This window comes from Lycium barbarum, chromosome 5, assembly GCF_019175385.1.
Source record: "Lycium barbarum isolate Lr01 chromosome 5, ASM1917538v2, whole genome shotgun sequence".
NCBI classification, from domain to species: domain Eukaryota; kingdom Viridiplantae; phylum Streptophyta; class Magnoliopsida; order Solanales; family Solanaceae; genus Lycium; species Lycium barbarum.
In genome coordinates, this window is record NC_083341.1 from 116,138,488 (window position 1) to 116,210,576 (window position 72,089).

At 36.0% G+C, this 72,089-nt stretch overlaps 5 protein-coding genes across 7 annotated transcripts in view; 2 read left to right on the forward strand and 3 right to left on the reverse strand.

Moving 5' to 3' along the window:
* Positions 1-997, forward strand: part of LOC132639656 (secreted RxLR effector protein 161-like) — a 1,530-nt gene extending 533 nt beyond the window's left edge. Inside the window, exons 2-3 of the mRNA XM_060356097.1 lie at positions 651-724; positions 862-997. Of these exons, the coding sequence (XP_060212080.1) occupies positions 651-724; positions 862-997 (210 nt within the window). The remainder of the gene's footprint in view (positions 1-650; positions 725-861) is intronic.
* A 10,732-nt stretch (positions 998-11,729) lies between these two features.
* Positions 11,730-18,624, reverse strand: LOC132641204 (uncharacterized). 2 transcript variants are annotated; one of them, XM_060358099.1, is made up of 5 exons: positions 18,391-18,624; positions 16,959-17,026; positions 13,822-16,885; positions 13,105-13,159; positions 11,730-12,169 (listed from the first exon to the last, which is right to left on the reverse strand). In XM_060358099.1, exons 1-5 carry the CDS (start codon positions 18,527-18,529, stop codon positions 12,004-12,006), a joined length of 3,492 nt encoding a protein of 1,163 aa, XP_060214082.1. In that variant the 5' UTR covers positions 18,530-18,624; the 3' UTR covers positions 11,730-12,003. The 2 variants fall into 2 exon arrangements, with proteins under 2 accessions (XP_060214082.1, XP_060214083.1); XM_060358100.1 differs by having other exon boundaries at positions 11,730-12,154; positions 18,391-18,622.
* A 3,128-nt stretch (positions 18,625-21,752) lies between these two features.
* Positions 21,753-35,566, reverse strand: LOC132642638 (very-long-chain 3-oxoacyl-CoA reductase-like protein At1g24470). The gene is made up of 4 exons (XM_060359724.1): positions 35,006-35,566; positions 34,573-34,708; positions 23,667-23,736; positions 21,753-22,288 (listed from the first exon to the last, which is right to left on the reverse strand). Exons 1-4 carry the CDS (start codon positions 35,508-35,510, stop codon positions 22,049-22,051), a joined length of 951 nt encoding a protein of 316 aa, XP_060215707.1. The 5' UTR covers positions 35,511-35,566; the 3' UTR covers positions 21,753-22,048.
* Positions 35,567-39,382: 3,816 nt separating this feature from the next.
* On the reverse strand, positions 39,383-50,975 carry LOC132641205 (regulator of G-protein signaling 1). 2 transcript variants are annotated; one of them, XM_060358102.1, is made up of 11 exons: positions 50,732-50,975; positions 48,652-48,772; positions 48,268-48,331; positions 48,066-48,150; positions 47,350-47,423; positions 46,642-46,752; positions 41,308-41,396; positions 40,975-41,213; positions 40,574-40,698; positions 40,253-40,374; positions 39,383-40,103 (listed from the first exon to the last, which is right to left on the reverse strand). In XM_060358102.1, the coding sequence occupies exons 1-11, from the start codon at positions 50,806-50,808 to the stop codon at positions 39,894-39,896; spliced, it is 1,317 nt and encodes a 438-aa protein (XP_060214085.1). In that variant the 5' UTR covers positions 50,809-50,975; the 3' UTR covers positions 39,383-39,893. The 2 variants fall into 2 exon arrangements, with proteins under 2 accessions (XP_060214085.1, XP_060214084.1); XM_060358101.1 differs by having other exon boundaries at positions 46,642-46,833.
* LOC132641207 (uncharacterized) lies at positions 42,888-43,590 on the forward strand. The gene has a single exon (XM_060358103.1). The coding sequence runs from the start codon at positions 42,948-42,950 to the stop codon at positions 43,488-43,490; it is 543 nt and encodes a 180-aa protein (XP_060214086.1). The 5' UTR covers positions 42,888-42,947; the 3' UTR covers positions 43,491-43,590.
* Positions 50,976-72,089: the final 21,114 nt, after the last annotated feature.

Below are 72,089 nucleotides of genomic sequence, written 5' to 3' on the forward strand. Positions count from 1 at the left end.
TTTTTTCGGTGTGTTTTCAAGAAATCTGTAAACCTCGTTTTATAGGTAGATGATAATAGAGTCAAGAATCAGAAACGTTGGTTAACGTTCAGAAAATCATTATGCCAATAAATCTGAATAATGGAGGAAAATAATTATTGGCATTAACTCTTGAATAATGGGTCACTTAATTAAGAGGTGACAAATCTGCACAATAAAGTTCATAGAATGAATCTGGACATATTATTTAAGGTAAGGATATATTTGGGTAATTGCTGATAAGGATGTATTTGGACAATTTCGGATAGGCCCAAAATATCAAAAAATAATATTTTGCAAAACCAGATTTAATTTGGGCCTCATGTCTACCTCACGCGCAGTTGGAGGGGGGGGCTGCAAATTCATCACTTTTGCCTACGGAGCCCAATTCTCATGTGCACGAGGCCCATCCCTTGTTGTAGCCCATTTACTAACCCAACAACACACAATTCAATATAAGGAGGAAGGAAAGACTTCCATCCACCTATGTGGGACATTTGCACTTCACATAGGAGAAAAGATAAGTAAGGAAAAAGGAACCACAAAGAAACTTTGGCTTTGCATTACCAACAAAGAATTGACTAGAATAGCAATACATAACTCTCACATTTTCTTAGTGTTCTAAAAAGCAGGAGATTGTTGCACAATCAACGGCTGAAGTTGAGTTCATTGCAGCAGCATTTGCTGCAAATCAAGCCTTAGAAAAGTGCTGCTTGATCTTAATTTAAAGCAAGAAAAGTGCACAGAGGTGTTTGTGGATAATCAAGCAGCAATTGTTGTCTTAAGTAATCCTGTTTTTCATGGAAAAATCAAGCATTTCAATATCAAATTATTCTTTCTCAGAGACGCGCATAAAGAAGGATCTGTTAGGTTAAAGTATTGCAAGACAGATCTTCAACTAGCAGATATGTTTACCAAAGCCTTGCTAAGGAGCAGATTTGAATTTCTCAGAGAGGCGCTTGGAATTTGCAGCAACTGAAGCAAGGAGGAGTGTTGATTAACTGCCTCAGTTACAGCAGTAAAAGTTCAAAAGAAGTTGCTGGATTATTTCCTGTTTTTTAGCCATTTTCAGTAGTGTTAACTTAGTTGTTGTTTTTTAGGAGTATGTTCAGATTTTTAGGAGTTTGTTGATCATGGAATCATATGCAAAGTAGTTGCTTAAATCTAGGCTCTAGTTGTTGAATTTTTTTTGTATTTAAACACCATTTCAGTTGAATGAAAAGAGATTTTTCCAGCAACAAATATTCCTTTTCTTCTTCTTGCCTTTATTTCTGTTTCTAGAGTTGTAGTTTAGCTTAAAAACTCCAACATATGGTAATATACCATCATTCAGCAAATCCCAAGTATTATCCCCAATCAGTTGGTGAATCAAAATTGTAACACCTCAGATATGTTTTCAAGCACTTGTTAACTACTTCTGTTTGCCCATCTGATTATGAGTGATAAGTTGTGAAGTGTTCAAATTAACCTCCTCGATAGCAAAGAGCTTCTGCCAAAGATTATTGGTAAAGACAAAGTCCTCATCACTAATGATCCCGTCAGGCATACCATGTAGCTTGAAAAACTATTCATAAACATTTGACTATATTATTGCTGAATAAGGATATGCTAAGGCAAGAAATGAACATATTTGGTCAGCCTGTCTACTACCATCCAACTCACTGACTTACCTTTGGACTTTGACAACCCTTCAATGGAGTCCATGATCACCCTACACCAAGCCATAGAAGGGTTTGTCATGGCTCCAGTAAACTTGGATAGGCAATGGTTTCATATTTCTTCCTTTAGCACACAATATATTCTTTCACATGTGTTGCTACATTCCTTCTTCGTTTGCTTCTAGTAGAACAAGGTAGAGAGTCTTTTGTAGGTATTGTTTATACTTAGTGTCCCACTTGAGTGAGTCGTGCCAAATGTTTATTAGTTCCTTTCTTAGGGCTGCTTTGAAACCATACCAACTTACCATGCCTCCTAAGTTGCTGATGGAGAAATGTGTACCCCTTAACCTCCACTCTGTTGGAGTTGTTGGACGAGGGCCTAGAGTTCAGGATCATATTGTCAATTAGCAATGATGTTTTTTTAGAAAATTAGTCTTGACTATAAATAATACCCTAGCTAACAATTCTATGAAAGGTAGTCTGGACAAAGCATTAACAACTTTGTTCTCTTTCCCCCCTTTGTACTCTATTTCAAAATCGGAGAAGAGCCTAAAATACCCTCGAACTATTAGAATTAGTGCAAAAATACCTTTCATCCACCTTTGAGCTCCCAAATACCCTTGTCATCCACTTTTGAGCCCCCAAATACCCCTGCCATCCACCTATGGGGTCTAATATACCCTTATTTCTAACAGCCCCATGTTGACACCCAATTTTGTCTATCCTTTCGTCCAATTTATATCGTTAAGCTTCTATTTTATTAGATTATTAATTGTATTTTTTTATCACAACTTGTAGTCAAATTTCTTGATGATCTCTATTACTATTATTACTTTTATTACTACTACTACTACTACTTCTATTATTATTATTATTACTATTATTATTAATAATAATAATAATCTTGAACTTGGACGGTTTTTTCAAACAGATTCGAGTCCAAACTTCTGTCATTTTGTTCTTGGCATATTAGATGAAAAGAGGAAAGTTTCGATTTTGCAATTAAGGCGGATATTAAGCTATGATTTTTATGATTACTAGTAAGAAATTAAGGTGAATGAATTAAGGAAATAAAGTGGAATGGAAAAGAGAAGAGAAGAGAAGAGAAAATCAAATTAGAATAAATGAAAGAATATAAAAGGCACAAAGAAAGGGATTTTGTAGCCGTGGAATTTCAAAGAGAATCGGGGAAAGTTTGATTTTAACGAAATTTAGAGACGACGGGGTCTTAGGAATTTTGAGTAAATAACAATGAGTTATGGATATTTGGTTTTGGGGGTAACCTGATGCCTTTATGGATTTTTAGTTGGAAAGGGATTATGGGCTGGGTAGAAACTTTAGGAAATTGGTGAAAATTTTATTTGGTTTATTTGGGGAATATAGTAATTTCAAATAGATTTTCTCGATTTTCATAATGATAATAAAAGTAGAGGGACAAAATATTTTGGTAAATAATTTTATCACTTGTAATAGTAAAGCAATCATAGAAACATAACAACAACTATAAGTGTGATGCTAATACAAAAAATATATTTAAATAAATATTTATAGAGATACGAATAGGATTAACACTGCAATTAAGCCAGAAGGAGAATAAATGCATGAGTGATTTTTTTTTTTCTAGTAAAACAAAAAGGTAGTAGTAGTAATAATAGTAATAGTAATAGTAATAGAGATTATCAAGAAATTTAACTAAAGGTTGTGATAAAAGAAATATAATTAATATTCTAATAAAATAAAAGCTCAACACCGTAAATTGGACGAAAGGATGGACAAAATTGAGCGTCAACATGGGACTGTTAGAAATAAGGGTATATTAGACCCCATAGGTGGATGTCAGGGGTATTTGGGGGCTCAAAGGTGAATGACAGGGGTATTTGAGGGCTCAAAGGTGGATGGAGGGTATTTTTGCACCAATTCTTATAGTTCGAGGGTATTTTAGGCCCTTTTCCGTTTCAAAATTGAACTACAACAAGGTCACCCATTTTAGCTGAGATTGTTTATGTTCTAACAAGAACCTTAGGGCATTTTTCTTTGTTCTGGTAATAAATTGTGTGCATACCAGGTACTGGTTCCACTTGTTCACTTTCATGAGAAGTGCTAATAGTTCCTTATCATAGTCTGATAAGGATTAACGCTTTAAAGCCAAGCCTTTGTTCAAGTATGCCATTGGTTTACCCTGCTGCATCAATACTCATCCATATATTACAAACAATTGTCTCCACAATAAGAGGAATAGAAAAATTAAGCATGGCCAGAACAGGTGTTGTCAAGACATCCTTTGGTTTCTCAAATTCTTGTATGGTCTTTTCATTCCATTTGAACCCATCGTTCTTAAGAATATTAGTCGTAGTCAGGGCTTTACTGATCACTCCACACTCTTTTATTAATCTCCTGTAACAACCAACTAAGTCTAAAAATCTCTTAACAGCTTAAATGTAACAAGCGCTGGCCAATCATTCACAACCTATATCTTCTTAGGGTCAGTCGCCACACCATATGCTGAGATGCATGCCCCAAATGTTCCATCTTAGAAGTAGAAAACTCATATTTGGCATTTCTGGAATAAAACTGATGTTGTCGAAGTAAGGCAAAAATGGTTTTCAAGATGTTGCACATGCTCTCCCAGAGTCCTGCTATATACTAAGATGTCATAAGAAAATACAAAAAACAAATCTTCTGAGATGATTTTGAAAAAAGTGACTCGTGGAGCCTTGAAAGCTTGAAAAGGCATTAGTCAGCCGAGAAGGCATGATCAAGTACACAAAATGCTCTGAATGTATCCTGGAGGCAGTCTTATGAATATCAACAATTGACATTGTAATCTAATGGTATTCAGATCTTAGATAAATCTTGAAATATACATGAGACTATCCTACCCCATCTAACAATTCCTCAATGACTAGTATAGGGAACTTGTCTTTGACTGTAATCTAGTTCAAATCCTGTAGTCCACACACATCCTCCACTACCATCATATTTTCCTACCAAAATTACTAGTGAAGAAAAAGGGCTACTTCTAATAGATCAATCCTTGAGCTAGTAAGTCCTAGACTATCTTTTCTATAACATATTTCAGCATTGGAGAGTACATGTAAGACCTATTATTAATAGCCTTAGCTCTATCCTTCAGGGGTATTTGATGATCAAACCTTCCTTTGGAAGGTGGAAAATCTTATGGTTCCCTAAATATAATTTTGTGCTCATTTAGTCTGCCTGAATTTCCTTTATTGTTTGAACTGAACTTACTACTTTCCCTTCCTGACTATCTAGTGGTGTTGCTCTAATCATAAACAATTGAACATGATCATCTCCTATCTTCTGGATAGAGTCAGAATCAAACCACCTTAAATTTAGGTGCCACCCCTTGTAATGATAGTAACTTGCTCTAGTGTTCAAACTCCATGTCAAGTTCTTGAAATTAAACTTGATTTCTCCAGAGTTATTTAGCCATTGAACTCCCAGAACAATATCACAAGTTCCCAGGGCAATAACAGAGAATTAGCCTTAAATATTGCATCAATTGGACTCTCAGAACCATATCACAATTCACAAGTTCTTAAGGGGCAACAATACGGAATCAGCTTTAAAAATTGTACCTTGCAATGACTATTACAAATTCCGATCCCATTGATGTGTCTGAGATTCCAGCTGCCAAAATCACACACATAGGCTTGCACAGTTCTGTTGGTCAACCCATCATGCATACCAGATCACTATCAAGGAAGTTATGAGTTGATCCACTGTCAACTAAGATGTTAAGCTGCCTTTGTTGACAGTTGATCCACTGTCAACTAGGACGTTAAGCTGCCTTTGTTGACACTATCCATAACTCTCAAGGTTCTGTAATTATGGTTCCATTAAGAGCCTGGATAGATATCTCGCAAGTTTCAACTACTACTCCTAGATTTAAGACCTTTTCTTCTACTGCCTTTTTCTTTCTCTCCTCCTCCTAATGCTCCAAAAGGAACAATTGATCCTTGTTCTTACAAACATGGTCATGCTGAAACTTCTCATCACACAAGTAGCGTTAGCCCTTGGACTTTTTTTCACTTAATTCAACGGGTGTTAACCTCCTTCTTCCTCCTCTATCATTTGGTGTTTGAGTAAATGTATTTTAGTAGTCGAGTAAGCTAGTGAGGAGGATTGAATTCTGTGGGAGTGGGATATTGGATAGAAGCTCTTCATAGCCTTAGACTGTTTAAGGAAAATAGCTTCTTGTAATCTAGCCAGATGGTATATGTGGGGTAAAGAGTATGGCCTGTGAATCCTAATAACATCTCGTAACTCAGGCTTAAGTCCATTCAAGAATATGCTAACGGCATAATTTGGATCCAAATTAAGTCTAGTCATAAACCTATGAAAGATCTCCTGAAATTCAGCCACACTTGTAGTTTGTCTAAGCTTGACGAGCTCAGTCATAGAGTCATCATATCTGCTCAAAATCTGTCATCCTAGGCCCGTACATACTCATCCGTGGGGAACTGAAAGATGAGATCTACTTCTCATGCAAACCTAATGCCACTAGAGTGCTATTCCATCAAAGTGAATAGTTGGTATGGTCACCTAGAAGAAGAAGTGATCTACTCTATATCTATACCACTAGCCCTGAAAGTCCTTCCCATTAAACCTGGGAAACTCCAATCTAGACAGTACGGTGATGGTCTTTTCGTGAAAAATGGAAGGAAGACGATGATATTGGAATAGAAATGGTCAGAATTAAGGTTATAAAATGAATTAAGATAAGGTTGAGCTTGATTGAAGTGGTAAGCGTTATAAGTTTTGGGAAGGAAAGTTGTATGGTGGCAGTTGATGACTAAAATAGGACGACTTTGCATGGATGGGCCATGGGAAACTGCTACATTAGGAGTTGAGTGGAATTTAAATTTGGGTTGAAGGTAGCTGGACTAAAGGTTAGTCTTGATGGTTGGGTCTATTTTGACCAATTCTATGATTAGGAAATGGTGTGTGATGGAAAAGTTCTCTTGAGTACCTGATAGGTTTCCTGATGCAGTGATAGATAGGTGAATAGAGTTCATTGGAGGTCACTGCCGGTGGAGCTGGTTGTTTCTCTTTATCGGAGCCCTGTTTGGTCCCTATTGAAATGAATTTTCATGTACTATCCAGCTGATCTTGGTGCATCGCGAAGTTGCCCACATCCACATTCATTCTATCTTATCCATTGAGGACACCCTTCAACTCGCCGGTCTAGGTAGGATATCACACAACACGAAAATGCTTTAATACCACTGATAAAATAAAGAGTAAAGTCTAAAATTGAAAATAAAATGAACAAGCAAAAGTTTGCCATGAGATTGATTATCTACCAAAACCTGCTGCAAAGATGATATAGGGAAGAGAGAGGGCAATCGGCTCAGTCCAAGTGAATGACTGATCAGCTGGCATAACTAACTTTCGAATTGAAATAACTAAAAGAATATTCTAGGACCAATAGCATAATTCAAATCACTCCAATTTCATTTCGAAAGTAAAAACACAGAAACTTATAATAACTAATTCTAACAGACTCCGTTCCAATACACTATTGATCCTCATCTCACTCGTATTACGTACAGATCTAAGGAGAAGTGAAAGAGCATGGAATTCCTTAAATAGCTTTTACACGGCACGAATTTGAATTAGTCAGCATAAATTAGATTACTATTATAATCGAGGTTTCGATTAAAGTCATTTCACTGTCTTATTGCAATTTGTTTCTACTTATTAGATAGGTATATTAGCTGATGACTCTCTTTCATGTACGTAAACACATTTAACTGCAAGCACTCAAGTTCTAAAATTAATAAAATCTCTTATTAGTATACTTGGCATGACAAATGAAGTTTATACCTCTACTCACAGAGTTCATATATTAGTGTCGCTGTATATAGAAAATGTCAAAGGATGACATTTACCTACAGCTATTTTTGCTTTATAGCAAAATGTTACTATAAATTAGATTATGCATTTAACTAATTAATCCATAATTTTTTAATATTTATTATTGTTGATGAGTCTGCATATTGTCTTAATATCATAGTCGAGGGCTCAATCAAAGCCATGCCACTAGCTTATTTAAATTTGTCTATATTTAATCAAATCATTAGTTTTAGCATATATCTCAAATAAATTAGCCTATGTAGCATGCTTACATATTTAAATAATTAATTTATATACTATCTATTTTAGTGTTTTATTTTGTCTTAGTCGAGACCTCGACTATCTGTGTAAACTTATTGTGTAGTTAATCAAATCATCAACTTGATTATTATATGCAATTAACATACAACTCTCATTTAAACGAGCTTGTGTCTTGTATTTTTCATGTACATAAATTCATCTAACTATGTCTCATGTATTATTTAAGAACCATTTAAAAGTTTTTTTAATACGAACAAGTCGTGCATATGCCCGTGCATGAGAACCAAACGTTACTACAGTTTGTGTTCAAGTTAGTGGAGACAGTTTTTCTTTTATTTGAGAGTCATGGTGTTAAAGATAACGGAAAACAGATTGCCTCATAGGGCGATTGACTGAGCAATCCAAGTCAGTTATCGCTCCCTTCCCTTTGTTGTTGTTCCTTGAACGCCCTATTTATGATTAATCACTCAAGCTCATAAAGGGAGCTTGGAACCTTGGACCTCGTTGAGAAAGAGAGAGCTCCAGATCTCTGTAATTCTATGACAAAATCTGCTTGTCCTTTTTATTTTATTTTATTAATACGGTCCTTTAGCATACAAGGAATAGGAAGCTATAGTTAAGGTTTTCTATAATGACTAACATAAGTAAACCTATAGCAACTAAAACACCGGAGCACTAAATTATTCAATACCGGAGCACTAAATTATTCAATACCGGAGCACTAAATTATTCAATACTTCTAGTATAGACATGGCCTACAAAGGCATCTGTAACATTACTCCCCTCCTGAAGAAAAAGCTTGTCCTCAAGCATGATATCTGGATAACTTTGACGAAAAATGATCCACATCTTTCCAAGTAGCATCTGCAGCATCCATGCCACACCTATCTACCAAGATCTCCCAATTTCCATGATTGAGACGAGCCGGAAGAACAGAACAAGGAGTCAAGACGACATATCCCTCCTCAACAGGTGGCAAAGTAGGAGAAGCAGGGGGCGAGTCACCCTTGAATGGATTTAGAAGAGAGACATGAAAGGCATTATGGAGTTTGCTGTCAGATGAAGATGTAACTCATAAGCCACTAAGCCATTCCGACACAAAACAACAAAAGGGCAATAAAACTTGGGTGACAGTTTATGCCAACGTGAACTAGCAATAGATTGTTGCCTATAAGGATGCAAATGAAGCCAAACCAAAGAGTCATGATTATATTCAACCCACGATATCTGCAATCATAATGCTCTTTCATCCCTGTTGCGCCAGAAGTAACTTGTTCCTGATTTCGTCGAAAGCCTTATCTCGATCAACTAATGCATTATCAGCTGCTTCCATACGCTAGGAACTAGCCACTAATTAGAGCAAACGGGTGGATCGCAACCATAAACAACTTCGGATAGTGTTGTTTGAAGAGACATGTGGAAGGAAGTATTATAATAGTTCTCAGCCCAAGGAATCCAGGTCACTGTTTGGGATATTCACCCACAAGCAAATACATTTCAATGGTACGGTCGACCACCTCTGTCTGCCCATCCGTCTGAGGATGACAGGCAGTAGAAAATTGCAGTTTTGTTCCACCGAAACGAAACAGCTCTTCCTAGAATGTACTGGTGAAAATCACATCTCTATCCCAAGTAATGCTCTCTTCACTGGTAAGCCATGTGGACGCATTATGTGCTTAAAAATACTAGAGCTACTCGAACAACTGTATACGGATGTGCTAGTGGAAGAAAATGTGCATATTTGGAGAAACGGTCTACTACTACCAACAAAACTTATTTTCCCCATGACTTAGGCAACCCATCAATAAAATCCATGGACATGTCAGACCAAACCTGCAACAGAAGTTGAAGTGGCTGAAGTAACCCAGCAGGACTCAAATGCTCTATCTTGTTGCATTGGCATATCGGACAGGCGGAAACATAGGCACCAGTATATGATTTTATGCCTTTCCAATAGAAATTACTACGCACCCAATGCAACATCTTTTGAATGCCCTCATGAGCACTCTCATGATATGCAAATAAGAAAAACAATTGTGAGGACTGCAAGAGATATATACGCTGTTTATATAAAACTAAGCCTTCATGTAGCCCCCAAGAATCATCCAATTCACCACTCATCTAGTGTAACTATTAGGGGTGTACAAAGCAAACCGACAAACTGCACCAAACCGATAATCCGAACCAAACCGAGAAAAAAACTCGACTAGTGGTTTGGTTTGACTTGGTTTGGTTTTAAAAAGAAAAACCCGAACACTATTGGTTTGGTTTGGTTTTAACTAAAAAAAGTCAAACCGAATCAAACCAACCCGACATTACATTTATAAAATTTCAAACACATTTTATACATAGAAATATTTATTTATAATGTAATTTATAAATGTTTCTTTAACTTTTTCATAGTTTTTTGTCTTTTAACATATTATTTCAAGCTTGAAATTAGACTTTTGAATGGTTTAATAAGTTTTATAGCCCAATGATATTAGTAACTCAAATAAAACTCAACAAAAATCAAATCAATACTAATGCTAACAAAAGAAATTTATATCTAACACTAGAATGACAATAATTTCGATATCTATTCTATAGTTTTATATTAGTTTAGAAAGTGAAAATACATAACTTAATTTTATTTTTTTCTTTAATATTTAGTCATGTAATTAATACTTAGTAGCCGTACTTATTTTAGCATGACTTAGTACTTTTAGATTATGATCATGTTTTACATGTCTTATAAATTAGTTGTATTTATTGTAGTATGACTTAGTACTTTTAGATTATGTTAATTTTATTTTATGCAATTTCATTAATTTTTTTCGTTGAATATTTTAGTACAATGTCATCTCTCATTACGTTTTGTGTTATTTTCTTAATAAATATCTTAATTAGATCGTCGTATCTTACTAGGACTAAAGAAATATTTGAAGTATAAGTTATATGTTTTGTATGAAGACTTCACTGGAAAAAACCCGAAAAACCCGAGCAACCCGAAAAAACCGAGAAAACCCGACTTTTGTTGGTTTGGTTTGGTTTATAGATTTAAAAACCCGATGCAATTGGTTTGGTTTGGTCTTTAAAAAACCCGAACCAACCCGGTCCATGTACACCCCTAGTAACTATAATTTCTTTTGAAGTTTTTTTAAAAGATTGCTTGATCATTAACTTACAATTGACCTTAGCATTAAAAGGTGGTTAGTTCCTTATTATTTTAAAGTAGGTCATTTTTTATTTAAAGAGTCAAACGACTCTTTTAATCAAATGATCCTAATAACTTACATAACACACATTTAAGGATGTTAAATCTAGCACTAGCATCAGAAAATTGGCGTGTATGCTTGACACTAAGATAGATATACCAAAATTATAGTTTCATTCTCATGCCATTGCTTGATAAATCCAAAAGCAATTTTGTGATAATAAGAAATTAAACTAAAATTTCGAATTATCTTTAATTTACTTTTTCCTAAAGGAAAAAGGACGTTGCAATTCAGATCATTACATTCAAGTTCAACTGCAAATTTTGTTTAGCATAGTTTCCTCGATTTCTATATTTATTCTGATTCAAAAGTTCATAGACGATCACGTATATCTTTCCTCTGATGCACACTCTTGCAAATATAACGTTCTAGAGGCACTTTATTTGATTTAGTGTTTTGCTCAAGATTCTTTTACCTCTTAAGATAAAAGAAAGTTACAATGCTCTATCCAAATCGAACTAACCGAAGTTATCGAACCGAATAAACTGAAGTTGAAAGGAGAGAAACCGAATCACACCAAATTTAAGTAGGTATGATATTGCCAAAACTACCAATCAAAATGCCTAAAAGTTATACCATACTGCAAACACCCCAAACTGCAAGTAATATCTCGTTAGGTTTCAACTACTGAATGAATTACAATGACACCACATAATCAAGACCGGGCAAAATTTCAATATAAGAGAACCAAAATCACGTCATGCACACGAGATATAAATCTGTGCACACGGTACTTCTGAGTAACCTTTAATCATAATACGTAAATACATACAGGCAACAAACATTTTTCTCCTTGTTCTTTTTTCATTTTCTTATTGCTTTGGAGAAGCCCCAGGTGACAAGACGATTAAGAAAAGGTGAAGGGTGCTGGGGAGAGATGATTGTGTACCAAAAATTGGGGATTTCACTAGCAACCAAAGAGAAGAGAGTTACTGATTCTGAGTGTCTGCTAGACTATCAGGGACAACATCAACAGGCTGACTTTCTTCATCTTGACATTGAGCAGCCATAACCTTAGCCTTCTTGAAACGGCTAGAGCTTCTCAGAATCACATCCATGCTTATGTCATCACCTAAAAAGCTGTTGGAATATTCACTGTGATCGTAAGCACCAGAAATTGGACGAATAAAGGAAGTCCACAGATAACTTAAGACAATTCAAAATGTACTAAATTAGTTGCTAAAACACCAGAATCCCCACATGCAAATATTCCCGTCTCAATGACTAGAGTATTAACTTTGGAAACATGTCATCCTCAAGTTTTCTCAACCTGTCATTAACAGCCTTTGCCAATCATAGACAATCAAGGCAGTGGATTGTGAATCCACCATGCGCGGGTTCAATTCCCCTCGTTCGCCCATAATTCATAAAATATTAGATAAGTGATTGGTTACAAAGGGATTTTTTTTTTTTAGTGAACGCCTCAGAAGCTTACTTCTATTTTTTTTTTAGTAAAGTTTTTGTAAAAATGAAGAATTAAATTCGATTCTCTCCTATTTAGTACGGCGACGAAGAATCAAATTATCACTATATTTATTCCTTTTTCTACTTCTTCCAACTGCAGGATAACCCCAAGGGGTTGTGGGGTTTTTTCTACCAATTGCAGCTCTCCCTTCACCACCCCCATGGGGATGGTCTACAGGGTTCATTAACTGTTGTGCACAAGTGACATGATGACAAAATCGAGCAATGTTAAGAGATCATAGCTTAAGTTTTCTCCATCAGAGCAAGCTACCACCTAGTGTCGCAAATCAGAATAAAGAGTAGGAGAGAATTTGGCAGGGATGCATAGCCTCGAAGAACCCCCACCCCCCACACATCCACCCAAAGAAAAACGGGGGGGGGGGGGGGGGGGGGGGGGGGGGGGGGGGAATAAAGATCTATGGACTTGATTGCAAGAATTTATAAACCAGAGACAACCAGGCAAATCAAAGAGGACTTGTTCATAAACAATAATCTACCGTCAGAAAGAACCATTTGACTAAGGGCATAAGAAAAAGAAAAAAAAAAAGATTAGATTTCTCACTTACTTTGATTTGGCCTTAAGCTTTGCACCAGCACCATTTTGTTTTGCAACATTAGCTCCTATCAAGTCAACATATAGAAAGTAGAAATTAGCTTATAAAAGGAATGAAGATAGAGAGAAACAGGACACTATGAAATGTATTTCAGATACATGTTGCATCGATTCTTTATCCATAGCAAAATAAGGGGTCCTTGACATGGTTTAATACTTGCGAATCATGATTTTGGCATGCCATAGGAATGACTAAGCCCACAAAGTAGAAATGATTCTCATCTTTTCCTTTCAATAGTTTCCTGCCGGGGAGGGGGATTGAGTGGGAGGATTGAATTCGGCGCTATTTGGAAATCAGAAACATTGCAGACTGGGAGCTCAGTGCTTATGTTGCCCGATCTTATGTTTAGCAAAATTTTCAACTGGTCTACCAGCCTAACATGAGTAACATTGCTTTGTTTGAGTAAAAGGTCTCAACTTTTTGTGGATGTAAATGGAATAAGAACATATAGACTGTGCTTATGTTGCCTGATATTATGTCTAGCAAATTTTCAATTGGTTTGATAGGATACGATACCAAGCCTGGCGGATGGTTTACCAGCCTAACATGAGTAACATAGCTTTGTCTGAGTAAAAAGCTCTCAAATATTTGCGGGGGTCAGTGGAATAAAAACATATAGGGATGTCAAGACATGAACGGAAAAATCAAGACGATCAAATTTGTAATTACCAGTTGGAGTTGAAGCCTGACTTATTTCACTTCCTTCAGCTGAGTCGCCAGAAGAAGATGAATAATCCGATGGAGTCTCAGTCGAAGAATCAGATTTTCCACCACCCTTACTGTCAGACCTTCTCGATCTACTATCCACAAATTTCGGCCCTGGTGTAGGAAGCAATCCTTTCTTAGGTTGTGTAAGATCCTCAATGTCTCCGGTTCTCATTTTTGGATTTCTGGTAACCAAACTTTGGATTTCTGAACCTGTTTGCTGTCTATTGTCCTCGGGGAATCTGTCAGAACCTTTTGAGCTAGAGCTGGACGTAGATTCGTCCATAGATTCTTCACTTTTCTTCATGTAAGCAGGAGCATCAAAAGTTGCAAGCTTTCCAGCTTCTTCAAGAGTTTTATCTCCCTGAGCACTTGAGCGACTCGGAAGTGCCACCTCAATTCTCGAGCTCAAGATATCTTCTGAAGTTCCTTTAGAAGTCATACCGTCCTTCAATTTTCTGCCAGCTTTTGTTTCTCTGTTTGACTTTGTTGGTTTCTTTGATGCAACTTCTCCATGTTGGCCAGGAAGAAAATATTGCTTGAAGTTTATGCCCTCGCTCTTATCAGTATTCACATCGGATTCATGCATCTCCTGTACTGTACCCTTAGCTAAAGTATGAGATGGCACTCGAAACGAGTCAGCATTTCTGACATCTTTCCTAGAACTCTCCGAGTTGGAATCAATACCAGAATTTATCAGATTTTCCAACTTGGTAAAAGCCAACTGATCAACGTGACTATTTTTACCTGACTCGACCATCTCCATTGTCTCTGGCAGAGGGTTCACATCTCTCAGATTATCATTTGAAGCTGCTAATTCTTTGTGACTGACTTCTTGGTCTTGAATAGTCAAAATGGATTTGCTCTTCTTAGAACTTTGGCTCTTTTTGGTTTTTGTTTTCAGTCTCTTTTCTACAATGCTCACAGTTTCCTGATTTTTATCAGTCTGGTTAAGCAGCAAATGCTCAGCCTCATTTCCCTTTTCCTCAATGGGCAGAAGCTCTTTCTTAGTGCAGGTTACCTTCTCAACTTGTTGATGAGAACCTGCAGCACATGCACTCTTAGACTCTTGTTCTGATGCCCGCTCTCTTTTACTGGCAGACAATGCATTTTTATCTTGATTAGACCCTTGAACAGAATGATTAGCAGGAGGATCAATCATCTCTGAAGGGGCACATGAAACATCATTAATATAAGAGGAAACCTCTTTCTTTTTTGTTAGACTAATCTGCAGCATTCTAGCATCAAATGAAATTTCACCTTTCTTACTCTGCTCAGTTAAAGGACCAGTTATAGGTCTAATACCAGCAGCTAAAGAGGCACAGTTCACCCTCCTGTCATCCTCTACATCTAATTTATCAGGAATCTTTTCAGCAGATTTCCTGCGACTTTTTTTTTTCCGCTTCGTGCTGCTAGCATTTCCAGATATGTTCCCCTTGTCATCCAATGCCTTTTTGGCTGAGAGAATCTGTTCTTTAGTTGCCCCAGTTGCTTCATTGTTATCTGAAGGAAGGGATATCTCAGCACCTTGAGTAGCTGACAACTTGCCTTCTTTCCCTATTTCATTTACATGATCTATATCAGTTTTTGGCACAATATTTTCAACCTTTGTAGTTGCATCAATTGAACCATCATGACGGACTATATCTCGGTCAGAAGCATAAGCATTTTGAGAAGCCTGCTTCTCTACATCAGGTTTTGGCGCAATAATATTTTTCTTATCTAACTCGTGATGAGGAGTTGACTTCTTGGATCTGCTTCTCTTCTTCCCAAAGTTATGTTCTGCTGGATCCCTGGTACTTGCATCGCGCAACTTCTCACTCACGGGCATTTCAAAATCACAGTTCGGTCTCAGCTCCTCTTGTTCTCCAGTTGTATGAGCAACATCAGTTCCAAGTTCATGGTTACCAGATTCTTTATTTGACGCATGATCTTTAACGGGAGATGTTTCTTTCAGTCTATATTGAGTAACATGACTAGTAGAGTCAAGATCAGTCAACTTGTCAAAGATCTTCATTTCAACTCCTTCCATTTGCTCTAACCCCCTAGTTCCCTCAAATTTATCAGAGTTAGCCAGAACCATGCAGGCAACCTCATCATGGAGCGTGGATGAGTTCTTTCCCTTCTTCTTTTTCTTCTTCTTATGGGCAGTATCTGTTCTCACAGATTGGTCCCCCACCGTTTCTGCTAAAGCTGCCTTTATTGGTTTACCTGCTGTGGAGTTCTCAGGAATTGGGATCTTCAAGACATCCCTGTGATTGAACTCGGTGGAACTTCGACTGCTTTCCTTGCTACCCAAAATTTTAACTTTATTCGCAACAGTCCCAGACTGTGATGTTTCATCAAGCGTATCATTGTTCCTATTTCCATGTTCCTGCACACCAGAGATTTCAGCACTTGCCCCACCCATCCTGCTTTTCTTCTTTCCCACTTCTGACACCTTAGTTGGATCAGAAGGTTGGTTTTTTAAAGGTTCAGCACTAAAATCTTCCAATTTCATGTTTATATTCCCCCGTTCTCCTTCATTAGAATTTATCGACGCAATATCATTTCCAACAATCTTAAATTCAGAATTATTATCTATCCCATGCTTTGAAGTGTGGGTATCTGTTACCGGGAGGTTGACTACATCTTCTTTGTGCTTCAATTTACGTTTCTTAGCCACAGGACCAGATCTGGGAGAAAACTCCTGTGAATTATCCATGGGCTTCACACTCTTGAATTCACCAATGACCTTGGCAACTTCCTTCTGTTTCACAATGGAGCTAGATGCCAAGTTTCCATGAGCTGGGTAAGATTCAGTAGTATCAAAAACCTTCTGTTTATCCGTGGCTTTGAACGAATCACTGGTGAGAAGATTTTCAGCTTCAGTTTGCGGATAGGTGATACAAAGTACCCCTTGGTCATTTCCACTGCATTGAAATCTAGAAGCATCAACAGAAAGGAACCAGCCGTTTTTCATACCCTCAAAAACGCCTCTAACAAGCAGAGTGTCAGACAGATGATAGTAATGTCCTTTCCGTTTCACCTATTAGGAATATCAAAAGCATGTCAAGACACAAGAAATATACACAAAAATAGTGAGTTGGAGAGCAACAAACCTTCACAGAAGAAATCTTCAACTCCCTCATTTCAGGAAAGCACCTTAAATGTTCGACCGTGATCTTTTCTGCATAACACAAATATGCATACCAGGCAACTCAACTCTTTTGTACAACGCTCGTTAGAATCCAAATATCAATTATACGCGAACTAAAACTAGAAAGTAAAATTTTATACTATGAATACAAAATTAACCGACAACTTTACTTTTTTACCGAGGCAGCATGTAACCATTGAGTGCAAGTGCACCCAACGCCTGGAGAATTTCTTTTATGATGACTAATTTTACTAACAGAAGCATACAGTGATGATGATGTATAAAACAGCTGCCACTAGAAAAAAATTTTAAATGTGTATACCATAACGGTGAACCCATGGATATGCCTCTCATTTTCCATCTTACAAACTTTTACTCTTTCCGGTCCTGTTGCGTTTAACGTGAGAAAGCTTAAAGATAACAAGTACTCCCTCAGTCCTAATTTATGTGGCACCTTTCAAATTTCGAGAGTCAAACATGTTTTCCTTCAACACTATCTTTTCATATGCCTTTAAATATGTTAAATTATGAATAATTGTGACTTATAGTAATTTTGAAATATGTAAATTTTATTTCAAAAAAAACTTAACATTACATATCCAAATTGATGGAAAACTAAAAAGTTTCACTCTCAAAATTCGAATTGTGCCACATAAATATTGGAACAGAGGGAGTACCAATCAAAATGAACTCAAGAGTAACAAAAACAACAACAACATACCCAGTGTAATCTCACAAAGTGGGGTCTGGGGAGGGTAGAGTGTACCCTCGACTCGAGGAAAAACAGTTCAAATCAGTTCGGATTCGGAAAAGGAAATAACAGAAACAACAGAGCCATGGTAAAAATACTATAGAAAGCATGTCAAAGCATTCTAAACAGTAGCTACAACAAAATAATACAATAATCAACATACAAGAAGTAACACATAGTAAAAAAGATCGAAGTACAAGAAACAATAGACGCAATGCAAGAGTAACATAAAATGTAAGAACAAATTTAGACGATTGGAAAAACATGATACCCCCCCCCAATCCCAACTTATGTGGCAAAATTGGAATTGCGAGATTCAAACTTCTAAACATTGACACTGAATTCACATAGAAGCTTTTAAGTTTTTTTATATATATTTGGAAACTAAGTAAAAAAAAAAACAATAAAATCACAATAATTAACAAGTTAAAATATTCAAAAGACATATAAAAAAATTCCGGAAACTTAGTTTACTCTCGAAATTACAACTGTGCCATATAAATTGGGAGAGTATCAAATAGAGTAGAATGAATATAGAGTTAAGGTGTGCGTACACAGTGCCCTAATATAGAGAGAGGATTTATATGACCAATATTGAGTATTAATAGTTGTTGTTAGAAAAGAAAAGGGGGAATGGAATTACTTTTGAGATCGGAGATAGTATCGGAATGGGAGACAATTAGAGCCAAGTGAGTATCAAGGTTGGTGTCTATGAAAACAGTCTTGTACGTATCTTCGGCTCCATCGGAATCACTTTCTTCGCGACGTCGTTTCAACATCATTGCACCACCAACCACCACCGCCAAAGGGGTTTACTTCTGTGAGGTGGCAATTACACAAAAAAGGGTTTTCCCGCCAACAATACTATTAACGGGCCTGCACTTGCTTTTTCCAAAAGCCCAAAGCCCTACACAATTAGTAGGAAAGATTATTACTATTATATTCCATAATTACACTTTACAATAATTGCAAAACAACAATAAATATCCCGTCTAATTTCACAAGTGGGATCTGAGGAGAGTAACATATATGCATGCCTTAACAATATCTCTGTGGGGGCAGGGAGGCTGTTTTCGAAAGGTCCTCCGCTCAAAGAAAGGAAAAGAGAAGGATACAAGAGAAAAAAAAGTGATAGGAATAGAAAAGTACTTCGAAGCAGATACAAAAAATATAGCAATAAAATAGCAAGATACAATGCAAATATTCAACACATGGTAATGAACATCGAAAAGTAAGAAACTATGTGAGTACTAAATAACAAAACATAGCGATATTTACATTTATAAGCTATGTTTTGAAAGAAAATACCGCTACATTGTGCCAAAAAAAAAAAAAGATATCGTTATTTTTTACAACGGAAAAGGCTCATAAATACCCCTAACCTATTGAAAAAGGCTCATAAATACCCTCCTTCCACCTTTTGGTCTAAAAATACCCTTCCATCCACCTTTTAGGTCTAAAAATACCCTTAAGGTTTGTTTTTGGCTCAAATATACCCCTCAAACTAACAAGTTAAAATTAACTCTTTTAAAAAGCCAAATGGCATTTTGTAATTGGTCAATAATAAAATTCCGTAATTTAAACAAAATTGCCAATAATAAAATTCCGTAATTTACATATTTTTTTAAAAAAAATTGTGTGGAAACTTAAAAATTAAATTTTTTTAACGAATTAAAAATTAAAAATTTAAAAATTTAAAAATATGAACGAAACTAATTTTATTTTTTTTGCATTTCGTGAATTAATCAACGAAATATGTTTTTTTTTTTTTTTTGCATTTCGTATATAAAAAAACGAAATAGGAAATTATATTTATTTTTTTTGCATTTCGTGTATTAAAAAACGAAATAGGATAAAAAAAAATATTTTCGTTCATATAAAAACGAAATTGGAAAATTGGACAAAATATATTTTCCAATTTCGTTTTTATATGAACAAAATTAATTTTTTTTAATCCTATTTCGTTTTTTAATACACGAAATGCAAAAAAAAAATTATAATTTCCTATTTCGTTTTTTTATTCACGAAATGCAAAAAAAAAAAAAAAAAAAAAAAAACATATTTCGTTGATTAATTCACGAAATGCAAAAAAAATAATCAGTTTTGTTCATGTTTTTTAATTTTTAAATTAAATAATATATGTGTCCAATCACAAAATGTCATTTGGCTTTTTAAAAGAGTTAATTTTAACTTTGTTAGTTTGAGGGGTATATTTGAGCCAAAAACAAACTTTAAGGGTATTTTTAGACCAAAAGGTGGAAGGAGGGTATTTATGAGCCTTTTTCAATAGGTTAAGGGTATTTATGAGCCTTTATTCTCTCATGCTAGTAATAAATATGCAAGCTTAAAACGAACTTTACAAGATTTTGCATAACAGAAAATATGGATACTACTTAATAATTTTTTAAAATAACTAAAAACAAATGAAAAGATAATTTACATCCACATCCTAAACAAATCCTCTCAGCCATAAAATCATATATATATATATATATATATATATATATATATATATATATATACTCTCATTTATGTGATATAGTTTGACCCGGCACGGAATTTAAGAAGAAAAAAACTTTTGAAATTTGTGGTCTAATAAACAAGTCATAGATATTTGTGTGGTTGTAAATTATTACTGAGAATCAATTTGGATTCATGTAGGGACGTTCAACTAAAGAAGCCGTTCATCTCATAAGGAGATTGATGGAGCAGTATAGGGAGAGGAAAAAAAACTTACATATGGTGTTCATTGACCTAGAAAAAGCGTACGACAAAGTCCTTAGGAGGCTTGTACGGAGATGTTTGGAGGCTAGAGGTGTACTTGTAGCTTACATTAGGACAATTAATTGTCCGGTTTAACACAAATATGGGGACTATTGTGAGAGCCTGATTATGATATTAATACGGACTATTAATTGATTATGTGAGAGCATTCGTATGAACGTAATGTGGGGCTATGAATTTGAATCCAGCGCTAGTAAATCACTGATTTGATACCTTTCTTGTGTGTGCATGCTAATTGTGATTATGAGGATTAATGTGGACATTTGGGGCACATCTGTGGAGTGCCGAATTTGATAAAGTTTGAATCTTTATTGCATATCTCGTTAAATATTTTGTGTTGTGGTTATTATTTTTGAATTGAGTTGTTGATGCATATATATGTTTTATGCCACAGCTGTGCAATTTGTGTTTGTTGAGTAATTTTATATTGTGTTGTGCATATTTCTTTGTTGCTTTCTTATTATATTGCACATGTTAATTAATTGAAAAATGAATATTATGTTTAACTTTCTACGCTACTTTGTTGGTGAAAGTTGATTACACTTACTGAGTACTCTCCGTATTCACCTTTTCCTTTCCTGCACTTCATACACAAATTAATTTGAATCCAAGCGTACTAGTGCTGCCAGAGAATGAGCTTTGGAGATCGCTTGTGATAGCAGCATTGATCTGCCATAGTTTATGGTGGCTTAGAATTTCATTTTTATTTATGCTCATTCAGACAGGTTATGTGTTCTTTTTCAGAAAACGTTGTATTATTCTACTCTTAGATAATTGTGACTAGTATTATCAGTTTTTGGATTATATTTGGGTAGCTTATGCACTATCGTTATTTATGTTCTTTGTTAGACTTTAATTACTTTTGATTGTTGAAATGTGTCGAGATGATTATTGGATTCTTGGGTTGCCGGATGTAAAAATTGTTAGGTGTCACCATAACTTAGAAAATTGAGTCGTAACAATGAATTAATCAATTTAAAACGCACACCGTCCATTATCCGGGTTAGACTAGCAATATGAGAAAATTTGCCTTGCACATATGGACACCTTTTTTTCCTTTTCCTTTTTGACAAATACATAAAAATACAATAAATCACAATGTGCATTTAAAATTTGTAAATATTAAAAGGAAAAAGATAGCATGGAAAAGAGAAATTGTTGGAACTCCCAAATAGTGGTAGGGGTTGTTTGGTTACATGGATAAGGGACAATAATTTCAAAATAAATTGTGAGATTATTTTATCTCGCGTTTGATTGAATTTTAATTCGGGTACAAGGAATTTTGATTCAGGTCAAAATAAAAGTCCAAGTATTGCTTTAGCAACGTAACAGTTCTAAAGACGTTTGAAAGACGATAAGTCGGGCAAGAGCTAGCTAGCTAGGCTAGGGGCAAGCTCCCATAAAAAAAATCTACAACCAAAGCAATTAAGCTTTCCATAAAGTAATTTTATATTCTTTGGTAAATATTTCTTTGTCTATGAAAGATTAATCAAAATATTGTGAAGGGACCAAGGCAATTAAGTCTGAATCCTCCTGTTGAGGCCAATGGAGAGGCGCCACGCATCTAGAAGAGATTCAGGCAACGAAGAAGCAAACCACCATTGAAGTGAATGTGGCCAGTAAGGCATGCTCCTCCAACCATATCCTATTTGTGCTACTGCTGCTTTTGCGTACTCCTCTGCTGATGGACTGAACAATGATGATTTCTCTATGCTTGCAACTCTTGAAGTCATCTTCGTTTTAACATACAACGGTACCTAATTATGTGAAGAGGTTTCAAAACATTTACTTTTGACTATGAAATCGAATATAAATGTTAAAAAATTTACATATTTGAAAACTGTACGAAAAATACTATACTAAAAATCAATATAGCTAATGATCACTCAAAATATTAAAAAAAAATTGAGAACATTATAGTCAAATAAAAATTTATCCAAATAGTAACACATTCACATCAAATGATTGTATTATCAGCATATGGTGTACCAGGTAACCAAAAGTGTATATAATTTATTGGGTTCAACTGAATAAAGATTTCAACAAATTAATGACTAAAATTTTAACAAATATTACCGTAATTTTTTTTTCAGATTACTAAGTACTATTTATCTCTCTTTTTGATAGATGGAGTTAGCAGTAGTTATTTGTTAAGTTAACTAATATGGGGTCGTTTGTGTGGTGGATGAGGTAAAATAGTCTTGAGATAAAAATTTAGTACTGTCTTATCTCTTGTTTGGATACTAATTCTAGGATAAGGTTATCCCAAGACTAAAAATATTACTGGGTAAGTTATCCCAGGCAGAGGATGAAATAACAATCCCAGGATAAAACAATAAAAATGACAAAAATAGCCCTGAGGTCCCTCAAACTTTTTTTCTACTAAATAAGGTGGAGGCGTTTTTACAAACAAATTTCTTAGAAATTTTGCAATGCATGTTACTTTTAATATAACAAACCAAATAATCAATAAAAAATAATCCCAACATAACTAATCTCAAGCTCCCAACATATATACAGGGGCGGACCCATGTGTAAAGTTTGGGTGCTCCGGCACCCATTAAACTTAATCACGGAGTGTATAATTGTATAGAAAATATAAAGGAAACAGATATAAATAGTTAATAGAGCACCCCCGAACTCAAAATTCCTGGATCCAGCACCCCCGAACTCAAAATCCTGGGTCCGCCTCTGCGTATATAACTTTGTTTTCAAACCAAACGACTCAGTGTGTTTAGCTTTTTATAGAAGTTAAACTCTTTATATATTACTCCGTCCATCCTATTTTGGTTAATGTTGTTTTACAGAGTTCAAGATTTTAATTGTTTGAATTACATATCATATAGGTAGTAGTAGAGAAAAATACTAAAATAATGATCAAAAAGTTCTTTGACTTTTAATAGAGAAAAATTGGCAATTCTATGCGTAATTGCAGGCCGAAATATGGTCAAGTTAATTCTAATAAACAAAGTTAATTTTGTACCAATAAAGATATAAACAAAGTTAATTTGTCACGTGAAAGGGACATTTAAAGTGCTACTCCTTATTTTAGATGCATTTTGAACGTCTGAAGATACTTATAGTAATTGCAACCAAAGAAGTGGAGATTATGAGCTAATTCGTACTAATACGTACCTGACACTGAACATCTATACCATGGTGTTTGTATTCAACGTATAAGCATCTTGACAACTGATCAATATACCTGCAATATTTTTGTTCAGTTTTAATTAATTCGAATACATCAGCAATCAAATTCACGCAGTACATAACTGCAGTACGTATGAGATGAGATCCATCTACAGAGAACCCTATTAGTTTTTGTTTGGGAACAAAGGCGGATCCAGGATTTGGAGGTTCCGGGTGCCACATTTCTTTGAATCCAAATAGAGTAAATCTTTGATCGGTTCAATCGACGTTAGGCTTCGGATCGGATTATTGTCTTTTAAATTTAGACAAATCAGTTAAACAAAAAAACGTAATAATTATGGCAACCCAGCATAAAGAAGAGTTTGTTCCAATGGGAGAGAGAAGATGTTTGGACGAGAAAACTTAAGATAATTTAACTTTTTATTTCATCAAAAGATAATTTAACTTTTTAAATTAAGCAAATAACTACGAAGAGATTAAAAAAAGTCAACAATTAATAAATAGAGATAGTCAATAAAAATAATTAAAAGCAATTTAAGAGGAATTAAGGAAAAGAAATAAAAGGAAGGAGAATAGAAAGCTTATGGATTCGGCTCCTCTCCATTATGCATTTTTTTCATTTTCTCAAGTGTATAGTCGGATGATTGACATTTATCTTATTTTAGATTAAGAGACTTAGATTAAATTAACTTAACAAATATCTTAATCATAGTTAATGAGATAATTTTAGAAACACACTCACTAACATTGATAAGTAAAATCCTTAAGTTCCATAAATTTTTGCAACTATTATTAACATTACTCACATTTTATATCTTTTACATTCATATATAATTTTTTTTAATGAAATGAAACTACATAAAATTTCAAATAATTCTCTTCTCTTTCTCTCATACAACCCTTTGATTATTCAACTTCTTTTATTTGCAATATGATGAATAATGCATAAAATAAAACAAAAACTACGTCATATTTTACCATATTAAGCTTCTTTGAAATAAATCGATTTTTATTTCATTTATAATCAAGAATTTTTCTTTTACCCGTAATTTTATTTCTAACCTGTAGGAACTTTTTACAAATCAAATATATGAAATTAGTAAGTGACCCTCATATAACTATTTTAATTTAAAATTACAAAGGTAGGTTAAAACAAATGAGGGAGTTATATAAGGGACAACTACGTATATATACATCTCAAGGAGAAATATTTACGAAATGTGACGATAGTTTTATATTTACAAAACATAACATTACAAACCCTATACAAAACATGCTTTTAAAAAAATATTTTTTTTTTAATATTTTTTATTTTAAAAAAATGTTTTTTTTTTTAAAAATTATATTTTTTTTCGCTCAAAATTTTATGTATGAAAGTTGTATGAAATGTGTATATCTCGCTCAAGGCTTAAAAAGTTTGCTCAAAATTAGTGTATGAAAACGATATGAAATGTGTATATCTCATTTAAGGCTTTAAAAATCCGCTCAAAATTGTGTGTATGAAAACAGTATGAAATTTGTATCTCGCTTAAGTCTTAAAATTTCGCTCACATTTTTGTGTATAAAGTTCATGTTAGATTTCTGTAAAATTAATACAACTACAACAACTTTGTATACAACTTTGATACAACATTCAAGACTTAAAATAATCGCTCAAATTTTTGTGTATGAATGTGTATATCTTACTCAAGGCTTAAAAAGTTCGCTCAAATTTTATGTATGAACAATGTATGAAGTGTGTATATCTCGATCAAGGCTTAAACATTACACTCAAAATTTTATGCATGAGAATGGTATGAAATGTGTATATCTCGTTCAAGACTTAGAATTTCATTCACATTTTTCGTATATAATGTTCATATTAGGTTTCTGGAAAATTAATACAACTACAACAACATTGTAACAACTTTCATACATTATTCAAGGCTTAAAGTTTTCGCTCACAATTTTGTGTATGAAAATTATATTAAAAATTTCGCTCATACATACAAATTTCATACATTTTTCATACACAAAAATTTGAGGTAATTTTTTAAGCCTTTGAGCAAAAAAATAAAAATAAAAATTTTAAAAAAATATATATATTTTCTGGAAAAAAATAAAAAACAAAAAATATATGAAAATCCGTCATGTTTCGTAATATATCATTATGTCTTGTAAATAAGGAAAACTATCGTCACGTTTCGTAAATATTTCTCCTTAACATATATATATATATAGATGTAGTTTTCCCCATAATTTCTATGTTAAAAGGCATTAATTATACCCCTTACTCGTTAGTTGCTGGTTTATGGGTTCCAAAAGCTGAGGACTTTTTAAGTTGTGGACTTTATTTTTTCCCACAACTGTGCAAATAACATCACTGCTAGGATCCGGCTCATATCCATTATCCTTTCTCTCCATTTCATCAAGTACACATTTAGATGAGAGACATGTGTCCTATTTAATTTTTAAAGGCTAAGATTTTATTACACTAACAAGTATATTAACCATAGTTAAGTGAATAATTTTAGAAAAACACTCTCATGGAAAGAAAAAGATATTCCCCATAATTGTTGGTACCCATTAATATCATTAATTACATCTTATATAACGGTATTTAAATGTTAAAATTGTAGAACATGAACCTAATAACGTGTTTGTTTAGCCTGATAACAGTAGTTTTCAAAAACATTTTGTGTTTTGAACAATGTTTTATTTTATTTCATAAAACAAGAAAAAGATTAAAGAACATTCTTAAAAGATTTCTTCTTCTTCTATTTTTCTTTTTTCTTTTTCCTTCAAACACACACAGTAGCTGGCTGATGTCCTCTCGCCTCTTCTTCTTCTTCTTCTTCTTCTTCTTCTTCTTCTTCTTTTTTTTCTGTTTTTTTTTTTTTCAACATTGAAATTTTTCCCCTTTATTGTTTCTCAACATAATATTTAAAAGAAAAATTAAACTAGCGCAAAAAGCCGTACAATTAGCATTTAAATATTTTATGTAAGATGTAATTAATGATATTAATGGGTATCAAAAATTGTGGGAAATATCTTTTTCTTTCCAAAGTTGGAGAGTGTTTTTTCAAAATTATTCACTTAACTATGGTTAATATACTTGTTAGTGTAATAAAATCTTGGCCTTTAAAAATTAAATAGGACACATTTCTCTCATCTAAATATGTACTTGACGAAATTGAGAGAAAGGATAATGGAGAGGAACCGGAGATTGAGGACTTCACGGTGGAGCGATATAGGTGTGATGTGCCGTCTATTTGATTTTAGTGTGCAAGCGAAAAAATTTAACAAAAGTGTAGTCAATTGGACTGGAATCATCATCTGCAGGGATTCAACTTTCACTCCTTGCCACCGGCACCATCACATCATTTGTTACTCTGAGTGCCAATTGAATTATTCATACGATTTCATGTCGATATATCCATATATATACATAGCGTTTTTGTCAAAGCTTGCGGGTGGCGTGACACTCCCTCGGCCCTTAGTAAATCCACCCCTGATTTGGAATTAAACCTGACTCTAAAGTTATGTCGATTGGAATTGCAAAACGTCCATGCAATTTGCATATTTATTGAGGATGGGATGTCTTACATATGTCGTTTTCAGATATTAAATTTGTATCTATTGTCATAAATATAAGAGTTAATTGTCAAAAACACACTTGAACTATCATTTTTCGAGAGTTTCACACTCCAACAATTAGTTGTTTCATTTTCTACGTGAATCATCACCATCTATGTATTAAAATACCACCTAGTTGAGCAGATGACAATAGTTCAGGTATAGAAAAAGGCAACAACTAATAGTTGACATAATCAGCTTCGATGTGTGTTATAAGACATAGATAGTGATAGTTCAGATAGGAAAAGCGAACAACTGATAGTTAAAGATGTGAAACTCACGACAAAGTGATAGCTGAGATGCATTTTTTTGCCATTAACTCTATAAGAAATAAAACTATTTATTACTTATATATCAACTGTACCTGCATACAAGTCCTAGTGACTAACGAGGTTCTATTAAGTGCCATATACCTCGAGCCACTTTTGTATGTTAACATTACTACTATATAGAAGCATGGGTCGAGACCCATGCTTCGTCGTCCGTTAATTAAAATTATTATTACTTTACTACTATATAGAAGCAATGGGTCTCAATCCATGCTTCGTCGTCCGTTAATTTAAAAAAAAAAAGTGTGGTCCCCCATATTAAACACCAACCAATATTAAAAAATTAAAAAAAACACCAACTAATATTAAAAAAAAAAAGTAAAAAAAGTGGAACCCACCATCTCCAAACTCACGGGGAAAAAAAAAGTGGACCCCATATTAACAAAATCAAGCAATATAAAAAAAAAGTGAATCTCATATTAAAAAAACAAATAATGTCAAAAAAAAAAGTGCAAACTTTGTATTCGTAGCAAACACTAATATAATAAAGTTTTAAATACGGAGCACAAAATACAATGTTATATTAATCGTGTTTTGAACATAGTATCCCATATTGATAAAATCAAGCAATATAAAAATAAAAATAAAAAAGTGAATCTCATATTAAAAAACACAAACAAAGTAAAAAAAAAAGTGCAGACTTTGTATTCGTAGCAAACACTAATATAATAAAGTTTTAGATACGGAGCACAAACTACAATGTTATATTAATCGTGTTTTGAACATAGTGTGTGTGTGTGTATATATATATATATATATATATATATATATATATATATATATATTACATGCATAAAAATAATGCAAACTAATAATGTCCAAAAGGGTGGGTCCATACTAAACAACACCAAGCAATATAAAAAATAAAAATAAAAATAAAAAAAGAAGAAACTATATAAAGCAGGGGTCTAAACCCATGCTTCGTCGTCCGTTGTCCCTTAAAAAAAAAGAGGTGAGCCCCATACTAAATAACACCGAGCAATAAAAAAAAAGTCTCAACCCATGCTTCGTCATCCGTTAAGCATTAACAAAAAGTGTGGTCCCCCATATTAAACACCAACCAATATTAAAAAATAAAAAAAAACACCAACCACTATTAAAAAAAAAAAAAGTAAAAAAAGTGGAACCCACCATCTCCAAACTCACGGGAAAAAAAAGTGGACCCCATATTAACAAAAACAAGCAATATATAAAAAAACAAAGTGAATCCCATATTAAAAAACAACAACGTCAAAAAACAAGCAATATATAAAAAAAAGTGAATCCCATATTAAAAAAACAAACAACGTCAAAAAAAAAAGTGCAGACTTTGTATTCGTAGCAAACACTAATATAATAAAGTTTTAAATACGGAGCACAAACTCCCCCATATTAAACACCAAACAATATTAATAAATTTAAAAAAAACACCAACTAATATTAAAAAAAAAAAAAAGTAAAAAAAGTGGAACCCACCATCTCCAAACTCACGTGGAAAAAAAAAGTGGACCTCATATTAACAAAATCAAGCAATATAAAAAAAAAGTGAATCCCATATTAAAAAAATAAATAATGTCAAAAAAAAAAGTTCAAACTTTGTATTCGTAGCAAACACTAATATAATAAAGTTTTAAAAATGGAGCACAAAATACAATGTTATATTAATCGTGTTTTGAACATAGTATCCCATATTGACAAAATCAAGCAATATAAAAAAAAAGTGAATCCCATATTAAAAAAACAAACAATGTCAAAAAAAAAGTGCAGACTTTATATTCGTAGCAAACACTAATATAATAAAGTTTTAGATACGGAGCACAAACTACAATGTTATATTAATCGTGTTTTGAACATAATATATATATATATATATATATATATATATATATATATATATATATATATATATTACATGCATAAAAATAGTGCAAACTAATAATGTCCAAAAGGGTGGGCCCATACTAAACAATACCAAGCAATATAGAAAATAAAAATAAAAAAAGAAGAAACTATATAAAGCATGGGTCTAAACCCATGCTTCGTCGTCCGTTGTCCCTTAAAACAAAAAGGGGTGAGCCCCATACTAAATAACACCGAGCAATAAAAAAAAAGTCTCAACCCATGCTTCGTCGTCCGTTAAGCATTAAAAAAAAAGTGTGGTCCCCATATTAAACACCAACCACTATTAAAAAAAAAAAAGTAAAAAAAGTAGAACCCACCATATCCAAACTCACGGAAAAAAAAATGGACCCCATATTAACAAAAACAAGCAATATATAGTTTTAAATACGGAGCACAAACTACAATGTTATATTGATCGTGTTTTAAACATAGTATCCCATATTGACAAAATCAAGCAATATAAAAAAAAAAGTGAATCTCATATTAAAAAAACAAACAATGTCAAAAAAAAAATGCAAACTTTGTATTCGTAGCAAACACTAATATAATAAAGTTTTAGATACGGAGCACAAACTACAATGTTATATTAATCGTGTTTTGAACATAGTATATATATATATATATATATATATATATGCATAAAAATAGTGCAAACTAATAATGTCTAAAAGGGTGGGGCCCATACTAAACAACACCAAACAATAAAAAAAAAAAAAAAAAAAAACTATATAAAGCATGGGTTTAGACCCATGCTTCGCCGTCCGTTGTCCCTTAAAAAAAAGGGGTGGGCCTCATACTAAATAACACCGAGCAATTTAAAAAAAAAAAAAAAAAAAGTGGAACTCACCATCTCCAAACTCATGGGAAAAAAAAAGTGAACCCCATATTATCAAAATCAAGCAATATAAAAAAAAAAAAATAAACCCCATATTAAAAAAAATATAATGTTAAAAAAAAAAGTGCAGATTTTGTATTCGTAGCAAACACTAATATAATAAAGTTTTAGATACGGAACACAAACTACAATATTATACTAATCGTGTTTTGAACATAATATATGCATAAAAATAGTACAAACTAATAATGTCAAAAAAAAAAAAAGTGCACCCCATAAAGGGTAGACCCCATACTAAACAACATCAAGCAATATAAAATAAAAAAAGGGAGAACCCACCATCTCCAAACTCACGGTAAAAAAAAGTGAACTCCATATTAACAAAATCAAGCAATATTAAAAAAAAAAAAAAAAAGTGAACCTCATATTAAAAAAAAATAATGTAAAAAAAAAAGTGCAGACTTTGCATTCGTAGTAAACACTAATATAATAAATTTTTTGATACGGAGTACAAACTACAATGTTGTATTAATAGTGTTTTGAACATAGTATATATATATATATATATATATATATATATATATATATATATATGCATAAAAATAGTGCAAATTAGTAATGTCCAAAAAAAAAAAAGTGCACCCCATATTAAAAAATCAAACAATATTCATGTAATTTCCAAAGTATCTCATTAAGTCAATAATGATGGATTCATTGCCACGTGCGTATTCGTAGCAAACACTAATATAATAAAGTTTTAGATACGGAGCACAAACTACAATATTATATTAATCGTGTTTTGAACATAGTATCCCATATTAACAAAATCAAGCAATATATATAAAAAAAGTGAATCCCATATTAAAAAAACAAACAATGTCAAAAAAAAAAGTGCAGACTTTGTATTCGTAGCAAACACCAATATAATAAAGTTTTAGATACGGAGCACAAATTACAATGTTATATTAATTATGTTTTGAACATAGTATATATATATATATATATTATATGCATAAAAATAGTGCAAACTAATAATGTCTAAAAGGGTCGGCCCCATACTAAACAACACCAAGCAATATAAAAAAATAAAATAAATAAAAAAAAAACTATATAAAGCATGGGTTTAGACCCATGCTTCGCCGTCCGTTGTCCCTTAAAAAAAAGGGGTAGGCCCCATACTAAATAACACCGAGCAATTTAAAAAAAAAGAAAAAAAAGTGAAACTCACCATCTTCAAACTCATGGGAAAAAAAAGTGGACCCCATATTATCAAAATCAAACAATATAAAAAAATAAAAAAAAGTGAACCCCATATTAAAAAAAATATAATGTTAAAAAAAAAGTGCTGACTTTGTATTCGTAGCAAATACTAATATAATAAAGTTTTAAATACGGAGCACAAACTACAATGTTATATTAATCGTGTTTTGAATATAGTATATGTATATATATTATATGCATAAAAATAGTACAAACTAATAATGTCCAAAAGGGTGGGCCCCATACTAAACAACACCAAGCAATATAAAAAAAAAATAAAAAAAAAAAGTGAAACTCACCATCTCCAAACTCACGGATTAATGTCGTAAAAAAAAATATATCAAATGGAGATCAAATAATGAATAAGGTAAATTATCAAATTATAATTCTAATCGACGTTTTCTTAAAAAACCATGCAAAAGACAACATGATAAGTAAAATGAGCTAAACCGAGAATATTTACCAGAAATTAAAAAAATAGTATTTCTTCGTTTAAATATAAAATCAATTTTTACTTTGTTTCGTTTTAAACATGTAAAATTAATTTAATAATTTGAATTAGAATTATCCAAATCAAAATTTGATAAAAAAACAATAAGTATTTTACACCTTTAAATTAATCTAATTAAAATTGAAAGTATCAACTCATGCTTAAATATTGCTATTGTTTTATCTCAAAGAAAGGAAAATAGTTTCCTTTTAAACAAGTCGTCTCTTTTAAAAAATATTAATAAATTTGCCGATTTTGTATTCGTAGCAAACGTTAATATAATAAAATTTTATATACGGAGCACAAACTACAATGTTATATTAATCGTGTTTTGAACATAATATATATATATATATATATATAATCACTATTCAAAGACAATTACATACACATAGATATACTATAATCTAAAGTGTTGGACACGTACGCAGCACAGGCATAAGCCGTCTAGTAGTTTAAGAATTACTGACATGCACCAGAAGCAGACTGACTAAGAAAAAGGTGCTGTCAATTTGTTTGCAGAACAGAATTGTACTGTTTTATGCGTGAAGTCAAAAGCCTTGCATGAATGCAACAAACCACGTAAAAATTAGAATTAGGTGCCACGCGTCATGTGCGGCCGGACCACCATTAAGTGCCACATTGTGACCTTTTTTTGTGGACCATTAAAAGATTTGGTCCTCTTTTGGCTACGACGACCCCTCCAAAAATTTTTTCTTTGAGAATTTTACTGCTCCCTCTATCCCAATTTATAGGAGAGTGTTTGACTGTGCATGAAATTTAAAAAAAACTTTTGAATTTTATGATATTTTTATGGTTAGAAATCATTCCATTAAGGGTAATAAGAGAATTTCAAAATTAAATTGCTACTAAATATGAAAATATGTCATTTTTTTTAACTGACTGACTAAAAAGAAAAATGCTGGAATGAGGAAGTAGTAGTTAACTAGTTAAAATGGCTTCCCATGAATTAGTGCAGGCCTTCTCACTTAATAGATGTTATTTTCACTTAGACCATTAGATACGAATACGAACTACTCCTTCCATTACTCCATACCAAAAATAAAAAATAAAAAAAAATCCTATGTTCAATTTGACCCTTTTTTCCTTCTAAATAGACGTTTGTTTAATTTTATGACAAAAGATAATTTCTCATATTTGAAACTTTAACTTTAAATTTCTCAATTATATTTAATAATATGCTTTTATAATTAATTACAAAATATCACGACATGTTTAAGATTGTAAACTTTAGAAGTCCTTTTCTATAACATTATACCTGATCAACACCACAGGGAATAGTATTATAATTATTTCAGTCATTAAGTAATTTAAAAAATAAATAAATTGTGGTTTATAGTAAACTTTATGTCATTTCCAAATAATAGTAAGTTCTATTTAAAAAGTTGAAAAATCAATATCCAAATTCATATTGAAACATGGGGGGGGGGGGGGGGGGGGGTCATACTTTATACAGCCATTAGAAGATGGTTCGAGAAGAGCAAAGATCCAACACTTGCTTTTTATTTTAAATCACGAGTGGCTCCAGTCCAGACCACTTATAAGGAAAAGTATAATTAATAATAAAAAGCAAGTAAATAAATTCAAGTATAAAATAGATTATTGTATTATTTTATACAATCAAATAATAAATTCAATTACTGCACTTTTTAAGTTGTGGTCCTAGAAGAGTATCACAGAGAAAAATAAAAATTAAACAAGAATCTAGTGGGAAAAACTTTATGAAGCTTTAATTGGATTTAGGTAAATACCTCCACTTTTGTCCATAAAACACCAAACAGTGGCATTCATTAAGAACGAAATTTCTAATCTATCAAACTTCAAACGTGGCCGGAGATACCTAACACTCCCTCACATACCTAGGTCGTCCGAACATTTAAAGCGTGGAGCATACGTATAATATAATTTAGGAATTTAATATTGAGTAAACTAACAATATGCAAATGGGTGGATCAGTAGCGGAACTAGGATTTTTACTAAATTGATTCAAAATATAAACAAGTAAACATGCAAAAAAATTAAGGAGATCTAACATCTAATCATAGACATTAATAAAAATAATATTGCCCTGGTATATAAAGTGCAATTTTCTGACGAGGGTGGTTAAGATAACCCCGTTGTGCCCTCTAACTCTGCACCTAGGTCCAATTTTGATACCATATAAAAAAATTATACATTAAGTCTATCTTAACCCTAAAAAATTAGCTTATGAAGAAACCAAGAGAATTATTTAAGATCAGAGGACCTATTCCATCAATCAATGTATAAGACTTGAAAACTTATCTGAGGCGAGCTATGTCGTTAGTGTGTATTCTTCTGACTAAAGAAGACTCGATATAGTGATTAAGATTTTTTAATTTAACCAAATTACTAATTTATTTTATAAAACAAATTCAAGAAAATAACTTTCACATGATATGCATGAAAACAAATTAAACGGCAAGACGAAGAACCACTTACGCTTTAGTTGCAGCATAGATGGTGTATAGAGGATGAGAAGGTACAACAATGGAGGCACCAGAACCCATATTCACGATGGCACCCTTTCTTCTCCGTATCATTCCTGGTAAAACCGCCATTGTCACTAAGGTGGTACCTGTTGAAGACATAATTAAGTAAATAACCACAATATTCAACATCGTAATCAGAGCAGTTAAGAGGTCTTAGATCCAAGTCTCACTACTACCTATTTATCAAAAGAAAAAAAGAAAAAAAATCAAATTCCATAAGAAGAGAATCATGCTTCAACTTGAGGGGAGGCACAGATTTATCGAAAAAAAATTACAACATGAAAAACAATCAAGCTCACATGTGATGGATGTATTAAAAAAGCTCGCATGTGATGGATATCTGTAATAAACTAAGTTGTTAGATAAGATGGTCACACAAGTACCTTCCAAGTTTACTTTCACTAAATTTTTCCATATGTTCTCATCCACCTCATGAAAAAACATGGCTCTTCGATATGTGACACCAACGTTGTTAATTAAAACACCTATGTCTAACCCTTTAATTGCCTTTCCGATTTCTTGAATCCCTTTGGTAACATCACCAGAGAAGTCTACAACAATAATCTTGATTTTGGTGTTTGGATTTTGAACTTGGATTTCATAAGAAACTTGTTGTAGTTTGTTGAAGTTTCTTGCTACTAATATTAGGTTGTGACCTTTTTGGGCAAGTTGAAAAGCAAAAGCTTTTCCAACTCCATCAGTTGAGCCAGTGATGAGTGCCCAAGAGCCATAGGATTGAATAAGATTCTTTGGAGTTCTGAAAAATGTATTGAATATCCATCTGAGAAAAACAATGGAGTTTTTGAAGAAGGAGATGAAGCCAATGAAGGAGACAAAAAGAATTAAGAAAGGTTGACATTTGAGGTGATCCATGGCAGTTGAAAACATCTTCAAGATTAGATGGAGAAGAAGATAGGAATGTTTCTCAAGTTGCTTATCCCCTATGTGCTTTTCGAATGTGTTGCCCTATCAAACATATATTGCTTTAATTTGCAAGTATAGCCTGGTTGGCCAAACTTTTAAAATTCTTTTATTTTGAAAAGTGCTTTTGTTTGAAGTATTTTTCGAAGAAGTACTTTTGAAACGTTGCATTGTATGTTTGCTTAATTGATTTAAAAAATATTTTTATCAACATTAGAGCAGTAGTTTGTGCTTGACCAATTTTTCAAAAATATTTTTTGGGGAAATATTACTTTTTTTTAGTTTCTGAAGTCAACTTCTACTACTCAAATGCACTCAGAGCCTATTTGGATTAGTTTATTTTAGGTGCTTTTAAGCCAAAATAGCTTTTAAGTACTTTAGTAGTGTTTCGATCGGTAAAATAAAAAAGTTCTTTTAAGCACTTGTTTTTAAGCCAAAACAACAAAAGTCATAAACTAGAGGGCAATTTGCAGGATTACCCTTCGCTCGGGGTGGTCTTTAATTTTTGCCCCTCAAATTGGTGATCTTTAACTTTTGCCCTTAAGGCCCAAATTTTGCCTTTGCATGGCCAGATTTGCAAAATTCTGCAACCTCGGGGTATTAGACGAAGGGAAAAACTTAAAGACCACCAATTTGAAGGGAAAAATTAAAGACCACCCCAAATGAAGGGCAATCCGCGCAAAAAAAAAAAAAAAAAAAAACTAGAATTCCTAACTTATGGCTTTTGGCTTATAAAAGTCAAAAGTCATAAGCGGCTCTTAGTTTTTTGCCTAAAAACTTGGCCAAACACTTTAATTTTGCTCGAATAAGAGCTTTTACAAAAAAAAAAAAAAAAAAAAAGAATTAACACTTTTGAAGCTTGATCAAACATACTATTAACTTTAATTTATTTTACAACAAAAAAAGTAAATAAATAAACGAGTGGATGAATGGATAAATAGAACTGCAGTGACTTTGTCCCTGCGAGTATTGTGAGTAAAGATTGGTAGGTTTAATGTACTTGTAGAAGCTGAAAGACATAAGTGGAATATCATAGGATCGTGCATTGTAGAGACTAGAGAGGGGTCATGGGCAAATGATGATATGTACATTATCTTAAAGTTAGGTAGAAAACAAGGATGCCATGGTAATATTCACCTGAATAGAGGTGAAACAAATTGTTTTTTTTCAACTTAGATACGTTAACCTGTAAATGTTTTGAGTCCGGAGCCTAAAGGGTATAAAAATACACGGTATAAATCAAAAGGGGATAGCCAAAAATTTATAGACCAAAATGGGTATAACATGGACTGATCCACGTTATACCCCAATTTTTTTTTCCCATTGTCAGAACAATCATCACGGAAAAATATATAAAAAATAAATTAAAACGTATAACGTGGACTGATCCACATTATACAAATAATTTTGTATAATGTGGATCAGTCCACGTTATACCTCTAAAGTTTTTTTTTGCGTAGCGCAGTATTTTACTGCGCTATAGCGAGCACTAAAAAAAAGATTTTTGGTAAACTTTTTTTTTTTGCAACACTTAGTGTGTTTTTTCATACTTTGACCAATGATTAGTCGTGTGTAAAGATTCCGAAACGTCAATATTTTATATAGAACCTGATATTTTTTTCTGCGTACAATAATGTAGGCTCAATACATCAAGGATACGTAGACGTTCGGATCGTCATTTTAGGGGTTGAAAAGGTGCCCGAAGTAAGTTTTGTTTGAAAAAACTTAGTGTTTTTTCAATTAGTAAACAAAACTTAGTGTTTTTTCATACATCAAGGATACGTAAACGTTCGGATAGTCATTTTAGGGGTTGAAAAGGTACCCGAAGTAAGTTTTGTTTAAGGTTTAAGTGTTTTATTTTTTAAGGTTTTGATTTAAGCATGTTATTTTTTAATCACGACATAACTTTATTTTGAATAGAAATATAATTCTAAAAAATATAGGGAGAAAAACTAGTTGTAAAGTGGTCAAACTTTAGATGGTCATAACTTTGCGCTCGGACGTCCGTTTTACGCGTTTTTTTTTAACTTGCGTATTTTTTTGAGATCTACGCGGACAAATGGCCGTAAGGCGGTTTGGACGAGCCAATTTAAAAAAAAAAAAACACCTTTTATCCCATTCAATTTCAATTTCCCCCCAAATTGGTCTGAAATTTTTAGTTTTATTTATTTATAAGATGATGATACGCAATAGATTTCAACGTAAAAATCACGGGGTAATGTAGCTGTGAATGTCAATTTCACTTCTGCGGTTTCAATTTTTGAAAATAAAGCTGACTAATTTTCTCGACTTATAAAGTTGACTAAAATAACCTTACAGTCAAACACTAAATTTTTTCAACCAAAACTTACTTCGGGCACCTTTTCAACCCCTAAAATGACGATCCGAACGTCTACGTATTCTTGATGTATTGAGCCTACATTATTATACGCAAAAAAATAAATCAGGTTCTATATAAAATATTGATGTTTCGGAGTCTTCACACACGATTAATCATTAGTCAAAGTATGAAAAAACACACTAAGTGTTGCAAAAAAAAAAGTTTACCAAATTTTTTTTTAGTGCTCGCTATAGCGCAGTAAAATACTGCGCTACGAAAAAAAAAACTTTAGAGGTATAACGTGGACTGATCCACGTTATACAATTTGTATAACGTGGATCAGTCCACGTTATACGTTTTAAATTTATTTTTTTAATTTTTCCGTGATGATTGTTCTGACAATGGAATTTTTTTTTTGGGGTATAACGTGGATCAGTCCACGTTATACCCATTTTGGTCTATAAATTTTTGGTTTATACCGTGTATTTTTATACCCTTTAGGCTCCGGACTCTAAATGTTTTTGCATTATTAGAACATTTTTTCCTTTGTAGAAGGACAATTTATTTACTGTTATAAGTCACTTTAATTTGATGGTGTAAATATGTTCGTGCATAGAAATTAAACTATTTTATTTGTTACGTAGAAACATGTTTAAATCGAGGTGACACGTGAATGACCAGAATATATACATGCAACAATCTGTTCTTTTGTAATTGCATAAAATATACCAAGTTAACAAGTCCATATCAATAGCTAAATTACGACATGATGTGTACCTTAACATAGTTGCTCAAAATTTTGGTTCCTAATTCCACTATAGATAGAACCTTAGCATTTGTTAATTTGAGTAAACACAAGCCTCCAATAAGTATAAACCGCTGTGAGAGTGGAAGTGTGTCAATAAGAATTGCAGCCAAAACAGACTTCTTAGAGCCTGTTTGGATGAGCTTATTTTAAGCAGCTTATAAGCTGCAAACAGCTTATAAGCCAAAAAAAAATAAGTTGGGATAGGCTAACTTATTTTTTGTGGCTTATAAACTAGTTGCAGCTTATAAGCTGCTTTCGATAAACTAAGTCAAACGGACCCAATTATTTTTTTGAGCTTATTTTAAGCACAAAATGACTTTAAGATGGTCAACCAAACACTCAAAAAAACTGAAAACAACTTATAAGCAACTTATAAGCCAAACCAAACGGGCTCTTAGTTTCCAAGCGTGTTTGGAGCGTAAACAGGAAATCTAACAGGGCATTTCCAAAAATGCAAGAATGTCAAACCAGGAATTGAACTTGGAAAACATTTTTTGAGCCAATTTTGCTGCTATGCTCAGCTTGTATTATGTAAATGAGATTCAATAACCTCTATAAATGTACACAAGAATTATTTTTACCTTATTTGTACAATATAATTTATCCGACAAAGGGATACAATTGAACTTCCTCGCACCATGTAGCTTGACCCCTGTTTGGTTCATTTCCGTAAGCCTTTCCTGGTTACTGCTATCATCATGGACACCACAGTAACTTTCACAACTTAAGACAGCAATGGATACCAAAATTTCTTCACATGTTGATTTATATAACAAGTCTAGTAATTTACACATCGGAAATCCCAATTAAATACAAAGTATGCTAAATAACCAGTAGTATATGTCCTCATTCATTGTTGAATCTACCAGACAACATAAATTGCCATAGGCCACCCACAAGTGACAAAATTAGATTCCTCTATTTGATATTGGAGAAGCCCACTTTCAGTTTTCCAACAAGATCCCTGTGCTTTCACATGCAAGGATCTTGGCGTTACTCTTTAAGGTCCAAATAGCATGAGCGGCCCCACACAGCAAAATTCGGTATTCAAGGCTCCAATTGTTTATGAACAGGAGAATCATGTGAAGATGAATATCATGTTTCTTTTGCTCAATCTATTGGGATATGCAGGATTGTTAAGGCTCCCTCCTCTTCCTGTTCACAGCCAAATATATGCAACTCCATCACGTTGGAAAGCCATGACCCCTCCTCACATGTCTTGTCATCGCATTTCTGAATCATGATTATGGCAGCCAGAATTTCTGGGGCTATGTTCATGCTGGAAAGGGTCATCACTACAATGGACAGAACTAAATCTTGGGGAAAAATTCCAACCACTAACATGTTCCAGCTCCTGATCAACTGCTCTCATGCGGATATCCTCTTTCAGCTTCATGAAGTACATTGATGACCAGTAATCCTTTGCTAAATTCTTCGTATGTCCACAAGAAGAACCATTCAACAAGAGTACAAGAAATGATGAGAGACACAGGGAAGGACGGATAGAAAGAGGACAATCAAAGTAATGCAAAGTACCATTGTGATCAAACAAGTAATGGTTTAGAAGGTAAAAAGACCAACCAGTTTCATCAGCTGCATCAATTCACCTAAAGCATTTTTGAAGAGATCAGTGTGGGAGAGATCATTAGTACTCAAAATTTCTTGCCGGATTCGGTGAGAAATGTTCACCTCCATTGGTGCTCCTACAGGTGTTTAATGAGCAAATGCAGGTCAGAGAACCATCAAAATTTAAGCACGAGCATAATTTCCAGAGAGAGGATAAAGTAGAAAAATCAAAGTGTATAATCCATCAAATTACCAAGAAAACTTGGTTTAAAAAATCACTGAAGAGAAGATTTAATAAGACCATCAAAATTTGCTTCATATAAGAATCGACCTTACCTGCAGCTATATACTTCTCTATTATGTGGCGTGCCATGTAAATTCGCCTAACTGAATCTTGAATAGGAATTTTGTCAAAATGTTGTACTTCATCATAGAAGTGCACACTCTCTCCAGCCAAACAACTGTGAAAAAAGTTAAAAAAGAAAAGGGTCATCCAGTACTTTGTGGAGAAGTCAATTTCAGCAGTCACAGGGTTGATTAGATGGTCTGATTTCGTCTGTGATTTCCTTTTATTTGTTTCCAAGACTGTCGCATACATTTTACTTCTTTTAACATTCAATTATGTTAAAATCAAGGAGAAATAACAGGACCATCGTCTCTCTTCAATATGGTAAGCTGACCCATGCACACAGCACAAAGATATGATGATATTGTCGCAAAAGAAGAGAGAATAAAACCTGTCTGCGAATTCCATGAAGGACTGACGGAACCTTCGGTTCAGCAGGAGCTCATCCAATGGTTCATTGGGATGTAAAATGCTTGTCGATTCCCTCTGTAACAGAATCCCGCTATCAGGTATGCCTAATGCCTGACTCATTGTCTTGTACTCCTTATGATCCTTCTTCCTCAAGCTCATAAGTGAGACAAGTGGTTGAGAAATTGAGAAAGAGAAGAATGCCAGCACAAGGGCACTTGTCTGTTGAAATAACAAGAGAAAAATTGCAGGCAATCAACAAATATATTCTGATACCCACATATCAACAAAGTAGCACAAGATCAGGAAATTGTACCATAACCAATAACAAAAATCTAGAGGCAATTTCTATCCATGATATATCCTCGCGAACCTCATTCATAACATAAGCAGCCACCCATATTCCTTGATACAGAGCAACAGTAAGTGGTATCAGCACGAAAAATTCTTGGGAAATGTCTAAGAAGAAATATCATTTTAGACTTCTATTATGCTTTGAAATACAAGTGACTAACAGTGAATGTGGAAACACGACATAGATGAAAGCCATAAAATATGTATTTGAATAAAGCATGCTTTAACAAACCAATGAATATTTAAGCTAAAAGCGAATTATGATATTATAGAGCTTCATATGGCTTCATATATTTAAAAAGAAAAACCACAACTTTACAGTGTTAAAACTGAATATTATTCTTTATCCTTTATAAGATAGCGAGGAAGGAGGCGAAGTCGGCGGTTTCGACGGCAAAAACGGCAGCTTTTGAACGCCTCTATGCTGAACTAGAAGAGAAAGGCGGGGATAGGAAATTGTTCAGGCTAGCCAGGGTGCGGGAGAGAAGGGCGCGCGATGTGGATCAAGTGAAGTGCATTAAAGATGAGCATGGAAAAGTATTGGTAGAGGAGACTCTCATTAAACAGAGATGGCAGTCATATTTTCACAAACTCTTGAATGAAGAAGGGGAGAGAGGCATCGTGTTGGGAAATTTGGAGCATACAGGGAGGCGTCACGATTTTGGGTATTGTAGGAGTATTAAGGTCGAGGAGGTTAAGGGTGCTGTCCGTAGGATGCGCAGGGGAAGAGCGACCGGACCTGACGAGATCCCTGGGGAATTTTGGAAGAGCGCGAGCTCGGCAGGTTTGGAGTGGCTGACTAGGTTGTTTAATGTCATCTTTAAGACGGCAACGATGCCCGAAGAATGGAGGTCGAGCGTAATGATCCCTCTATACAAAAACAAGGGGGATGTCCAGAGTTGCGAAAACTATAGAGGTATCAAGCTACTAAGCCATACTATGAAAGTGTGGGAAAGAGTGGTGGAGATGAGGGTGAGGAGAGGCGTGTCTATTTCAGAGAATCAGTTCGGATTTATGCCGGGACACTCAACTACAGAAGCCATTCATCTTGTGAGGAGACTGGTGGAGCAGTATAGGGAGAGGAAGAGGGACTTGCATATGGTATTCATCGACCTAGAAAAGGCTTACGATAAAGTTCCAAGAGAAATCCTATGGAGATGTTTGGAGGCTAAAGGTGTACCTGTAGCATACATTAGGGTGATCAAGGACATGTATGAGGAAGCCAAAACTAGAGTAAGGACAGTAAGAGGGGACTCAGAGCACTTTCCAGTTGTGATGGGGTTGCATCAAGGATCAGCTCTTAGTCCGTTTTTATTTGCCTTGGTGATGGATAGATTGACGCGACAAATTCAAGGTGAGGTGCCATGGTGTATGCTTTTCGCGGACGACATAGTCCTGATCGATGAGACTTGTAGCGGAGTTAACGCTAAGCTGGAGGATTGGAGACATACCTTGGAGTCTAAAGGATTTAAGCTGAGTAGGACCAAGACAGAGTACTTAGAGTGTAAGTTCAGTGAGACACCCCAGGAGGTTGGCGTGGAAGTTAGGCTTGGTGCTCAGGCCATCCAAAAGAAAAGTAGTTTCAAGTACCTTGGGTCTATCATGCAAGGCAGCGGGGAGATTGACGATGATGTCACACATCGTATTGGGGTAGGGTGGATGAAATGGAGGCTAGCTTCAGGAGTGCTATGTGACAAGAAGGTGCCACCACAACTGAAGGGCAAGTTCTACAGAGTGGTGGTTAGACCGGCTATGTTGTATGGGGCGGAGTGTTGGCCAGTTAAGATCTCTCACGTTCAAAAGATGAAAGTTGCCGAGATGAGAATGTTGAGATGGATGTGTGGGCACACTAGGAGCGACAGGATTAGAAATGAGGTTATTCGGGATAAGGTGGGAGTGGCCTCGGTGGAAGACAAGATGCGGGAAATGCGACTGAGATGGTTTGGGCATGTGAAGAGGAGAGACATAGATGCCCCAGTGCGGAGGTGTGAGAGGTTAGCCATGGATGGTTTCAGAAGAGGTAGGGGTAGGCCAAAGAAATATTGGGGAGAGGTGATTAGACAGGACATGACGCAGTTACAGCTTACCGAGGACATGACCTTAGATAGGAAGGTGTGGAGGACCCACATTAGGGTAGAAGGCTAGTATATAAGTCTCGTACGAATACGAACCGTGAAAGCGTGGCCTAACGATCCTTTAGACCTTCGGAATTCGAAGCTAGAGGTGTCAGAAAAGTTACCACAGGGATAACTGGTTATCTTTCCTTATTAGTAGGCGCATTAGCGCATTATAATTTCTTGTGCTTTGATTTATGTTATTATTTGCTACTTTCTGTACTTTGATTACTCTATTTTATCTGTGCCGCTTTCGTGATTTGCATTTTCATATCGCTTTGAATTCCTTGATTATCCTGTTTTACTGTGTCGCTTGCATTATTTCATTGCATTATCGTTTTAAATCTTTTAACCTTATCTGACCCCCTTTTTATGCTTCTATTGAGCCGAGGGTCTCTCGGAAACAGCCATCCTACCTTGGTAGGAGTAAGGTCTGCGTACATTATACCCTCCCCAGACCCCAAGATGTGGGATTTCACTGGGCTGTTGTTGTTGTTATCCTTTCTTACTTAGAGCCAGGTGGTTGTATCTATAATGATGAAAGCGGATACATGAGGCCAATCAGAGTCCATTCACCCCATGAAATTTAGTAACTGTGCGCCGTCACATGGTTAAAGGGCTGAGAGGACCAACACAACCGGACATCTCTGTTCCCCTGTAATACTGGGATATAAGTAGCTACAGATAGTACCATGCTCTAAGAGGTTGGAAGTTTGAAACATATTATCTCCAGCCTTTATACAAGTACTTCAATCCATGCTCCAGAAGTTGTGCTATACTGCTATCTGGGGCACCTTTTGGGTGTTCAGTGTGAAGCCGAACCTTAATTTTTTTTAGATATGATCAGGCGTGCATAAGGGTAAAACGCTGAGTAGTCCTTTGCAGCCAAGTTGACATCATTCAGAGTGTCGTTGTCTTTCTTTGCATCTTCTTATGGGCCTTTCTATCAAGTGTGAAAAAACCATTTTCCATACTACTGTTAACAAAGAGGGAACTCTGCAGCAACTAAGTGGAAGGTTTCTGATGATTGCATTTTCAACTACACAAAAATAGGTTTAGGAAGTTATTCGCTGAATGTTGAAAGCAATATCTAAGCATCCTAGTGATGGATGCTTTACGCTAGATTTGCAGTTCGAAAAAGCAAGTGCAAGATTGCTATTCCCTCCATCCCACTTTATGTGGCAAAGTTTGAATAGGCAGGGAGTTTAAGAAAGAAAAAAGGAAGACTTTTCAAACTTGTCGTCTTAAACATGCCACATTTGTGTGGCTATAAAATCTTCTCATCAAAAGTAAATGAAAGAATTAAGTTAAATTGTTTCCAAAGTTAGAAAGCTGCCATTCCATTTGGAACAGACTAAAAAGAAAATGTCGCCACATAAACTGGAACAAATGGAATATAATTTAGGAATTTTTACGCTACACAGCAGCCCAAAGTGATTCATTCAAAAATACAACCCTAATATTTTTATTTTTTTTTTACAAAATTTAGCAGTATAATCACGGTAAAATCTGTGACGGTGTGTACGCAAATACACAGATTTTTTATTTTTTATTTTTTTGATAACTGTGGTGTCTGGGCTAGCTTACGCGCACCTTGACTAATTCCATGGAAACCTGCAACCTCCCACCAACAACAGATAGCAGGTAACTCTGTCCACCAAGGATAGAACAGATGGGAAGAATAGAACAGATGGGAAGAAATCACCTAGTATTTTTTCTTTGCTGGGATTTGAACCTGAGACCTCATGGCGCTCAACCCAATTCATTGACCACTACGCCACACCCTTGGGTGCTCAGATTTGCAATTATTATATTACTTGTTATACACTTGGGCCAGCTTAATGGTTACAGCTAGGCGTGCGTACATATTTAGCAGCCTGGATGACTATCATAAATGTCAGAGCTTCTAGCAGGTAATCCTGCTAATGACACTCGATCATAAGCAGGATTTTCTTTGCGGTGATTGAAAAGAGGCTTAATAAATACTTTGCCCCCCAAACTTGTAACAGAATCCCTTTCACACATTCCACACTTATCACCAATTTCACACACCAAGCCTTTCCTCAACTGTGTCTAATCCCGTGAAGTTGGGGTGTGTCAAAAGCATCTGGCCAAATAGAACGAAGAGTATGTACATGCTTGTGAGAAAGACCTAAGGTCAAAGAAGAAAAAACTTTCTCTATACATCTGCAGTTCCCCATCCCAATTTGGTTGTCAGTTTAGCTTATGGTTAATTTGACCAACTTTCATTGATAATCGGATATAGATTTTTCATTTTAAAAAATTAAAATCTAGATATTGCAAAATTACAATAAATGTATGACTTGTAGTTTTCATCACATTATAATGATGAAAAATATATCAAAAGAACTTAGTCAAAGATCACACTATTTTGATTCTCAGGAAGCTAAATGTGACAGTATAAGTAGTATTAGTTTTCTCTTGGAGGAAACAAAGTCTAGCACTAGCTAATAAGCAAATAAATAATCTGCTTTCTCAGAACCAAGCCCAAAGTCATGTTTCCAAATCTATAACACATACTTCATGTGAATTTACTTGAATGAGATATTTGCATCGATAACTTTGATTTGAGTTCACATCTGCATATGTGGTGGGTTTTAACCAAGTGGTTCTTAACCTCACCTTTGAATTGAATGGGGTATAAAACATCTCATAATTTATAGACAGATTCTACACTCGAAGTTTTTATGGTATGTGATTATCTGAACCGTGTATATCAGGCTGCAACTAATAACAATATTTTAGATAGGATTTTAACTGTAATCAATTGGATATGCATGTTTGTTCTTATCCAACTTGAGGGGAGTGCATGAGAAGTATTCATAAATTGGTGTCACAGTCATCACTGTCAAATTTACCTATCAGATCTGAAAGTCAGCCACTATAACTTACTGAATTACACCGAAACTAGTTACTTTCCTGCATTGGTTTTTCCTTGACAGAAATAACAAATATTTCACATAGCATTATGATGGTGTGCTTCCAATACGTGTAAGAATATCTTTAGATGCTTGGACCATATTGAGAAAGTGGTTTTTCAAGACTAACTAAGTCTTTTTTATTTCATTCCTCAATATGGCATTCACCTACTTGAGCATATGCAGAAGACAAAGAAGAATGGCAGGAGAGAAGCCGAACAAAGAAAATGGATAGAAACAAACCAATGGAAGCTGCAGAGACAAGACTTCCTCTCCAAAGGTCTTTGAGTTCATGAAATCTGAATTCCACATGATGCACAGCCCAAGTAAAAGTAATCAAAGCTACAACATATACTGCATGAAGGCCCATAACAAGGGTGATCCACAGAGTCCCCATGTGGCACCGGAAATTTAGAGGCTTTCTTATATGAATAACTACATCAGACAAACTCTGTATTAATATCAAAAAGGCTTTCTTACATAGACAACTGTAGCAAATGAAGCTTATAATATCAATCGCAGGGATGTTACTGCAAATGAAAGTAAACATGGATAATTCACGTGCCAAAGAGAAAATATGTAAAGAGAAGAAAACACTAATCAAATAACTATTGAAAATCAAAACTGTTTTGCAATTTTCCAGCAATTTTAAATGCCGTTTATCAACATCAGTTTTGAATCAGCTGAAATCATAAGTTCTCACTGGTTAATAAAATTCAAAATATTTGTTCATACACTTGCGCAAAGTTTTGGGACGACACAACTGAAAGATAGACTAACCAAATGTAAAACACAAAATTAAAATGCATAAAGTAGTACAACTGCAAAAGTGTAGGCAAAAGACAAGACATACTTCCATGTGATTTCATTATCTTCTAAAAAATATATTAGTATTTCAAGGAAAGAAACTTAAGGGTATTCCTTAATAAAGTTCAACTTGAAAACTCTTACAGGTAGCAGCAGCTATCCACGGCAAGAGAATCAGCGGAAGAAAAATATAGGATCTAATTGGTGGCAGACGTCTCCTGAAGCATCGTACAAAACAAAGAAAAATAAGACAATATCGAAAAAGAGTGTTTCCACGTAACAAGCATCAATAATAGCGCTAAGACACAGTCTTTTAATGCTTTCTTCAATTTTTCAAAAGATAAAAAAGTAAACGAAAGAGAAATACGAGGAGGCAAAGGAAGAAAAGTACAGAAAAGACACAGTAGATGAGTTTTTTTCTTTTCTATTTCAGTTACCACATCTTTAGGAGGGCCCTGCCAACAGGCAGTTATAATATTACATTATCTCAGGGTTGGTGTACTATTTTTGAGCAACAATTAATTTCTGCAGGTAATCCTCTTTCCATCACTGTGAAGCAGGAATTACGTTCATGATAGTCCATTATTCTATTTTCGTCAGGCGACCTGCAGGTATTTTCTATTTGTTTATTTTCTTTCAGGGAAAAGGGGGTTAGATTGAGAAGGCTGCGCCGTTTAACAGTTTCCTGATTGACAGTTGATGAGGCCAATTGTTACATAATCATCTCATTAATTACAAAGAATAACAGTTGCCAATGATTTCTTAGAGAAGTCAAACTTACTTCACAAATATAATATAATCATCTCATTAATTACAAAGAACAGGAGTTGCCAATGATTTCTTAAAGAAGTCAAACTTACTTCACAAATATATAATATAGTCGGAATATCTGTGTAATACGGCAGCTCAACAGCAAACCAAATCCGAGTGGACCTTCAATCCAGACTGGAAGCAAGGAGGATCAGATTGCAGAATAACCAATCAAGTAAGCACCAGATTAAGGCAAACACAAGAAATTTGAAAACCAAATCATATTCGGTCATGGCTTGAAGAGTAAATTACCTGCCCAAAGATAGCAAGACCTCCACCAATGTCTGTTTCTAAACTTTAGAAAATTGAGGGCCATCTGCAAACGCCATATGAATATCAAAGGCGGATCCAGGATTAAACTTGATGGATTCAATCTTTATGGTTTCATCACTGAACCCATTGCATATTTTTAAATTATGGATTCAAAATGTATATCTATTGAGATTTTGGTGATTTCTTACATATATGTCTAAGCTTCGTATTAAAATTGTTGGATTCGGTTGAACCCATTGCTTGTTAACTACATCCCGTGGTAATGAATAACACGGAAATTTAAAAATATAGTCCCATTAGCGTTTTGGAATACTAATCAGAGTCTGAAGCATAACAGCATATAAGGGAATGAGAAGTAGATACCACAATGGACAACACCAGATTTAAGCTTGCAATAACTTGAACTGCCACAAGCCAAAAGCTACTGCCTTTGGGCCTAGGAATCCTGTGAATCATGTAAGGTAATGCCGCTCGCATGAGAAATCTGCAGAGGAAACTCAAGTGGTTAATGCCAACATCTTAGGTAACTTAAATGGAAATAAAAGCTAAAGCATTGAATGGATATACAAAATAATGAAACTTTAAACAATAATTAGGAAAATTCATCATAAAAAGCTCAACAGAAGAAAAATCTAAGTGGCTTTACTTCATGAATAGTTAAAAGACAAGGCGACAAGCAATCAGTGCGCATCTCACTATTGTCGCACACATGTTTTAATAATAGAACACAATCACACACCTTGACATGCAAAAAAGCACTAAATTATAAGGTGGGGAAATTAAAGGAATTAACTGTAAGCCAGGTAAGACACTCCAAATCTACCAACCTCCTCTTCTCTTACCTTTTACAGCTAACAAAAAAAAAAAAGATGGAGCAGATTCCTATCCCTTTTCTCACGCCCTCCCTTACATCCTAGTCTCTATTGCCTTGGAAATTCGGAAAGTCTCTGAACCTTCCGAATCGCCCTCCCTTACATCCTAGTCTCTATTGCCTTGGATATTCGGAAAGTCTCTGAACCTCTGCTACCCCACAATAAAGTAAAGAAGGAGACAAGACAAGAAAATTTAGGCAGCACCATCCTTACAAATGGGAGAAAGTTAAAATAAAAATGTTAGGGATGTCAATGGGGAGGGAGAGAGGATGGTTTCGCCAGCCACAGCTAACCTCGCCCCGTTCCATAATGATCTATTCTACTTTTTGGCCATATTAAATTTTCTTCTCTCATAGTTTTGTTTACAATTTTCCGTTACAAAATCCTTTACTATGTAAAATAAATATTGGCATATCACCATTCAATAATATCATTTTTACATTATACATTTCATTTATCATTTAAGTGGGAAGAGCAAATCTCAATCTACTAGGAAACAGATACTAGTATTACATCCACTATTATGTATGAACAAAAGGAATTGATGACGTTAAGAGGACTCAAATCAGGAAAACGAAAGCCAAAAACCGTAAGTCGATAAATTGTCATGACCCGAGAAATGCCCATAAAAGAAATGCAGCCAGTCGAGTTCGAAGCTAGGAAGAAGGCGAGGGAAATATCTAACAGTCAAATCAATGGCCACGATTAGAATTCAATTAACGAGCTTCGAGGGCTCAAATGCTGCCAACTGGACGAGTTTTCTTATAAAGCATAACAAACTCGCTAGGCAGAGCATGATTGCACATCGGTATTTTCCGAACCTCTTCTTCGATCTTCTTCCCCTTCTTTCTCTCCTAATCTTCTTTCTCCTTTCTTCTTCTACAGGTTCTAGCTCGATAATGGAGTTCCGTTAAGCTACTTTCCATTTCCAGCATTTCATATCAGCAATTCAATTCCTTGTAATCGCATTTGTTTCGTTTCAGTATAAATCGAAAATTGTCCCAAAAAAATTACTGCGCTCTCTATTTCTTCCATTTTACTATCTAGATCATTACATAAACTTTAAGCCTTTTCTTGCGGGTACCTGCTAAGACTTCCCTGCCTCGCCCCATTGACATACTAAAAGTGGGAAGAAGACAGGTATAAAGCAAGCTCTAATGGTGTACTATCTTCCAACCCCCATTTCATTAGCCTAGTCAGAAACAAATAAATGTTGTGACCACACAACACTCTAAATTGTCCACTTCTTTCATCCCCTTTATCAAAAGGAGGGCAATCTTGCTTCTTATTCCTTAGTTTCATCTTTTATCACCCATATTCGACTGTTTCCAACAAAATCCAATTTTCCTTGAATTCAACAGAATTTTCACAACATCAAAGTGTTTTTTTTTTTTTTTTTTTTTTAAAAAAGTGCCTTTCAGTTTGTCCAAACTTACATACCTATTAGTCAGATACATCAAGTAAACAACAAACCACAAGTATTAAACTTCACAATTTCCACAACTACATAAATTAGACAACTAATTAAAGCTGTTGAATGAAAAAAGAAAATATTTTTGGTGAAAACTTACAAGATGATGGACACTAGGGCAATTGAAAGCGCTACATAGTCACTTGGGCAACCTCCTTTGCTAGCACAAGTTGCCATATTTACTCTTCACTATTGTTTGGTTGTTGTCTTTGCAGTGTTTGTAGAAATGTCTAGTAGAAGAAAGAGTTCGACATGTGTTTGCTTACACTTAACTATTGTGTTTTTAACTTTCGTCAACAAAGGTATTCTTGGTAATCACACATTCTAATTTTTAAGACATTGGAAGTGTTGATTGGCTCGTTATGATAAGGGATTTAATTACAATTCAATTGTTACCGGAATATTACTCCCTCATCCGTTTTTACTTGTACTCTGTATTAAGAATATATGTTCATATTTACTTGTCCAGTAAAAAATCAAGAGATAAGTTATCATTCATACCTGTTTTGCCCTTATTGTTAATTATTGGGTTGGAAACTTTAATAAATTGTTAGTGATTGCACAACTTTGAAATTTGTTTGATTGATTTCAATTATTAGATGATTTAGTAATAATTAGAGGCGATATAGAGCCTATTTGGATTGTCTTATATCCTGTTTGGTCAGGCTTATTTTTCTTCCAAAATACTTTTTTTTTTAAAAGTGTGGTGTTTGATTAAGTTTTTGGGAGAAAATAAGTATTTTTGGGGAGTAACATAAGCAATTTTTCGAAAGCTAAAAAAAATGGCTTTTCTTCATAAGCACTTTTGAAAAAAATACATTTAGAAACACTTTTTTAAAGCTTGGCCAAACACTAATTGCTGCTCAAAAATGCTTTTAAAATTAATTGGTCAAACACGAACTGCTTTTGACAAAAAATGCTTTTTTAAAAAGCACTTTTTTTAAAAAAAAAATCCAAATAAACTGATTTTAGAAGCTTGGCCAAACATGCTATATTTTAGGTTCTTTTAAGCCAAAATAGCTTTTAAGCACTATTGTAGTATTTTGGGTAAAATAAAAAAGTGCCTTAAACCAAAATGACAAAAATAAGCCAAAAGTCATAAGCCCATCCAAACGGGCTCATAGTAAAATTGTCATTAGTATGGCTCACGTGCACGTGAAGAAGGTGAATTAAATCCTGTCCGAAAATCAAGCCAAAAAGGGGAGATTTGTTAGGGTTTTTGCCTTGATTGTCTTAGGCCAATTCGCAGAATTGCCCTTTTTTTGGGGTGGTATTTAAATTTTGCCCCTCATATTTGTGGTCTTTAAATTTTGCCCTTCGGCTAAAACCCATAGGTTCCGAGTTCGAACTCCCGCTCAGTCAAAATTTTTTAAAAAAATTACAAAGCAGAGTTTAAATTTCACTATGCCCCTTCCGGCACACTTTTAGTCATGTTTAACTAAAAGTCTGCCGGAGGGGGCAGACTTTGCCTTGAAGCATATATATGTATTTTTTTTTTAACTTTTCAAGGTAAACTTTTAGTAATGCCTTAACTAAAAGCGTGCTTCATAAAACATAACTAAAAGTATGCCCCATAAGGCGTAAGTTTTCCTTAAGGCATAACTAAAAGTTTGCCTTATAAAGCAAAGTTTAAATTTTGCTATGCCCCCTCCGGCAGACTTTTAGTTGTGTTTAACTAGAAGTCTGCCGGGGGGGACAAACTTTTAGTTGTGTTTAACTAAAAGTTTGCCCCCTCTGGCAGACTTTGCCTTGAAGCATATATATGTGTGTATATATATATATATATATATATATATATTTTTTTTACTTTTCAAGATAAACTTTTAGTTATGCCTTAACTAAAAAGTGTGCCCCAAAGACATAACTAAAAGTATGCCCATAAGGCGGAACTTTTCCTTAAGGCATAACTTAAACTTTGTCTTATAAGGCAAAGTCTATGCCTTAAGAAAAGTTCTTGCCTTATGGGGCGTAATTTTGTTATGCCTTAACTAAAATTCTGCCCCATAAGGCATAACTAAACTATGTCTTAGGAAACATTCTGCCTTATGGGGTAGACTTTTAGTTATGCCGGATCCGGCATAACTTTAGCTTTTCCTTAAAGATTGTATGCTGGATCCGGCATACACTCCCCCAGTCCTGCCTTGCGAAATTATTTTTTTATTTTATGCCTGAGCGGGGGTTCGAACCTAGAACTTTATGTATTCGTCCACCTTTCCAAGCAAAGGGAAAAACTTAAAGAATACAAATATGAGGGGCAAAATTTAAAGACCACAAATTTGAAGGGCAAAATTTAAAGACCACCCCAAAAGAAGGGCAATCCGCGCAAAAAAATGATTGTCTTACCATATTTGAGTTTTATTTTTCTCTTGGAGGAAAGTCAAAGTATTACCATAATTGCTTTTACTTTCCTGAAAGGACAATATAATTGTCTTACATATTTGGTTATTTCTTGTCTTGGGGAAAAGTTTTAGACATCTATAAATTGAAGACATCATTCCACAACTAGAAACATAGAAAGGTATCCACAATGTAGCCCTTTAGAGAGTTTTTGTTACACCTCGGAAAAATCCTCCATTGTTGCCCAAGTGAATGGACCCGCGAGGGGTACGAGTATCCGATATTTTCATGAGTAAGAAATAACATTTGACGACCCTAAGTGAGATTCCGAAGGTAATTGCAATAAGAGATAGGTTATGCCCCATAATGAATAATTATAGATTCTGAAAATGTGGAAAGTTGTAAATCTGCATTTTGACCAGTTGCACGTAAAATGAAATACGGACCGTAAAGTGGTATACGGTCTGTAAACTGCCACATCGTATTCTAGTTTCCAAAACTTCAACTTTCTGCCAAATGATCAAATGGCTAAAAACGACCTGGAATACGAACCGTAAAGTGGTTTACGGCCCGTAAACTGAGACCGTAAATCACTATGTCTTCAGCCTGCCTTTCTGGATTTTAATATGCTTAAATACGGTCACAAAATACGGTCCGTAAATTGGAATACGTAAACCCAGTTTACGACCACTGTACTGTTTATTCCGGATCAGATTTAAGTCATTAAATAAGGGATCCAAGTTTATTAACTCATTTCCACATTTCATCCCTTCTCTCTAAAAACATCTCTCTACATTTATTTCCACAAGTTTTCAAGGGTTTTTAGTGACCAACAGCATAAACCAAGTGAATCAAGTGTAAGAAAACCTATTAAAATCATTTAAGTCAAGAAAACTCATCAAAGGGAAAACTAGGGTTTTTGCTCAAGTGGAGTATTTTGACCAAGGCTCGTTCCTACAACATCTAAGGTAAGATTTATGGTATTTATATGTTGTTTAAGGTATTTGAGAGTTAAAATGCTTGGACATTAGATGAGTATAGGAAAATGGGTCATGAATGATGAATAGTGACGTTTTGAGAAATAGTTTGAATTGAATTGCGATTCTTGTGGTTAATGTAAACGATTAATGGCCATTGTTATGGTATTGTGAATGTATTGTTGACTTTTGGGAGTTAAATTACGATATGGAGGAATGTTGCATAAATAAAGGAGATGTTGTCCGATTTTCTCTAGCTTTAGCCATGTGTGCTAGTTGTCGATTCTAATGATAACATGATTTTAATGAAGGTAGACACATAAGCTTCAGAGGAGAACAAGCAAGTATAGAATAATTGATCGGAAAGGTATGTAAGGTTAACCCTTCTTTCATAAGGCATGGTTCTTTGGCCAAACGTCTAAATCTTCTATAAGACTATGATTTCTTCAAATGACTTGATCTTCCGAGCTAGTAAGCTCACGATCCTCAATACACTATGATTGTACTAGATCACTCGTATGACGAGTACGCCTAGAAAGATAGACGTGACAAATGACGATAATAGTGATAATGATAGTAATGATGACGAGAATAATATGATGCTAAAGGTGCCTACGGGCTATTGTATGTACATGTGCCTATGAAGGGCTATAATAAGACCCCGAGCTTATGATGCCGGGTAGAATATATGTATATGAATATGTATAGAGTATGTATATGAATATGAAATGCGCGCGCACTTCTGCAGAAGGTATGGATCACCCTGATGCCTTGGTAGGGCCAGGTATGTATGACCTTAAGCCTTGGTTGGCCAAGTATGTATGAAACACCGAACCCTCGTGGTTGGGCATGCTATATTTGTATATATATATATATATATGCTATGTATATGACATCTATATGAGTACGAATATGTTATGTATATGAGATGTAAACGATATGAATGTGAGTAAGGATATGTAAATGGTTACGGGTACAGGTATGGAGCTATGTACACAAATACGCATTAGAAATGAAAAGTTCCTATGTAAGGTAAGTAAGTGCCTGTGACGATGAGATTACTGTTTCCCATCTTGTGCTAATTCTCATGATTGTTCATTTTGCTCCTATATCGATATTGATCATGCTTTACATACTCAGTACATTCTCCGTACTGACGTCCTTTTGTTTGTGGACACTGCGTCATGCCCGCAGGTGCACAGGGAGACAGACTTGATCCTTAGCTGCTTTCTCAGAGATTACATAGTAGAGCTCCATCTCATTCGGAGCCGTAGCTTTTGGGTACTTATTCCTTTGTGTACATGATTATGGGCATAGCGGGGTCCTGTCCCGCTCATGTGATATGTTATACTCTTCTTAGAGGCTAGTAGACATGTGTATGTGGTTGGATGTGTTTGGCCTTGTCGGCCTATATTTTGTATATTATTTTGTTGGCCTCGTCGGCCCATGTACATTGATGTGGCATAGATGCCTATGATGATATAAGAAATGTTATCGTCTAATGGGACTAGTATGATGGATGACTAGAATGCATGATTTGATTTATGACTCACCTAGATGTTATGTGAAAGTATGTCAAGGGGGTGCCCTGGTGGGACAGCACCGGGTGCTCGTCGCGGCCCCCTAGTCGGGTCGTGACAGTTTTGTTTAAGGGGAGATTTATTCTCTCAATAAATATTAGAATATTTTTTTACATTAGTATTATTATGTGTACGTCAATTGACCAAACTCATATCATATAATAAGGTCTTTTTTTTATATATAATTTTCTTTATCGTTTGATTTATCGTCGTTGAGGTTCGCAATTATAAGCTTCTGCATGATGCTCTACTATTTCGATCCTCGAGTTGTTATATAAGCAGTAATAGGTTTTAGATTTAGTATGTACTCCCTTTTAACAAAATTTACCCAAGGCCAAAGTACCCACGTCCAAGACAAACGTTTTAATACTTACTATTTAAATTTAACACACACACATATTCGATTCAGTTCGGGTCATTTTGGTATTTTTTATAAAATGAAAAGCCTAAACTAATTATTGGCATGGTATAGTTTCGTATCAAAACCTACGATTTTAGTTTAAAAAAAACAAAAAACAAAAAAAAAACCCAAAAATCGATTCGATTCGATCATTTTTCTTTTGCATATTTTTGACACCCCTAGCTCCTGTGGTAAGGGATTTAATTAACATTGTAAATTGCTACCATGTTAAGATGACACAGAGAACTACGATAATTTTTTTTTTTCCGTTCAACTTGTTGAAAAGTACGAGTTCATTTATTTTATGGTAAAGTAAAACGCACATAAAAGGAGAATTCTGTGGCATGTTAAAGAATTTGTTTATTTATCCTAAGCCACCAACTTTGACCTTTACACGTAATGAAATCGTAAATCACGACTATCGTTATGCATTTGTTTCAACATTCTATCTTGCCAAGTATATTATATGAAGTTTAAGTTTACATTATCAAATTAATTGACCTATAATAACATGTAGTATTTTTTACAACAAGTACGACATAATAACACGTAAAATAAAAATAATTCTATTGATCAGTATATCTAATTTAATTATCACCAATGACATAAAAATTATGCACTGCTAATATATAATTTAAATTCATTATATTTTGATGGGAATCAAGCTTGCGGGAGTTGACTGGAGGACATTCTTGGCATTTCAAATAAAGTTGTGCACAGTCAAACCTCTCTATAACAACATTCACATATAACAACACCTTTACATACCAGTCAAGTTTTTTCGGAGTCGATTTTTTATGTTATATTTTACTTCTATATAATAACATTTTACCTATAATAGCAACAATCAACTTATAACAGTACGTTCTTTGTAAAATTACCTTTCCCCCTCCTCCCATATAACAATATCTTTATTTTCTGGTAACATAATAATTAACCATCTTTATAAAAATAGAATATGTATGATTACCAATAATAAGTGTAGACCTTTTGACCAAATATTTGATCCTTTAGTACACGATTTATGACAAAGAATATTATATGAATATATAATTTTCACCATTAAATGTTTTCCTTCGCTATATAAAGTGTGATTAAGCTTAGAATTCGACAATAAAACATGAAAAATTAGATTTTATGTATTTTTTTTGTTTATAACAGCGAAATATTATCTAAATGTCAATGCTTTTATAGGTGTATAACAACCAATTTTTTTTTTTTTTTTTTTGGATCTAGCGATACTATTACAGTGAGGTTTGACAGTATTACGAAGCCTCTAGCCGTGGTATGTACGTAGTACGTTGATGCAAAAACCAATTCTCGTGTTTTATTTTTTGCTGAAATAATTCATAAAAACAAAGACAACATTGACAACTGATTTCTTGAATAAATAACTATATGTAAAACCAACACAAAGTCTATACATATCAAGGACGACTATTGTCTACCCTAAGAAAATTAATAAAAACTCCGTTTTCTAAACTCAAATGCGCTTCACACTACCTTATTTATATTTCTTCTAGAACTATCATTTGTTTTCATATATAGTCTTGTGTACACATTTTGCGCGTGTACCTAAATCAGTTAGTGCACAATTTTTGAAAAACTATACATAGATTTTTAAAGGGTGAAAATCATTTACAATCAAATTTCTCCCTCAACCTTGAACAATAGTCATTCTCCTCCTTTTATTCTAATTGACTTGTTTACCCTCAAACGAAATCAACAATTGAATTTGTACGCGGTTTAAAGGATCTGTGACCAAGCTTAACAAACGTAAAATTAACGAGCAAACAATAAAGAATCAACGGAAAATAAATGAGATTGCCTGAGTATGGAACGGCGGGCCCGACGAGGAGAAGCTCCTTGTTCGGATTGTGCCTGATAGGTCCGACTAAGAGAAATTCCTTCCTCAGACTACTTAAACGAAGAGTAACTTATGATGAACGAACTTAGACAAAGATAAACTCAAACAAAGATAAACTTTTTTCTTAGAGAATAACAAATGGAATACAACTGAGATGAAGCTGATTCTGATTCCCTCTACTAGGGCTGATACATATGCTTTTATAGTGTTAGTATCCTACTCTAACTAGAAGACACAGGCTCCCACGTGGGTGAAACGGTTCCCACATTATCGAACACGTCCGTTGATGGCGTGATCTTCGGCGATGAATCGGTGGAAGATAACCTTCCACTGATTTGGGCTTATCTTCTCGAACCCATCTCGGGTATATATTTTCGGACTCACAAACTCGGACATATCTCGAAGGTTCGCTTGTCGGACTTATTTCTCTGACCATCATTGATAACACCCCGCTCCTTCACTGAACCGGAGAGAACTTTTCCCGAGTTCTCACCATACATAGATAGTCCCTCCATTTTTCGAAGTAAAGAAATGGAAATGGGAAATGGATTGAAAAGACCTCGTTCTCCCCAAAACAGTGCTTCACTACGATCGCATAACCGACTATCCTGAGTCCGAATATAATAAATGTTGCATCGTTACATGCTTTGGTAACGTGCATTTCACCAGAATCCTTTGGCCTTCTGTATTCTACCGTTATTACAAGTCTTTCCAACTTCAACCTCTTCATTATATAAAGCGATGCACAACATCACTTTTTCACATATTCTGAAAATCTTGGTCTTGCTTCGCTTAAGATGCCTTCTCCTCCACTATTGTTAACCGACGCTGCCCCATCCCCGAATTCTCCTACATCTCCCACTGAACATTTACCACCATCTCCCGAACCTCCTATCATGACAGACCTCGAACTTCAAGCGGCTGAAATTGTTCCGGCTGGGTTCAATTTTGAGGATGATTGCAAGATTGGTCATCACTACGACCATGTGAAGAACTTCGAATCCTTTGTCATTGATGACACAATTCCTAGGGTTGGGAGAGAGTGTGATTTAGGCAGCGGTGTTGAGATTTTTCCTGCCGGGTAGGGGGTGCGGATTAACCACCACATCCCAGGTCATTCTATCATATACACTTACCCATTTTCCATCGGGTTCACGCTTCCGGTTCCTTTAGTGATCGAAGACATGTGCCGACATTATCGGAGTTCCGTAAGACAAATTGCTCTTTAGATATGGCGACTCGTTTATTGCATTCAGTTTCTAGCTGATATGGCCGGAGTCCCATTTGCCTTGGACCATTTAATCCATATTTACATACCCCAGGTCATCCGTGGGGGCGTTATAAATCTGATCCCGTGGGGCCCTCGAGGCCTGATCGACCCCGAGGATGAATTTGATCGGGGATGGTTGCATCGATTCGTCATTATGAGAACGGCCCAACTGCAACATGCCGGCCCGGATCCTTTACCGGAAGAGTGGAATCCCGAACTAATTGTTGTTGAACCCGAACTCTTACCCGGGATATTTGAATGGTTAACCTTCGTGTTGGGTGCTGCCGAACACGTAGGCCGTTCTTGGAGAGACTTAGGTCCAATTGGATGGAAGGGCAAAAATCATGGTAAATCCCATTCTTTGCTACTATTTTTTTTTTACCTGACTTGTTTCTTCTATGTACCAGGGCTTCCGGTGAAGAAAGCTTCGAAGGCGAGGGCCGCCAAAGTAAAACCCGAGGATGTAGGTGAAGGAAGTGCTACTAGTTCGGCTAAGGTGCCGAAGAGAAGAGATACACCGGAGGCATCAACTGGAGGTTCGGGAATTGGTGCCAGGGTTAAATCTCGCTAGATTTCCTGAAGGGGATTCTCCGGGGAAGGTCCAGCCCCGATCATGGAGATCGATGATGATCCCGAAGAAAAGGCTGTTGGGACCCCGCCTGATGCTCCTCCAGCCCGAACACCGGAGAGCTTTCTCGAGGAGATCGTTCGACTTCAGGCAGAAAATGATCGGCTTAAAGCAGCTTTATCTGGAAACAGTAACAAGCCCAAGATTGACAAGATCTAGACCTCAGAATTTTCGGATTTTGCTTTGTTCGGTCATTTCGATCGATGTTAGTTCTAGTTTTGTACGGTTGTTTAAACCGAAGTTGATTTTTGTCGATTCTTTGTACGGTCGTTCCGACTGATGGCAATTTTCCTGTTCGGATGATTAATAGGAAGCGGAGCAGATCTTCCCAGCCCTCCTCTTCCAAAGGCCTTAAAAGAAAGAAAACAACCACGGTTCGAAGTGAGCCTTTGTGGACATTGAGAGACGCATCGATCGCTGTCCGAGTGCATCAAACTGCACCACCTGCGGCTAGTCCTGCTGCGGCCGGTACGGAGATGCAGCGTGTAACCCTCCTGCAGGGATTATCTGACGTCGCCTCCCAACAGCCCTTAAAGAGCCCAATCAGAATTTCTGGAGACGTTATTTCGATCGATGATGATCAGTCTGGCGGTTAACCTGTCACGGACACTGTAGATTTTCCCGGGACTTCTTCTTCCCTACACGGGGAGGATCTTGAGAGTATGTTGGGTGAGGCGCCCCGGTAGATACCGTTAGGGCAGATCCCTCAGGTTTTAACCTGCCGATTCCCCAAGGTAGGAGACGGCCTATGCACATTACTGAATCGGGTTCTCGACCCCATCTTGTAGGAATGTTTCCTGCTCCAAATGTTGACCGGAGGAGGATGAGGTCTACCATTGTTTCTGTGCCGGAAGATACTCACTTTTTGTCCCGTCCGGTTAGCGTGGCCAGCTATCTCCGTCTTTTAGTGTCCTAGGAGGATCGTGAAAAGATGAATGACGTATCGTGGCTGTGTCTCTTGAATGAGAGTATGCATGCTAGTAACCGGGTATGTACTGGTGAATTCCTCATTTAATGCCTTTTACTTTTTATACTAATATGTTCTCGAATGCAGGCGGTGGTGCTGACACACGAGGGGTTTCTTCGACGTTCAAATGAGTGTACTGAGCTGCGAAGTCAGCTAGATGATGCCCGGGGTCAACTGGATGCTCAGGGTCGTAAAACCTACAAGTTCGAGACCCTGCTGCGGGATGCTGAAAAGAGGCTTTCGGAGTCCCAGGACGCCTTTGTCCTTAGGGCCGAGGTTGATGCTATTAAGACCGATCTTGACGTTGCCAAAGCCAAACTCGAGGTGGCAATAACCGAACTCGCTATTGCTGGGGAAGAGAACCTCCGAGTGGGAAATGAATTAGCGGCCATAGGCGAGAAGGACACTATCCTTCAGGTGGACAAGGACCGGCTGGCTATGGAGGCCGAGATTTCTTCCTAGGCCTTTGAGGAACAGCTAGCTGCTATATCTGAGGTTAGGCAGGAGCTTAACACCCTTAAAGCTAAATTTAGCAGGTTAGCGGCCGAGCACTCCGCGCAGGGTGAGGCTCTGAAAACGGCCCAGAAGGCAGCGAATGATCAGGCTAAGGCCGTGAGGGATCTGACCGCTTAACTGGACTAATCCTTGGTTGCTCGTCGCCGCATTCAAGAGCAGGCCATTGCCGATGTCCAAGCGGCCACTAACCGTTCCATTCTTAAGGTCGAGCACATGAAATGGTTGACTCGGGTTCATAACCTTCGTGAGATCCAGGAAAAAGACCTCGAGGGAATTGGGGATAAGATCACCCAGGTCGAAGAGATGGAAGCCAAGACCAACAAGGCCATCAATGATGAAGGCTCCGGGGATGACCCTTCGAACTCTGAAGAACTTGCCTCATCGGGACAAGAGTAGAATAAACTTTGCTTTTGATTTTTTTTTTGTATGGTTTTGGGCTCGGCATGTTTTAAGCCAATGTAATTTTGTAAATGGTTCGACATATTTTGGGCTGATGTAAAAATTGTCTCGGCATATTTTTGGCTGGTATATATATGTAAGTTTTTGGCTTTAGATGCTTGGCCCTATTTTACATTCGCAAATTCAGACGTCTCCGAATCGGCGCATTAAGCATTTTTGGCTGATATGTTTAGGAGCCTTCGTATTTGCATCGAGTCCGAATTCTTTTAGACTTTGTTCTGGTTTGAGCCTTTAGAGAAGTGAGTAGACTAGATGCACCGAAATTTTTATAAACGGAAACTTGGAACATTTAAACGAAAATATGAACCGAAGTGTTTTCTCATTTCATAATAAAAAATGATACATGAAACCTAAGGGCACGACTCATTTAATCATTTATCCTTCGCAACACATCCTACTCGAGCACAACTCAATCGGTCGTTTGACCCTTATAAATAACCTATCCGGGCACGACCCATTCATTCGTTTGGCCCTTACAAATAACTTATCCGGGCACGACTCTTTCAATCGTTTGTCCTTTACAAATGACAGAAACCTTTGGTGCCCTCGGTTCCACATCTCATGGGGTCATGTGCTCTAGCCCCCCAGTGTTTGATTTTCGAAGTATAAGGAGAAAAAACACTATCGTTGTTACCGGGAAATCCCCAGTCCCGATTCGTAGCCAGTCTTCAACATTTTTAAGTAACACGCTGTACATTGTTGCCTCGTTAAAAACCTCACCGGAAAACCCAAGTTGGGATAAAACCGGGCTAAGGAAAAAAAGTGCAACACGTGTTTTCCGATTTGAGTCTGCTATCTCGAGTCATTGTGTCATTACCTGCAGGGGTTAAAACTAAGAAATTTAAGCAATTTACCAGGGTTAAATTCGTACCTTAGCAATAGTATCTCTTTAGGTGCACCATGTTCCAATTATTCAGCACCTGTTGTCCGTCCATTGCCTCGAGCTGGTAAGACCCTTTGCCCGTTATTCCGATGACCTTGTACGGTCCCTCCCAATTTGGGCCGAGTTTTCCTTCGTTGGGGGTTCTTTGTATGCTGCGTCACCCTTCGAAGGACTAAGTCCCCGAATTGGAAATGTCAAAGGTTGGTCCTTTGGTTGTAGTATCTGCCCATTCGTTGTTTTTGGGCCGCCAAACGGACTAGGGCGGCTTCGCGAAACTCCTCCGTTAAATCTAGCTTTATAGCCATTGCTTCGTCATTTGTTTTCCTCATGGTAAATTGAAATCTGAAGCTGGGATCGCCTACTTCTACCGAGATTAGAGCCTCCGTGCCATACACGAGAGAAAATGGTGTTTCGCCAGTGCTTGACTTCGGCGTCGATCTTTATGCCCATAGCATTTCGGGGAGGATTTCCCTCCATCTACTCTTAGACTCATTAAGGCATTTCCTTAAGTTCTGAATGATGGTTTTGTTTGTGGATTTCGCTTGTCCGTTTGCACTCGGGTGATACGGAGTTGACACTATTTTCTTTATTTTCAATCCTTCGAGGAAATCGTTTACCTTGGCCCCTATGAATTGACGACCATTGTCACATGTGATCTCGGCCGGGATGCCGAACCGGCAAACGATGTCGTCCTATATGAAATTGATGACCTCTTTTTCTCGGATCTTTTGAAATGCCTGTGCTTCAACCCACTTAGAAAAATAGTCAGTCGTGAATAATATAAAGCGAGCCTTACCTGGTGTCGACGGTTGGGGTCCGACTATATCCATTCCCCACTTCATGAAAGGCCATGGGGAAAGTACCGGGTGAAGCAATTCACCCGGCTGGTGTATCATCGGGGCGTGTCTTTGACACTGGTCTCATTTGTGGACGAAGTGTTTTGCATCCGTTTCCATATGGCCCAAATCAGGTTTTGGACCAGCAACTCGGCTCCGGAATGATTGCCGCATATTCCCTCGTGTACCTCTCGCATCGCATAGTTGGCTTGACCGGGCCCTAAGCATCTGGCGAGGGGGCCATAGAAGGAACGAAGATACAACTTACCATTGACTATGCAGTACCTTACCGCTTTAGTCTGTAATGCACGTGACTCCTTTAGATCCGAGGGCAGCTTTCCATCCACTAGATAATCCATGTATTTATTTCGCCAATCCCAAGTCAAGCTCGTTGCCTTGACTTCGACCTGATTTTTTTCAATAACCGAATTCATCAGCTGAACAACTGCACCCGAGTTTAGCCCTTGGGCTTCAACCGAGGAACCCAGATTAGCCAAAGCATCAGCCTCGGTATTTTGCTCTCTCTCTGTATGTTGTACCATCCATTCTTTGAACCAGTGTAAGACCACTTGAACCTTTTGCAGATACCTCTGCATCCTATCTTTTTTGACATCGAAAGTCCCATTAATTTGATTAACGACCAGGAGGGAATCACATTTTGCTTCAACGACCTCCGCTCCCAGTACCCGGGCCAACTCTAAACCTGCAATCAAGGCCTCATACTCGACTTCATTGTTAGTCAATTTCGAGGATGTTTTTATAGATTGACTTATAACATCTTTGGTCGGGCTTCTCAGCACTATACCTAGTCCGGACCCCTTTACGTTGGACGCACCGTTCGTATGTAGGGTCCAGACTCCGATTGATTTACCTGAGGCTAGTGCTAATTCTTTTTCAACCTCGGGTATCATTGTGGGTGTGAAATCTTCCGCGAAGTCTGCCATGATCTGAGACTTTATGGCTGTTCGGTGTCTGTATTTGATGTCATACCCGCTGATTCCACCGCCCATTTTGCTAACCTACCGGATAACTCCGGTTTATGCATTATATTTCTTAAGGGGCAAGTAGTTATTACACATATGGGGTGACATTGGAAGTATGGTTTCAACTTTCTAGATACACTCAACAATGCTAATGCAAGCTTTGCGAGGTGGGGATAACGCTTTTCGGCGTCCCCTAAAGTCCTACTAACATAATAAACCAGAAATTATGTACCTTTTTCTTCTCGGACAAGAACACCACTTACCGCTATCTCGGATACGGCCAAATACAGGTACAACTGCTCGTCGGCCTTCGACGTGTGCAACAAGGGCGGGCTTGATAGGTAGGGTTTCAGTTCATCCAAGGCTCGTTGACACTCGGGTGTCCAGACGAAGTCATTCTTTTTCTTGAGTAAGGAGAAAAAACGATGACTTCTATCGGAGGATCTAGAAATGAATCTGCTTAAGGCCGCGATTCTCCCTATCAATCTCTGCACACCCTTGACATCTTCGATCACCTTGATGTTCTCGATGGCTTGTATCTTATCGAGGTTGATTTCTATTCCTCGGTTTGACACCATGAATCCCAGAAACTTTCCCAATCCTACTCTGAAGGCACACTTCTCCGGATTCAGCTTCATGTTATACTTGCGCAGGACATCGAAAGTTTCCTGCAAATGCTTTAAATGGTCCTTTGTTTCCAGGGACTTAACTTCCATCGTTTTCCCTATCTGTTCCTCGAACATTTTGGTAACTAGGCGTTGATAGGTAGCTCTGGCGTTTTTTAATTGGAAGGGCATTACGTTATAGCAATAAGTTCCATATCGAGTTATAAAAGATGTTTTCTCCTGATTCTCCGGGTTCATTCGAATCTGATTGTACCCAGAATATGCACGAGAAAACTCAGTTGGGCGTGTATGGCCGTCGCATCTATCATACGATCGATGTGAGGCAAAGGATAAGAGTCCTTCAGATATGCCTTATTTAAATCTTTAAAGGCAATGCACATTCTAAATTTGTTACCTTTCTTCGGTACGACGACCACGTTGGCTAACCAATCCGGGTATTTGACCTCCCGAATGGATCCTATTTTTAATAACTTCATTACTTCATCTTTGACAAACGCGTGCTTGACTTCTGACAATGGCTTTCGTTTTTGTTTGACCAGGCAGAAATTCTGATCCAAGCTCAAACGATGAGTGGTCACTTCCAGTGGAATTCCTGTCATGTCTAAATGGGACCATGCAAAACAATCTGAATTAGCTTTAAGAAATTCCATCAAATTATTCCTGAGCTCCGGGGTGAGTCCCATGCCCAGGTATAGCTTTATATCTGGGAGATGGACGAAGAGGACAACTTGTTCCAGTTCTTCTATTGTTGACTTCGTTGCATCGGATTCGTCTGGCAGTACGAAAGATCTTGGTACACCGAAATCATCTTCCTCTTTGGCCACCTCATTCTGTGATTGCTATTTGGCCCCTTTGTGCGGCTTACTGCAACGGCCTTTGCTGCGAGCTCTTTTGGTGTCGCTTACTCGACTGCGAAGATCTCTTTGGTAGCGGGCTGCTCCCCCCGTATTTCTTTTATCCCATCGGGGGTTGTAAATTTCAGCATTTGGTGTAATGTGGACAGTACTGCTCTCATCATATGTATCCAAGGTCTCCCGAATAGGGCGTTGTACTTTATCTCTCCATCAATGACGTAGAACTTAGTGTGGTTCATAACTCCGGCTGTGCTTACGGGCAATATGATTTCTCCTTTAGTGGTTTCGCAGGCCATGTTGAACCCTTTCAAGAATCGGGTCGTTGGTATGATTTGATCCAACATACCGAGTTGTTCGACGACCTTCCATCGGATGATATTCGCCGAGCTACCTGGATCAATTATAAGACGTTTGATGTGAGTTTTATGTATAAGTACAAAGAATTACCAGGGCGTCGTTGTGAGGCTGAGTGATGCCTTCTACTTCCTCGTCGTTGAATGAAATAAACCTATCCGGTATATAGTCCCTGCTCCTTCTTTCCCTCGTGATGGAGAACTTCATCCTCTTCATGACAGGTCCTCGGGGTATTTCAACCCCGCCAATGATCATGTTGATTACATGCTGTGGTTTCTCCGGTTCAGCTTTTTTTTTTGCCGTCCCTGTTCTTATAGTTGTTTCTCCCTCGTTCACTCAAGAATTCTCTGAGGTGAATGTTCCCGAGCAACCGTGCCACTTTATCCCTTAACCCTCTGCAATCATCCGTTCGATACCCGTGGGTACCGTGATAGTCACATATCAACTTTGGATCCCGTTGTGAAGGGTCGGTTCAGAGCGGCTTCAGCCATGTCGCCCCTTCTATCTTTCCAATTGCTGCCACCAAGGTCGAGGAGTCGACATTAAAATTATATTCTGACAACCTAGGGTTTTCTCCTGTATGTGATGCTGTGGCGAAGTTGGTTTTATACTGCAGACCTCTGCTTGATAAACCTCGATCAATCTGTTTGTCTCCTTGATCAATCCGCCAGTCCCCTCGGTTCATACTAAGACCGGAATTACTCTTGCTTTTCTCCGATCGGAAATCGGGCCTCACGGACGGGTAAAGATGATACCTATCCGGTGGATTGTACTCCGGTTCAAATGCCCTTTTTGATATTTCGTTCCTTATCCGGGTTACCAGACCCGGCGATAGGCTAAGTTGATCATCCTCTACTCTTATTTTTGATTCGTACCTGTTGTGCACATCGGCCCAAGTCGTAGCACTGAATTCCAACAAGTTCTCCTTCAGTTTAAGGGAAGCGTTGGAACTTCTTGGACTAAGTCCTTTCGTGAAAGCTTGGGCAGCCCATTCGGCAGGGATCGGGGGTAACAACATTCTTTCCCGCTGGAACCTGGTAACAAACTCTCTGAGCCGCTCATCGTCCCTTTGGAAAATCTTGAATATGTCCGCCTTTCGTGCTTGCACCTGCTGTGCCCCTGCGTGAGCTTTCACGAAAGCATCCACAAGTAACTCAAGGATGGAATGGAATGTTGGGGCAACGAACAGTACCAATGCATGGCCCCTTTGGTTAAGGTTTCACTGAATTTTTTCAAACTTATTGATTCGATCTCGTCATCCTTGAGATCATTGCCGGCAATATCAAACGTGTATGCAGTGATGTGCTCTTTGGGGTCGGCAGTTTCATCGTACTTCCGTATATCTGGCATTTTGAACCTCTTCGGGATCAGTTTTGGTGCAGCACTAGGAGGGAAGGGCCTTCTCACGTTGTATTTGGTTTCTTGGCCGGTGAGAATTGGAGGCGCTCCCGGGATTTGGTCCACCCGAGAATTGTAGTCATCTACTTTTTTCTCGTTGGAGTCTATCCGTTTAGTTAAAGCTTCGAGCATTCTTACCATCTCAGACGAATAGTTATTGATCGGCCTATCCTGATTGTCGCCGACCTCGATTTCCCTTCGAACTTTTTCAGAAACCCTATTCGGTCTCAGCGCCAGCGCATCGCTGAGATCCCTTTGGATTCGAACGATGGCCTCTTGTTGCTGCTGCGTGGTGACGTGGTATTCCTGCAACAAATTGTAAATCAAACGTAAATTAATTTCCTCTGCCTCTCCTCCGGGGTCTCCACGCCTATCCGCATCGTCAGCATGCAGGTTTTGGATGGGGTGATTGTTTACTGGATCGATGGCAGGTGCATTGTTGAGTGGCACCCAGTAAAGGTTCGCGTTGTGTCCGCTGGATTCATCTTCGTTGAGATGAACAGAGTGGCTTAGGTTTGACATGGTGTAGCCTGAAATCACAAAAACGAACAAAGCAAGTGAAGGTTGTCTATGTATAAGCCGTCACTATTATCCTTAGCCCCACGGTGGGCGCCAAACTGTTTACCCTCAGAAGAAAGCAACAATTGAATTTGTACGCGGTTTAAAGGATCTGTGACTAAGCTTAACAAACGTAAAATTAACGAGCAAACAATAAAGAATCTACGGAAAATAAATGAGAGAGCCTAAGTATGGAATGGCGGGCCCGACGGGGAGAAGCTCCTTGTTCGGACTGTGCCTGATAGGTCTGACTAAGAGAAATTCCTTCCTCGGACTGCTTAAACGAAGAGTAACTTATGATGAACGAATTTAGACGAAGATAAACTCTTTTCTTAGAGAATAACAAATGAAATACAACTGAGATGAAGCTTATTCTGATGCCCTCTACTGGGGCTGATACATATGCTTTTATAGTGTTAGTATCCTACTCTAACTAGAAGACACGGACTCCCACGTGGGTGAAACGGTTCCCATAATATCGGACACGTCCGTTGATGGCGTGATCTTCGGCGATGAATCAGTAGAAGATAACCTTTCACTGATTTGGGCTTATCTTCTCGAACCCATCTCGAGCATATCTTCTCGGACTCACAAACTCGGACATATCTCGAAGGTTCGCTTGCCGGACTTATTTATCGGACCATCATTGATAACACCCCGCACTTTTGCTGAACCGGAGAGAACATTTCCCAAGTTCTCACCATATACATGGCTTTTTTAAATTCCTATTTTACCCTTACATTATCAACTTTTGTTTTCTTCTTTTTTTACTTTTTAAAATCAAGATATTCTTCATTTTTTTTAATCTATGTGACAAATTTCCTATAAAAAAATAAATATTATCTTCTGGGTGAAAAAAAAAAGTGAGAAATATTAATTGAGTATATAAGTTAATAATGTTTTGTAATGAAATAAATTAGCAGAATAAAAATAATAAATTTTATTAATAACAATCAAAACTCTAATATCTATTTATACAACTGAAAATAACATGTAATAATAACTTTATAAATATATTTTAATGCAACTAATACAATTTTTTTTTTTTATGGACAATAGAGAATAAGAGAGACATTAAATTTAATTATACATAGACATGCTTGTACATACATATATTTAATGCATATGTAGAAATTGTTGACACTCAATTTTGTCCCACCTTTTCTCCAAAATACCTATTCTTTGCCGGCATTTCATTATCCTGTCATTATCTTTTACTACCGTCATTACTATCAATAAATATTATTACTATTATTATTATTATTATTATTATTATTATTATTATTATCATCATCATCATCATTTTGTTACTATTATTATTATTACTAGGATTATCACAATTATCATTTCAACATTTTTTACCGTCTTACGCACACGCATCGCATAATTAAATAACAACATTTACTTACTGTTGAATTTCAAATATTATTGCACTGCTATTATGACGGCATATAATTTATTATCCGAGTATTAATAATTGCACATTTTATATTAAGTAATTTTAATTGGTCTTTTGTTTAAATGTAGTAGCCCAATCAACTCATACTATTTCAGGCCAATTCATAAAATCAGCTCACATTTATTCCTAGCCCACATTTTCATCCACTCAGCCCATTCTTTTAAACCCAATACCCAGTCCACTAACCCAAACCAACCCGACCCGACCCGCTGTTTAAGAAAAGGAACCACTAGGGTTCCATTTCTTCTTGAGCCGCACACCCCTCGCTCCTTTCTCTCTGTTCTCCTCTGCTCCCCCACGTTACCTCCACTTCCCTTCTTCCTCCATCCATGCTCCCCTCCGCCCCTCCACTTTCGCCTGTCCCCGCGCCACTGTCACCCCACTCCTTCCTGTTCCCCCACGTCTTCTGCCATTTCCACTACCCTTGTTCCCCACGCTCTTCCCTCTCTCGCTTCCTTCAAACAACTATAAAGAAAGGGGAGAGATTGGAAAGAGGGAGGATTTTTCGGATTAGTGAAAACCCCCAAAAACCTGGAAATTTTTTCATGAAATTCCCCAAGAACTAAGTTCTCAGCCGCACAAAATCCCCTAAAAAATTGAGTCCTTTAGCCTGAATTCCATAGAAATTGAAAGCTTTCGTTTTGTCGCTAAAAATCCCTTAAGCAAAAATTTTAATTTTAGCAGTCTTGTTTACTTCTGGATATTGAGTGTTAAAAGTGTTCGAGCGGATATCGAAACCCCGTACCCACTTCGCTGCACCCGAAGAAGGTAATTCTCTCATTATCTTAGCATTTCTATTTTAATTCTGCCGATTATAATTTTATATTAGTTTAGAGATTAGTTGATTTATTAGCTTTATTAGAAGTAGATTAGATTAGTAGTGTCAGTAATTTCCTTCTTTATTTTAGAATTCTTCTACTTTTAACTCTATGTGTCTGTTTCGTATAAGATTAGTTTAAGTTTGTTTTATCTAGCTAAAAAAAATTAGTTTTCCTTGCTACTGTATGAAAATATGAAGTTTTACTGTGTTTTCTTTGCGTTTTCTCCCTTAGTATATGGTGAAGGTCACTATTAAGAGCAACTAATTAAAACTCAACAACTTGTTATTTTTAACGGAGATAGAACTAAGCATAACCAATACGTTACCTTTTCTGGCTCTGGATTTCGATTAAACATTGAGCTAATTTTGTTCATGATCCAAGAATAATCATACCATGCCAAACGTAACTAAATGTTAGCGGTTTGCCAACGGAACAGAGTCACTAGTTATGAATATTTTGTTAATTTCAAGTTTGGTTTCGCCTTAGCTTTCCCTCACTGTGGTGTTTTTCAATTAATTAGTTTCCCCTTTTCTTTTAGAATCTGTTTAAGTGATTTTCCTTCTTCCTTTTCATTTTACAATCCTGTTCTTCTATGTGGTTTGCTTTGAAATTCTTGTTTCTGTTTATTTGCGTTCATGTTATAGGTAGTTTCTTATCACGGTTGTTTCTCAGTTACTGGTATTAGTTAGCTCTTGCTTGTGGTTCTTCTATGTGGTTCGCTTTGAAAATAATGTCGCTCATGTTTTTAGCTTCTTTTTGTTGTTTTCTATACTTGGGTTAAAGTAAGAAGGAACTAATTAATCTGTTACCTTTTCTCAGAACAATAATAGCTTTGTCACAGTTGGATGCTAATCTTTATCTCTTTTCCCGTTTCTTTTACATGTACACATCGGAGCAAACGGAGTCTTAATTTGGGATTTTATCAAAACAAAGTCTCAAGAGGAGACTTAGCACACCCATCCATAGAGTCATCTCGTGCCGCAATTCTCAGATCACATCGGGCAGGCGAAACTCGTTAGAGGCCGCCTGTAGCATTTTATTCTTTTTTTTCTTATCATTCTTTTTCTTTCATCCATTTTATGATTGCCGATTTGTCTGCGTTTTGGATTGTGTGTGTTTTAAAATTAGGTGGAGAGCCTATGATCATATAGGATTAGAAAGGGGTAGCTTCTATCATTTAGGATTATCACTCTGAACATTAAGTACTTATTTTCACCGTATAGAGTGCATCATTCATATGATAATATTTTAAACTTTGTTAGATATAAGTTATCTTTTTTTTTCTTTTTTTTTTTCTTCTTTCTTTTTCTTTTCTCAAAGCTATTTTCTTAAATTTAAACCTCAATTAATTAACCTAAGATTGGCCGGATAACCGTAGTTAACGGATTCTAAAGGATGCCTAACCCCTTCCCTTTAGGATAATATAGAACCCTTACCTAGAATCATACTGATTAAGCAGACTATTAACGGAGGTTCAGTTAGCTTTACCTTAGTTAGTAATTAGGTGTCCTAATTCACCTTAAAATCAATTAGGTGGCGACTCCTAAAAATAAAACAAATAGGAATCACCAATATGTTGTACTCCGCTTCAACCCGGTTAAAATAGGGTATAACAGCTTGGCGACTCTGCTGGGGATATTCTAGGTTCTAACCATAACAAACTTAGGTTAATAATTAAATTGTTG

Excerpts from the sequence above, each read along its gene's own strand:
- LOC132641207 (XM_060358103.1), top strand. The coding sequence starts at position 42,948 with ATGCAAGGCAGCGGGGAGATTGACGATGATGTCACACATCGTATTGGG.
- LOC132642638 (XM_060359724.1), bottom strand. The coding sequence starts at position 35,510 with ATGTTTTCAACTGCCATGGATCACCTCAAATGTCAACCTTTCTTAATT. Across the intron at positions 34,709-35,005 it reads AGTGAAAGTAAACTTGGAAG|GTACCACCTTAGTGACAATG; the intron begins GTACTTGTGTGA and ends TGTCTTCAACAG. Across the intron at positions 22,289-23,666 it reads GTATAGATGTTCAGTGTCAG|GTACCGTTGTATGTTAAAAC; the intron begins GTACGTATTAGT and ends TCACATAATTAG.
- LOC132641204 (XM_060358099.1), bottom strand. The coding sequence starts at position 18,529 with ATGATGTTGAAACGACGTCGCGAAGAAAGTGATTCCGATGGAGCCGAA. Across the intron at positions 17,027-18,390 it reads TACTATCTCCGATCTCAAAA|AAAAGATCACGGTCGAACAT; the intron begins GTAATTCCATTC and ends TGTGTTATGCAG. Across the intron at positions 16,886-16,958 it reads TGAAGATTTCTTCTGTGAAG|GTGAAACGGAAAGGACATTA; the intron begins GTTTGTTGCTCT and ends TATTCCTAATAG.
- LOC132641205 (XM_060358101.1), bottom strand. The coding sequence starts at position 50,808 with ATGGCAACTTGTGCTAGCAAAGGAGGTTGCCCAAGTGACTATGTAGCG. Across the intron at positions 46,834-47,349 it reads GTGGATAGCTGCTGCTACCT|TTATTCATATAAGAAAGCCT; the intron begins GTAAGAGTTTTC and ends TGTCTGATGTAG. Across the intron at positions 40,699-40,974 it reads TTCATGGAATTCGCAGACAG|TTGTTTGGCTGGAGAGAGTG; the intron begins GTTTTATTCTCT and ends CTTTTTTCACAG.